Source organism: Coregonus clupeaformis, chromosome 35 (assembly GCF_020615455.1).
Source record: "Coregonus clupeaformis isolate EN_2021a chromosome 35, ASM2061545v1, whole genome shotgun sequence".
In the NCBI taxonomy this organism is placed as follows: Eukaryota; Metazoa; Chordata; class Actinopteri; order Salmoniformes; family Salmonidae; genus Coregonus; species Coregonus clupeaformis.
Genome location: NC_059226.1, coordinates 17,438,805 through 17,497,406, shown reverse-complemented (window position 1 = coordinate 17,497,406; position 58,602 = coordinate 17,438,805). Strand labels below are relative to the sequence as shown.

Genomic DNA, 58,602 nt, shown 5'->3' with positions numbered 1-58,602 from the left:
CTACCACACTCATCCAAAAGGCGAAAAAGGACAATATAGTAGATTAAAGTGTAAACGTTAATGGAGAGCTCTCACGAGAGCGTGACTTGCATGTGAGGCCAACTTTAGTCAGTGTTATAATCATAAACACCTCAGCCTCAAGCACGAGTGCACAGAGAGCCATACAAATGGTAGAGAAAGAGGGAGGGAGGCTGAGAAATGGAGTGTGACCAGGGCCGTGTTCATTAGGGAATGCAATAGGAAACGTTTTAAAACAACAATTTTTAAACAACTAGGTGTAACATTTAAACTAGTAAACAAAAATCCAGGACACTCGGATTTACGTTTGGTATGGTTACATAACACCCAAGGTTACTTAAGGCAAAAACGAAAGTAACGTGGTTGGCCCGCCGTATAACGTGAACGTCTAGCAACCCAAAGGTTGCTGTGGACAAGTCCAGGTAGTCCCTCCATGTTCCAGTCGATTTTGTTCAGTTTGGCATCTAATGGACAAAACCCTGTGTTTTGCCTGCATCAACTCAGTTAACACTCAGTGGTTTGAAATCAACTGCTTGCGACCACAGACACTTTCCCTGTGACATCTTCCTTTTCAGCGGAGTCACTCTTAATATCACAAGTGTACATTTTGTAAATCTGGGCTATCTATGTAGGCCTACAGGATGACCTACTCAACCAGGCATCTTGGACAGAGCCCTCTGTTATTTTGTGGTAGTTTGTGTTACAGGGTTGAGGGGTAAGTTCACTGGAAAGGCTGCGAAATGTGAGTCAGGATGTTTCATCAATAATTAACTTCACATTTTTATTACAAGATTTAAGGTGGGCTAATCTTGGTCAGTATCCTGGTAAAATATTTGAAGAGTATCTTAAATTGACACATTTTTGTAAATGATCTGCAGTTTATGTATAATTTCAAAACAGAACAATCATAGAAATGAAAACATACAAAACTGAAAACGAAACAACCTTTGCAACACATACCTTTAGTAAACAAGTGACATTCTAGTAATAGATTAGTCCTAACAGTTAAAGAAAAGTGTGGTCACAGTGACACAATGCCCATTTCTGTCACTGTGACAAAGGCACCAAACCAACCAACCGCTTTCTCAGCCCAATTATTAGTTAAGGGATTTACAGAACTGGTTTAAGTGTGAAACTCCCACTCACACAGATGGCAAAAATATATATATTCATAGAAATCTAATACCTTATTTTCACTTTCAGACAGCCCATAAAAAAATTTAACATGTTTTGTTTCTGTCCTGATACGATAATTATGTCGCTAAGCCTGTTAACTAGGGCCCTAAAATAGAGTGGAGCCAAAAACAGAACAATTCCCTATTATGCTTTAATTTTTTTACAGGACTGCAAGGCATGAGAGGGGAACATGAGTTCTCACAAGCATAATGTTCAATGACCTGACATACCAGACATTCAGCACTGCATCAACATGCACACAGCATGCTGAAGGTTGTGATATGTGAGGCAGCATGCTTTGACATTGAGGAGCTGTTATTTTTTTTGTTACATACAGACAGTAGAGAATCAGTTAACTCCAATTATAGCCAATTTCAATGATCCTAAAATGTTGCATCCACCACAATGATAAATGTTAAACATACAGAATCACATAATTCATTTACTGCCACTTTTCCAACTACAGTATGTCTGCAGTAAAGGCTTATTTCAGAAGGCTGCGATACATTTACCAATACAGTTACAATTTAGATCAACCATCATTAAGGGCAGTTAGATTACCTCTAGCTAAAAAGGCCACTAAAGGCTTGGCACAGAGGAGTAGAGTTTCTGAATCTCTTTATGAACCCATGAGCGACCGATAACTCATCAAACCATCCATCTTGAGCTCCATTAAGTAGGTTGTCTCCTGTTGTCAGTAGATCAGTGGTGGTGTCGCCCTCTAGTGGCTGGAGGACCACATCACCCCTACAGTCTGCTTCCATGGATCACAGTGCAGTGAGGGTCAACGAGGAAAAAAGGGACACACTATGGGTTCGTTGTGTTCCAACAGTTCCATTTATGTTTAAGATGTGGTCATGTGTAGCTGTTTCCCCGGTTACCAGAGAAACACGGTGAAGACAGTGGAAAAATAACAAGAAAAAAGCAAAAACAGCCAGTCAATGGCTAATATAAATGTACAGTAGAATAAGGCTCAGAGTTAGAGTTAGCGGTTTGATGCAGCAAACCCAGTCATTGTACCAGTTCTTCCTACGCAGTCAAAAAGACGTCCACCTTCATCAAGTCTCGTCAAGCACAGTCCGAACTCCATTACACTTTCAACTCTGTTAGACTTCTTGGCTGGAGGGAGTTGCAGCCAGCACTGGCGTCACAGTGAGAGAAACAGCAGAAAAGTTACATAAAAATGTGTGTAACTGTTTAAAAACAACATGGAGTCTATGGGAGAGGAGGACGGTCTCCTCCGACAGCCCCAGACCTCCTCACGTCTAAAAGACCGGTAAAAGTGCAGACATACCAGTCTCCCATCCTCTATGCTGTTGACTTTCATCTAGTCTAAGTAAGTTTGATATCCACCATAATCTCAGGTGCACTTCCAACTGTAGGTGTTCCCAAAAATCTGCAGTGACGCCTCCAAACCTGTGGTGGCGCTGTGGATTGCAGGCATTCAGCTTCCCTACAGGAAGTAAGTGAAAGGGCATCTAGCGAGTGGACCGTAGGTCAGCAATGCGTTGGCGTAGATGGGCCATGAACTCAAACATGGTGGCAGCCAGACTCTGGTGGATAAGGTAGCGGGGCAGTCGACCCTGAGACAAAACAAGATCAGACATGAAAGTTATTCTGCTTCTCCAGCTGACAGACAATCTATCAAAGCAACAAGCACAAACAAACCATTCTTAATTTTTTTTTTTTTGATTTTTTTTTTTACATACATACACATATCCTTTAAAAATATATATTTCCATGTATTACTTTCCAACCCCACGACCCCTTCCCTAATTGGAGTAAACTAGTGAAAAACAACGCTTAGGCCTCTACTTCCAGCTTATACATACTATATACATTTTATGGACACAGTCAATTTTACAATAATTATATTTTGTTTGTTTTTACTCCTGAACTTCCTCTACCCTCAAACTCTCAGATCATTTTCATGATGTCCATCCGGTTTGCTTCTATATGCCATATCTTTCTAACTGTGCTCTTTCACAAAAGCTCTCAGCCTATAACCTATATACTTATTATGGACACAGTATGCTTTACATTAGTTATCTTGTTATTAATAGTTGTTATTTGTTATTAGTCCCATCCTTCAACTCTATTCAATACCTCCCATCTATCTCTTAACACCATCCATCTTGGATTTCTATTTGCCATATATTTTTCAACTGTACTGTGATGTTTCACAAAAGCTCTGAACCCTTCTATTCTCATAGTTTCTACTGTTTGTAAATTGAAAATATATTTTTTTGCTAAAAGTATTATTATATTATTGATCGATTGACTATGACTTTTCAGATCACCCAGAAGTGCTATCTGCAGGGTTAGCTCCAGGTAAATATTGCAATCCTTTAGCCATTCCTGGACCTGTGTCCAAAAACAAGCTACAAATGGACAGTACCAAAACAAATGATCTAATGATTCTGTCTCTTCGCAGCAAAATCAGCAGAGCTGGGAAGATTGTATCCCCCATATAAATAACATTCTATTGGTAGCAAGAATTTTGTATAGTAATTTAAATTGAACAATTCTAAGTTTTGAATCCGGCGTTGTTTTGCGTATCAGTTCATAAACACTATGCCATGGGATCGGTACGTCAAAAATCTCTTCCCAACTATTTTGCAATCTATATGGGACGGCTGTCAATCCTTTGGTCCTTAAATGAAACTGGTATACTTTTTTATTTATCACAATTTTCTTTAACCAATGATGTTCCTTAATGCAGGGCCGACAGACAAGTTCCTTACTTTTTCCACCTTCCTCTTCCATTTTTGCGGTAATGCTGCAATTATTTGGTTGTAATTTTGGGTAGAGCAGACATTTCCATATGTTTTTGTTAGCTGCATGTGCGACATAACTCCACCAGTCCTACCTATGATATCATTTACGAAGACTATACCTTTTTAAAAACATTTTTTCAAAAAATAATGTTTTTTTATCAATTAGTATATTTGAGTTTAACCACAATATTTGTTGCATTATTTGTTCTGTCATTTCTGGAGGATTACATTGAAATTGCAACCAACTTTCTATGGCTTGTTTTAGAAATAGTGATATTTGGGAGATTATTTCCTTTTCAAATAACTGAAAGTGAGAGGTTGTAATCTGAATAAAGGGAAAAAGGCCATTCTTGAACATGGGGTGAGACAATCTTACTAATTTGCTAGAGAACCAGTTCAGATTTAAGTATAACTTTTGTATGACTGAAGCTTTTAGTGATAGGTCTAATGCTTTAATATTTAATCATTTCTGTCCTCCGAATTCATATTCATTATATAAATAGGCCCGTTTAATTTTGTCTGACTTGCCGTTCCAAATAAAATGGAATATTTTTTTCTCATATAATAAAAAAAAAAAAACTGTTCGATAGGCGTAGGCAAGACCATAAGCAAATAGGTAAACACTAAAGAGTTAATAAGGGTGATTTTTCCACAAATAGACAGGTATTTACATTTCCATGGTAGCAAGATCTTATCTATTTTTGCTAACTTTCTATTAAAATGTATTGGAGTGAGATCATTTATTTCATTTGGGATATGTATTCCGAGTATATCCACATCACCATCAGACCATTTTATTGGTAAACTACATGGTAATGCAAATGTTTTATATTTTAGTGATCCAATACGTAATATAGTACATTTATCATAATTTGGTTGTAATCCAGAGAGGTTAGAAAATGTATCTAGATCCTCTATGAGGCTGTGGAGGGATTCAAGTTGTGGATTTAAAAGAAAACATCAATCATCAGCGTACAATGGCACCTTTGTTTTTAAGCCCTGGATTTCTAATCCCTTGATATTATTGCTGGATCTGATTTTAATAGCTAACATTTCGATGGCTATAATAAATATATATGCCGATAATATGGACAACCTTGTTTTACTCCTCTTGACAGTTTAAAACCTTCGGAGAAATAACCATTATTTACTATTTTATACCTAGGGTTACTATACATTATTTTAATCCATTTTATAAGAGATTCTCCAAAATTGAAATGCTCCAGGCATTTATATATAAACTCCAGTTGTACTTTATCAAATGCCTTTTCAAAGTCTAGCAGGCCTGGTTTCCCAGATGTTTCATAGTGTTCTATTGTTTCCAGTACTTGCCTTATATTATCTCCAATGTATCGTCCATGTAAAAAACCTGTCTGATTAGAATGAATAATGTCTGACAATACCTTTTTAATTCAATGCGCTATACATTTTGCTAGAATGTTTGCATCACAACACTGAAGTGTAAGGGGCCTCCATTTTTTTTTAAATGGACTGGATCTTTATATTTTCCACTTGTATCCTGTTTCAGTAATAATGAGATCAGACCTTCTTCTTGAGTGTCTGATAATCTACCATTTACATAGGAGTGGTTAAAACATGCTAATAACGGTCCTCTGAGTATATCAAAAAAGGTTTGGTATACCTCGACTGGTATGTCATCCAACCCTGGAGTTTTCCCGGACTTAAAGTCTTTAATTGCATCCAGAATTTCCTCCTCTGTAATTTCACCTTCACATGATTCTTTCTGTACGGCTGTTAATTTTACATTATCAATAGAAAAAAAATCCCTAAAATTAGCTTCAGTTAGAGGAGATGGAGGCAACTGAAACGAAAACATATGCTTAAAGTACTTTGCTTCCTCCTTCAACATATCATTTGGTGAATCATGGGTGACTCCGTCATTTGTAAGCAGTTTCAATTATTTTTGTTAGCATTTCTATGTTGAAGATTAAAAAATAATTTGGTGCATTTTCCCCCATATTCCATCCAGTTTGTTTTATTTCTATAATATATTACACTTGATCTTTCTTGAATAAGTTTCTCCATTTCTTTTTGTTTTTCCTCTAATTTATTCTGAGCCTCTATGTTACAGTTTTTATTGCTATCTATGTGTTCTGTTAGACCTTCTATTTCCTTTGTTAGTATGGACTCTTTTAACCTAAATTGCTTTTGTTTTCGAGATGAGTACTGAATTGCATGGCCTCCTAAAGGCACATTTAAAAGTGTCCAATACAATAAGGGGATTTTCTGTACCTATGTTATGTCGGAAAAAATCAGTTATAAATTCCTCTGTCCTAGTTAAAAACAAGTTATCATCCAATAGGCTTTGATTACATTTCCAATATCCTCGTCCACGTGGAAATTCGGTAAGTGTAATGTATGCGACAATTATATGATGGTCCGACCGCATTCTGTCCCCTATCAACACTTTTGTAACTTTTGGTGCCAACGAGAATGACATAAGAAAGAAGTCAAGACGACTAGCTTGATTGAGTCTCCGCCATGTATATCTCACTAGGTCAGGATATTGAAGCCTCCATAACAGTGTGCTCTTACCTTGAGGTCTGTGTTGAGCACCCAGATAAAGGTACAAACCGAGGGGTTACTGCTGGACTTCAGGACCACAAACCCTCCTGGACCATTCTCACCTCTAGGGAAGAGAAGAGAGAGGGATGGATGGTAGGGAGGAGAGGAGAAGAGAGAGTTAGAGGAGAGGGATGGTAGTATCACATACCGGCTAATTAACTAGCATGAATGGTCTGGTTGACATGATTTGCTTTCAGTATTGTTCCCAGTGAAATGAGGCTGTCTAGAGGCAAGGCCAGACCTGACATAGCGACTGTGCGGAGGCTTGGCGTCATGGTCGGTTGCCATGCCAGCAGAGATGTAGCAGTCTCGTTTGCGTTCCACCCGCCGCACATTCACAAAGTCTCTGAGGGAGACAAGGACATTAATTACTTTTACATGGACAAAACGAGGGTTGGCACCCTATATAAATGGCACCCTATATAATGTACTACTTTTGACCAGGCCCGCAAGAGAAGTGCACTACATAGGGAACAGGGTGGCTGCCATATTCGAGGTAGTCCATGTTGTGTTGAGTTACCTGGCAGACACTACCCCCCCTGCTGCCCCGGAAGAGACATCGTACGACACCAGCGTGTTGTCATCAACCCTCTGGAGGATCTAAAGGAACAAATGAAGAGCAACGTCACCCTTTGGCATCGTACAGGCCACAACAACTTATCTGAATCATAATAAAACAGTTTTCACAGTAGGTTCACTGTATTAGGTTAAGCCTGTTTGTCTGATGACCAGTCATGAGAAAGAGGAGAGAGGATAGTGCAGGTTACCTGGCAGCCAGAAACAGTTTTGTTCCAATGGACCATCTTCTCTGGCTGTAAGATCACCTCCTGGTACACCAGCTCTGCTGGACACTGCATAAAGGCCTGGGAAATACACCACACACAAACCAATAGGTATAAATCCAAACCTATCAAACCGTCCAGGAAGACCACAAATATACGATATATAGCCCAATGTCCCAAATACTTACACCAGACAAGCCACATGTTATGAAAGCAAAGACCATACACAAAATTAAACAGTAATGACAGTGTACCTTGAGAATGAAGGTCTTTCCATGGAAGGGGATCTCCAGTGTGTACACAGAATCCCCCGCGTCCTGACAAAAGGAGAAACAACGTAATTTTAGCAACATCCAGTAAATCGGTCATTATCAAACCCTCGTGTCCACACCACAGACTAACAGCGTACAACACCAAGTAGCTAACCAGAAGCAACTAGAGCACAAGTGTCACTCATTCCATGGAGGGCCGAGTGTCTGCTGGTTTTCCCTCCTCCCTCATACTTGATTGACCAATGAAGGTCACTGATTAGTTAGGAACTCCCCTCACCTGGTTGTCTAGGTCTTAACTGGACACAAATTGAAAGGAAATAACAAAAACCAGTAGACACTCAGCCCTTCACGGAATGAGTTTGACACCCCTGAACTTGAGCCACTTACATTGTTCTTCTGAAACTTCCAGTTCTCCTCCTGGGCCAGGATCTGTTCCACCACAGCCATGGCCTCTTTACCCTGCCTCACCAGCTCCTTCTCCTGGTGGGAGACTGCCCTGCGACCCAGCCCCTCCTCATCCCAGTCCTCCTCAGACCCTGGCCATCATAACACAACCACACACACAGGTAGCATGGAGATTACAGTTAGGTAAGAGACTGTGCAGAGGTGAAACAAAGAGAAAGAGATACAGCAGACATGGAAGATACAGAGACAGACATTGAGAATTACAAGGAGAGAGAGAAATGGAGATGTAGTGTGGTACCTGCAAGGGATTCAGGTGGAGAGTAGAACTGTCCTTCAGACACAGCGCGAGGGTAGATCATGGGAGCTCGCTCCGACGCTGCGTTCACTGCTGCTAGGTAGGCTGAGTGAGACAGAGACCATAAAGAGAGAAGTAAAAGACCACATATCTTCCTCTCCTCTTTGTCCATTCCATTATCCAATGCATCATTCCATCCCTACTTCTGTCCCTCAACTACAACCCACTTCCTCCTTCTGAGGGGATTTCCTTTATCTTTTGCATATTCATGTCCTATCTGGCAAAATGACTGAACAAACATGTCCAGGAGTTTCCGTTGATCCCATTGAAATGTATCCATCTCTCTGTGACTCACCTCTCTCATCACCAGCCTCTACGGAGAGCACCTTGAAGTCCAGGAACCACGTCTCCAGCCACGCCACCACAAAGGATGTGATGGGCAACACGTAGCCAAAGGCATTCTGGGATAGCAGCTGTGTGAGGAATGACATGTCAGTCTGAGACAAATGGTATATATAGGCTACATCCCAAATGGCACCCTATTCCCTATTTAGTGCACTACTTTTGACCAGGGTCCATAGGGGTCTGGTCAAAAGTAGTGCACTATAGAGGAAAGGGTGGCATTTGGGACTCAGCCATACACTTGTGTAGACAGCCATTTGAATAAACACTACTACTTCTGCCATTTCTGAGACATGATGCTGAGCAGTATCTTGACAAAAGCAACATTTTGTCACCTTCCCCTTTGTTAAAAATAAATAGCAAAGAGATTGTAGGGGTGTGTGGGTGCAGGCGTGTAGACACAGGATAGAAGAAAGGCTTAACTCAGATCCTAATAGATTTGAATGTATAATCCCCACCATGCTGAATACACAGTAAAGGTTAACTGCAGACAAACTGACAGTACATTAATGTTCTAATTAAGTGAAAATGTGAAGTGGCTCAGAAAACAGACAACTGTTGAGCTCAGTCAAAACTGTTTCTGGTATGAGAGGAGAGGGGGAGGCACTCACATTGGAGAGGATGACTTTGGCTACAAGGAAGGAGCTGGTCACTAGAGTGGTGATCTATGAGAATGAAACACTGTTAAAAACATGAGCTTTCACAGCTGGCATTGGGTGGGAGCAGTCAGAACACCACATATGACCACCAGTCCATCTAGGTACCAGTCTGTCTCAAGGAGCTCTCTTACCGCAATGACCCACCAGTGCCTCAGGCGCAAGGCAGCATAGCCCAACTGGAGACACAGGAAACGAAACAAGGCAAGGAGCTATGGTGGAGGAAAAAGCCAAACAAGAAGAGAGCAAAACTTCCGTTGTTATTTCCGTATCTGATCATGAGAGCTGGCCATGTTGACTTTGCTTTCAATAAAGGCAAGCATCGGCATGTGAATAACCTTGACAGTATGTTCAGTTCATTAAAACGTATGACTTTCTGACCTATTCAAATTATAGCATGACCGTTTACACTCACAAATATGTCAAAGAAGGAGGACTGGAAGTTGTACTTGACAACCTCCAGCTCAAGGCTCTGCCAAATGGAGTTATTGATCTGCAGTGGGACAAAGCAAGAGTTGAACCATATGTAAAACATGCAGCCAGAGGCAAGCTCTTCCTAAAACATACATACATGCATACATACATACCATCATCATCAGGGAACGCTGACATGATGAGAGACAGTAACGGACACACACTGAGAGCAAATAACCTATTAACCTATAACTGTTAACAGCTCTGCTGGGAATCTGACTAATAATCTTGTTGACATTTTTAAAAGGAAGTGGTAAAGAGAGAAGAGCAATACACCGAGTATACAAAACATTAAGAACACCCATGAAAGACTGACCAGGTGAAACCTATGATCCCTTATTGATGTCACTTGTTAAATTAAAAATGCAACTCAATATTAGGAAGGTGTTCTTAATATACACAATGGACATAATGTAGAACAGTGAAAACAAGTACGGAGAGTGATCCTGAAAAAAATAGTCTAAAACAAGGGGCAGAGACCAACAAGTGAGACATGAGAGAAAGCAACAATAGACGAGAGAGTAGAAATAGATTGACAACAGGTGACCTCACATTGAGCTCGATGATCCACAGCAGGGAGATGAAGAGGAGGTCAAATGTGACGAAGAGGCAAAAGGTGCGACGGACGTCCGAGATGACCTTCTTCTCCCCAGGGGGCACCACCAGGTAGTGGGGAGAGGGGAGGGATACAGAGGTGGAGTAGGACGCATTCAGAGAGGCGATGGCAGGAAGGCTCCCCCTAAACTCCCCATTGTCCACTCCGCCCGGCATTCCTACTGAGAGAGGGGTCGATCCACCTGGGACAGAAAGAGGGGGAGTAATGGTGAGGTGTGGCCAGTGAAAGAGTTCGGCTGGTCTCCCAGAAGCAGATTAAGCCTAGTCCTTGACTAAAAAGCTATTTTAATGGAGTATCTGTGTCTGGGAAACTGGCCCAGTGTTTAGGGGTATAAGAAGAGAAAAATCATCACAGGGTAAAAATATTAGAATTCAATCACTTTTTAACAGCATCCCTTTTCATTTCAACAAAACTTTCCATTCATGTTTGCCCATGGAAGAAAGGTCAGAAAGTGACTTTTTGGTACTGAATGCCAAAACATTCAGAAGATGAAGGTGCTCAAAGTTGACCCATTTTGCATACCCCACCATACCAAGAGACATTGATGTCTTCATCACTGGAAAAGATAAACGGTTGCGTTTGCTATAATTTAAAAGCTTACAAACAGTGTTTTCAAACCATTTTACTATTTCTTGAAAAAAAAAGTTACATAAAATGTTATTTTTAAACGCTGATTTCTTCATATACAGTTGAAGTCGGAAGTTTACATAGTGAGGGAAAAAAGTATTTGATCCCCTGCTGATTTTGTACATTTGCCCACTGACAAAGAAATGATCAGTCTCTAACTTTAATGGTAGGTTTATTTGAACAGTGAGAGACATTTACATTTTAGTCATTTAGCAGACGCTCTTATCCAGAGCGACTTACAGTTAGCGCATACATTATTTTATTGAACCCACAACCCTGGCGTTGCAAACGCCATGCTCTACCAACTGAGCTACATCCCCTGCCGGCCATTCCCTCCCCTACCCTGGACATTCCCTCCCCTACCCTGGACGAGCCTGGATTCGAACCAGGATCTCTAGTGGCACAGCTAGCACTGCGATGCAGTGCCTTAGACCACTGCGCCACTCGGGAGAGACAGAATAACAACAAAAAAATCCAGAAAAACGCATGTCAAAAATGTTATAAATTGATTTGCATTTTAAATGAGGGAAATAAGTATTTGACCCCCTCTCAATCAGAAAGATTTCTGGCTCCCAGGTGTCTTTTATACAGGTAACGAGCCGAGATTAGGAGCACACTCTTAAAGGGAGTGCTCCTAATCTCAGTTTGTTACCTGTATAAAAAGACACCTGTCCACAGAAGCAATCAATCAATCAGATTCCAAACTCTCTCCAAGAATGTCAGGGACAAGATTGTAGACCTACACAAGGCAGGAATGGGCTACAAGACCATCGCCAAGCAGCTTGGTGAGAAGGTGACAACAGTTGGTGCGATTATTCGCAAATGGAAGAAACACAAAAGAACTGTCAATCTCCCTCGGCCTGGGGCTCCATGCAAGATCTCACCTCGTGGAGTTGCAATGATCATGAGAACGGTGAATAATCAGCCCAGAACTACACGGGAGGATATTGTCAATGATCTCAAGGCAGCTGGGACCATTGTCACCAAGAAAACTATTGGTAACACACTACGCCGTGAAGGACTGAAATCCTGCAGCGCCCGCAAGGTCCCCCTGCTCAAGAAAGCAAATATACAGGCCCGACTGAAGTTTGCCAATGAACATCTGAATGATTCAGAGAAGAACTGGGTGAAAGTGTTGTGGTCAGATGAGACCAAAATCGAGCTCTTTGGCATCAACTCAACTCGCCGTGTTTGGAGGAGGAGGAATGCTGCCTATGACCCCAAGAACACCATCCTCACCGTCAAACATGGAGGTGGTTATGCTTTGGGGGTGTTTTTCTGGTAAGGGGACAGGACAACTTCACCGCATCAAAGGGACGATGGACGGGGCCATGTACCGTCAAATCTTGGGTGAGAACCTCCTTCCCTCAGCCAGGGCATTGAAAATGGGTCGTGGATGGGTATTCCAGCATGACAAATACCCAAAACACACAGTCAAGGCAACAAAGGAGTGGCTCAAGAAGAAGCACATTAAGGTCCTGGAGTGGCCTAGCCAGTCTCCAGACCTTAATCCCATAGAAAATCTGTGGAGGGAGCTGAAGGTTCGAGTTGCCAAACGTCAGGCTCGAAACCTTAATGACTTGGAGAAGATCTGCAAAGAGGAGTGGGACAAAAAAAAATCCCTCCTGAGATGTGTGCAAACCTGGTGGCCAACTACAAAAAACGTCTGACCTCTGTGATTGCCAACAAGGGCTTTGCAGCCAAGTACTAAGTCATGTTTTGCAGAGGGATCAAATACGTATTTCTCTAATTAAAATGCAAATCAATTTATAACATTTTTGACATGCGTTTTTCTGGATTTTTTTGTTGTTATTCTGTCTCTCACTGTTCAACTAAACCTACCATTAAAATTATAGACTGATCAGGTCTTTGTCAGTGGGCAAACGTACAAAATCAGCAGAGGATCAAATACTTTTTTCCCCTCACTGTACACCTTAGCCAAATACATTTAAACTCAGTTTTCCACAATTCCTGACATTTAATCCTAGTAAAAATGCCCTGTCTTAGGTCAGTTAGGATCACCACTTTATTTTAAGAATGTGAAATGTCAGAATAATAGTAGAGAGAATGATTTATTTATTTCATCACATTCCCAGTGGGTCAGAAGTTTACATACAGTCAATTAGTATTTGGTAACATTGCCTTTAAATTGTTTAACTTGGGTCAAACGTGTCAGGTAGCCTTCCACAAGCTTCTCCCCCCATTCCTCCTGACAGAGCTGGTGTAACTGAGTCAGGTTTGTAGGCCTCCTTGCTCGCACACGCTTTTTCAGTTCTGCCCACAACTTTTCTATAGGATTGAGGTCAGGGCTTTGTGATGGCCACTCCAATACCTTAACTTTGTTGTCCTTAAGCCATTTTGCCACAACTTTGGAAGTATGCTTGGGGTCATTGTCCATTTGGAAGACCCATTTGCGACCAAGCTTTAACTTCCTGACTGATGTCTTGAGATGTTGCTTCAATATATCCACATAATTTTCCTTCCTCATGATGCCATCTATTTTGTGAAGTGCACCAGTCCCTCCTGCAGCAAAGCACCCCCACAGCATGATGCTGCCACCCCCATGCTTCACGGTTGGGATGGTGTTCTTCGGCTTGCAAGCGGACCCCTTTTTCCTCCAAACATAACGACGGTCATTATGGCCAAACAGTTCTATTTTTGTTCCATCATACCAGAGTACATTTCTCCAAAAAGTACAATCTTTGTCCCCATGTGCAGTTGCAAACCGTAGTCTGGCTTTTTGATGGCGGTTTTGGAGCAGTGGCTTCTTCCTTGCTGAGCGGCCTTTCAGGTTATGTCGATATAGGACTAATTTTACTGTGGATATAGATACTTTTGTACCTGTTTCCTCCAGCATCTTGACAAGGTCCATTGCTGTTGTTCTGGGATTGATTTGCACTTTCTGCACCAACGTACGTTCATCTCTAGGAGAGAGAACGCTTCTCCTTCCTGAGCAGTATGACGGCTGCATGGTCCCATGGTGTTTATACTTGCGTACAATTTTTTGTACAGATGAACGTGGTACCTTCAGGCGTTTGGAAATTGCTCCCAAGGATGAACCAGACTTGCGGAGGTCTACAAAAAAATTCCTGAGGTCTTGGCTGATTTATTTTCATTTTCCCATGATGTCAAGCAAAGAGGCATTGAGTTTGAAGGTAGGCCTTGAAATACATCCACAGGTACACCTCAAATTGACTCAAATTATGTAAATTAGCCTATCAGAAGCTTCTAAAGCCATGACATAATTTTCTGGAATTTTCCAAGCTGTTTAAAGGCACAGTCAACTTAGTGTATGTAAACTTCTGACCCACTGGAATTGTGATACAGTGAATTATAAGTGAAATAATCTGTCTGTAAACAATTGTTGGAAAAATTACTTGTGTCATGCACAAAGTAGATGTCCTAACCAACTTGCCAAAACTATAGTTTGTTGACAAGAAATTTGAAGAGTGGTTGAAAAACGAGTTAATGACTCCAACCTAAGTGTATGTAAACTTCCGACTTCAACTGTACTCATACATTACATGGCCAAAAGTATGTGGACACATGTTCATCGAACATCTCTCATTCCAAAATCATGGGCATTAATATGGAGTTGGTCCCCCCCTTTGCTGCTATAACAGCGTCCACTCTTCTGGGAAGGCTTTCCACTAGATGTTGGAACATTGCTGCTGGGACTTGATTCCATTCAGCCACAAGAGCATTAGTGAGGTTGGGCGATTAGGCCTGGCTCGCAGTCTGCGTTCCAATTCAACCCAAAGGTGTTCGATGGGGTTGAGGTCAGGGCTCTGTGCAGGCCTATCAAGTTCTTCCACACCGATCTCAATAAACCATTTCTGTATGGACCTCGCTTTGTGCACGGAGGCATTGTTATGATGAAACAGGAAAGGGCCTTCCCCAAACTGTTGCCACAAAGTTGGAAGCACAGAATCATCTAGGATGTCATTGTATGCTGTATCGTTAAGATTTCCCTTCACTGGAACTAAGGAGCCTAGCCCGAACCATGAAAAACAGCCCCAGACCATTATTCCTCCTCCACCAAACTTTACAGTTGGCACTATGCATTGGGGCAGGTAGCATTCTCCTGGCATCCGCCAAACCCAGATTCGTCCATCGGACTGCCAGATGGTGAAGCGTGATTCATCACTCCAGAGAACGCATTTCCACTGCTCCAGAGTCCAATGGCGGCAGGCATTACACCACTCCAGCCGATGCTTGGCATTGAGCATGGTGATCTTAGGCTTGTGTGCAGCTGCTCGGCCATGGAAACCCATTTCATGAAGCTCCCGACAAACAGTTATTGTGCTGACTTTGCTTCCAGAGGCAGTTTGGAACTCGGTAGCGAGTGTTGCAACTGAGGACAGACAAATTTTAGGCACTTCAGCGGTCCCGTTCTGTGAGCTTGTGTGGCCTACCACTTCACGGCTGAGCCACTTCATAATAACAGCACTTACAGTTGACCAGGGCAGCTCTAGAAGGGCAGGAATTTGACAAACTGACTTGTTGGAAAGGTGGCATCCTATGACGGTGCCACGTTGAAAGTCACTGAGCTCTTCAGTACAGGCCATTCTATTGCCAATGTTTTTTCTATGGAGATTGCATGGCTATGTGCTCAACTGTATACACCTGTCAGCAACGGGTGTGGCTGAAATTGCCAAATCCACTAATTTGAAGGGGTGCCCACATACTTTTGGCCATGTAGTGTTTGTTGTAGCTTAGACCTTATTTCACGTCATTTGAGATTTTTGTGTTCTGCCCGCCATCGGTTGAGACTCAACATGCTCTTGAATACAGGGTGGATGTCACTTCAATCATAGAAATAGAATTCATAGAATGGACCTATCCCTTCAGAGCACTGCAATTTAGTTGATACACCATTGAAATGTAAATGTAAATGTTAACTAATTATTACCTCAGGAGGCTGAAGACATTTGGCTTGGAACCTAAGACCCTCACAAACTTTTACGGGTGCACCATTGACAGCATCCTGTCGGGCTGTATCACCGCCTGGTACGGCAACTGCACCGTCCGCAACCGCAGGGCTCTCCAGAGGGTGGTGTGGTCTGCCCAACGCATCACCGGGGGCACACTGCCAACCCTCCAGGACATCTACAGCACCGGTGTCACAGGAAGGCCAAGAAGATCATCAAGGACCTCAGCCACCCGAGCCACGGCCTGTTCACCACGCTATCATCCAGAAGGCGAGTTCAGTACAGGTGCATCAAAGCTGGGACCGAGAGACTGAAAAACAGCTTCCATCTCAAGGCCATCAGACTGTTAAATAGCCATCACTAGCCGGCCTCCACCCAGCACCCTGCCCTGAAATAGTCACTGTCACTAGCCGTCTACCACCCGGTTACTCAACCCTGCACCTTAGAGGCTGCTGCCCTATATACATAGACATGGAACACTGGTCACTTTAATGATGTTTACATACTGTTTTACCCATTTCATATGTATATACAGTATTCTAGTCAAGGCCATCCTATTCAACTATTGCTGTACATATACTATTCTATCCTACGTATTCTTCAGATATACTACATATTCTATCCACATACTGTCTATACATCCCATCACAAACACACATATATTTATTTATACTCAGGACTCTGACATGGCTCGTCCTAATATTTCTTAATTCCATTCATTTACTTTTGATTCGTTTGTATTGTTAGATATTACTGCACTGTTGGAGCTAGGAACACAAGCATTTCACTGGCATCTGCTAATTATGTGTATAGGCAACCATTAAAATTAGATTTGATCATCATCAATGATGATGTTCTATTCTAGACAGAAGATCATACAAAATGATTGCCTGATGATCTTATCAACTTTCCAATACCCTGTTTGTAAGCTTTTAAATGATATCAATCTCAACCGTTTATCTTTTCCAGTGATGAAGATATGGATGTCTCATGGTATGGTGGGGTATGCAAAAATGGGTCAACTTTGAGCACCTTTATCTCTTGGATGTTTTGGCATTCAGGTCCAAAAGGGTAATTTCTGACCACTTCTACCATGGGCAAATATGTATAGGTTTCGTTAAAATCAAAAGGGGTGCTGTCAAAAAGTGGTTGAATTCAAATGGAAATACCCCACAAGGAAAACTTAACACAACACAGTGTTTTCAGTAAAAAGTCAGCGCAAGTGCATACATGCACGGAAAGGGTAAAGATGATAGATTTTGTCAATCATCAAGACTTGATCGTCACTGTGATGGCAGGCCCCACCCTCTAATAAAGTAAACACAAATCATTGGACTGTTAGAGATAACAATAAATGCTGTTGATTTATCCGATTCTGAGTAGGCCTATTTACAGTATTGATTAGCATAGAATGCATCAATTTGCATTGTGGTTGAAGACTCACTGAACACATTAGGCTAAATTACCCTCATACAGACAAACAACTTAATCCTGAGATCTGGCCTGTGTACCGTCAGCCACATTACATAAGTGACCAAGTTGACTGAGTTATGACTCAGACAGAGTCATATCAAAACAAGTCGACACAAATCACTGCATTAGAAATGGTACTAAAACTGGACAGAAACTAGGGTATATAAAAAAAATATAACGTTAGCTAACTAGCTACAGACAGTAGATTGCTAGCTAACCAGCTAGCTAGCTGACACATAAACTGAAACTGGCTAGCTACAACTGGCTTAGCAATACATGCAGGTTCCGTTTCCGTACACACATGTACAATTAGTATATATAATACTGGGGGTAATATTTAATTGATACAGGCTTGCATAACAAGTGGAGAAAACAACAGTGTTAGCGCTGTCTTTAGCATTAGCTAGCTAATAACATAGCCACAGTATACACCCCATTCTCATGAATATATTACAATTAAACATAAATACATAGGATACAAATTTCACATCTGAACAATGACCACACGAAATTGGTTTGAATTTAATAAGGGAAAACTGTAGTCCTCAGCCTTTAACTCACCTGATTTAGTACATCATCATCGACGAACTTATCTTCCGGGAATACTTTTACATGAAACGGGTCACTATCTCACTTCCGGTTTAGACTTGTGGTAAACTGGCTTTAATGTCTATGGTGGTACGATGTAAGCTATTTGTTTTTCATCTGACAACAGTAGCAGTAGGCTACTTAAGCTACGTTTGGCTTACAAGTCCAGACAAATGCAATATTAAAGGACCTACCATTATATTTGTCTATTGTTGCAATAATTTGTCACTCCAAATAAATGAATTAGCCTACTTTCTAGGAAGCCTGTTTTGTAATTTGTCATCAGCTGACTTTGCTAGTTTGGTTTTCCAAGCGGGTGTTTTCTGACAAGCTCCACTTGACCAACATACCATCTGAGAAGCAACCAAACAGAATTCCAAGGATCAGAATTCCTTCTGGAATGTGGATCATGGTCATTCATTCAATCATGGGCTGTGAAATACGGACCACTTGTGGAAAAATTTTTTGTGGTGGGGTAGTACCCATAATTAAGGCCATATATTTTTTTAAATAAAAAAAACAACAACTAATTTTCTAAGTATATTTTTAAAGTTTTAGGATTAGTTTCACACACCAGAACAAACCGAATCCCTTCATCCAAGCTGTGTCCTTGTGTATTACTGTGACGATTACTTTTTATGTTCATCACAGATCCACAAGGAATGCAGGCATGAGCGCACAAATACACACGCACACACACCAGTGGATGCTGCTGAGGAGAGAACGGCTCATAATAATGGCCGGAACGCGCAAATGGAATGGCATCAAACACCTGGAAACCATGTGTTTGATGTATTTGATACCATTCCACCTTATTCCGCTCCAGTCATTACCACGAGCCTGTTCTCCCCAATTAAGGTGCCACCAACCTCCTGTGACACACACACACACACACACACACACACACACACACACACACACACACACACACACACACACACACACACACACAAAGTCATTTCAAATAAGGAAAATGTGTTTATTTAGATATTGTTATTGTTGCTCACATTGAAATGTCTACATCTTTAACAAGTACAGAAAAAAGAATGAAAACAAAAAGTGAAATAAAGAAGAATAGTGTGGATTAGAGTTCAGTCTTTCCATGGCACTCGTCTATTGACCATGGAGGATAGAGAGACTTAGAGAAGGAGAGGATGCTCACTCCAGCCAGACAGTGAGAGAATGGAGGGAGTAGGTGCCATATGTCCCAAAACGTTAAAGGGCTGCCCAGCCCAAACACCCAGGCAAGAGAAAAGAGCATACAAAAGTTCAATTGTCCAACAAAAAGAGAATCAAAACAATTACATTATATTAACAGTTGGTGCACATTGAGACATTCAACTGTGACTATCAAAATGTATTCAGCTGACCCAAGCAATCCTTTAGTTGGAGAACAGATGTGATAGAAATAAAGAAAACTGTTTATTAGACTGACATTATCAATGAGTACATGATGAAAATGACATTCTGAAGGTGAATATTTAAATATTCAAATGTGTTATTCCATTTCAGCAGGAAGAGAGAGACAGAGATTCACCATGTATTTTATTGTCTGTATTGTTTTTCATGAGAATAAGAAAAACACAGTTATCCAAGCCATGACTGAAAGGTTACTAAACATTGTGATAGCTGTTCAACAGAGAGAGACCATATACAGTGGGGGAAAAAAGTATTTAGTCAGCCACCAATTGTGCAAGTTCTCCCACTTAAAAAGATGAGAGAGGCCTGTAATTTTCATCATAGGTACACGTCAACTATGACAGCCAAAATGAGAAAAAAAAATCCAGAAAATCACATTGTAGGATTTTTAATGAATTTATTTGCAAATTATGGTGGAAAATAAGTATTTGGTCAATAACAAAAGTTTCTCAATACTTTGTTATATACCCTTTGTTGGCAATGACACAGGTCAAACTTTTCTGTAAGTCTTCACAAGGTTTTCACACACTGTTGCTGGTATTTTGGCCCATTCCTCCATGCAGATCTCCTCTAGAGCAGTGATGTTTTGGGGCTGTCGCTGGGCAACACGGACTTTCAACTCCCTCCAAAGATTTTCTATGGGGTTGAGATCTGGAGACTGGCTAGGCCACTCCAGGACCTTGAAATGCTTCTTACGAAGCCACTCCTTCGTTGCCCGGGCGGTGTGTTTGGGATCATTGTCATGCTGAAAGACCCAGTCACGTTTCATCTTCAATGCCCTTGCTGATGGAAGGAGGTTTTCACTCAAAATCTCACGATACATGGCCCCATTCATTCTTTCCTTTACACGGATCAGTCGTCCTGGTCGCTTTGCAGAAAAACAGCCCCAAAGCATGATGTTTCCACCCCCATGCTTCACAGTAGGTATGGTGTTCTTTGGATGCAACTCAGCATTCTTTGTCCTCCAAACACGACGAGTTGAGTTTTTACCAAAAAGTTATATTTTGGTTTCATCTGACCATATGACATTCTCCCAATCCTCTTCTGGATCATCCAAATGCACTCTAGCAAACTTCAGACGGGCCTGGACATGTACTGGCTTCAAATCAAATCAAATCAAATCAAATCAAATGTTATTGGTCACATGCGCCGAATACAACAGGTGCAGACGTTACAGTGAAATGCTTACTTACAGCCCTTAACCAACAGTGCATTTATTTTTAACAAAAAAAGTAAAAATAAAACAACAACAAAAAAAGTGTTGAGAAAAAAAGAGCAGAAGTAAAATAAAATAACAGTAGGGAGGCTATATATACAGGGGGGTACCGGTGCAGAGTCAATGTGCGGGGGCAAAAGCAGGGGGACACGTCTGGCACTGCAGGATTTGAGTCCCTGGCGGCGTAGTGTGTTACTGATGGTAGGCTTTGTTACTTTGGTCCCAGCTCTCTGCAGGTCATTCACTAGGTCCCCCCGTGTGGTTCTGGGATTTTTGCTCAGCGTTCTTGTGATCATTTTGACCCCACGGGGTGAGATCTTGCGTGGAGCCCCAGATCAAGGGAGATTATCATTGGTGTTGTATGTCTTCCATTTCCTAATAATTACTCCCACAGTTGATTTCTTCAAACCAAGCTGCTTACCTATTGCAGATTCAGTCTTCCCAGCCTGGTGCAGGTCTATAATTTTGTTTCTGGTGTCCTTTGACAGCTCTTTGGTCTTGGCCATAGTGGAGTTTGGAGTGTGACTGTTTGAGGTTGTGGACAGGTGTCTTTTATACTGATAACAAGTTCAAACATGTGCCATTAATACGGGTAACGAGTGGAGGACAGAGAAGACTCTTAAAGAAGAAGTTACAGGTCTGTGAGAGCCAGAAATCTTGCTTTTTGCAGGTGACCAAATACTTATTTTCCACCATAATTTGCAAATAAATTCATAAAAAATCCTACAATGGGATTTTTTTTCTCATTTTGTCTGTCATAGTTGACGTGTACCTATGATGAAAATTACAGGCCTCTCTCATCTTTTTAACTGGGAGAACTTGCACAATTGGTGGCTGACTAAATACTTTTTTCCCCACTGTACAGCTAAGTTGGTTAAAACGTCTTTACACAGGAAATATTTAAACAAACAGACGACCAAACAATACGATTCTGATTCTGTATACAAAATGAATACATTTTTCTTCCTCACAAAAAACTACTTTTACAAAAGCATGGCATCCTCACATACACCCAGAGTACATCATTGACACAAATACCTTTGATGGGCACCAAAAATAACTTTAAATGCATCACAAATTAATGTTTAGAATACATTACAAATCTAGATCATTTCAATTATATAGATGCATATTATCTGAAGGCCTATGCAGTGCACAGTCTATTGTATATAAATCAATATTGATAAATACTTGTATACTGGTTAAATACTTGTTATTCTACATCCCCTATCTTGCCACAAGATGGCAGTAGCTGCTCACTTCTTCCAAGGACAATATCTCAATATGATTACGCTGCAGAGATATTTGGAACACATGATACAGGTCTTTGTGATTTTGAAAGGAACTCATATGGGAGTCAGTCTGTATTATCATATCTGCACAGTAATGGAGAAGCTTTAGAATATAGTCTGAACCGATAGTCAGACACTGATGAAATCTCCTCTGTGTGTGTGTGTGTGTGTGTGTGTGTGTGGGGGGGGTGCACTATACTGAAGCTGTTCATCAGCATTTGTCCATGTACAGTTATTTTGAGTGTCATGTGTAGTTATTAAAGAGCAAAGTAAGAAAGTGAGAAGTGAATGTTCCCCTGACATGGAAGAGAAGACTAGTTTTGCAGTGAGGGACCTCAAGGTCAGAGTGACCTTGGTGACCTTGCCCTATCTACTAGTCTCATTAGTTCTAAGGAGAAACTGGGGCTGCAGTCTGCTCTTTATGACCTAGTGTTGTATCACTCCTCACCTCTTCATAAGGGTCATATCTAGTATTTATATGCAATCATTATATCCTCTCTCTCTCTCTCTCTCTCTCTCTCTCTCTCTCTCTCTCTCTCTCTCTCTCTCTCTCTCTCTCTCTCTCTCTCTCTCTCTCTCTCTCTCTCTCTCTCTCTCTCTCTCTCTCTTTCTCTCTCTCTCGCTATGTGCATAGAAGCAAAACAGTTGTATTTACACTCAATCATTCACACATCTGCAACCATCCGTCTCTCCCTTTATTTGTTTTTGTTCAAAGTTGTCTTAAAACTTTACACTTTTGCGCACTTTCTTTGCCTTCTCCTCTGACTTTTCTTCCGTCTTTTCCTCCTCTTTCTCCTCTCCTTTCTCTTTCTCTTCCTCCTCTTCCTCCGGCTTCTCTGATTGGTCTATGGTGCTGGTCGCTTGGGGATCTAAGGAGACAAGAGGTGATGTCAAAGAACAGCAGTACACACTGGTCTCCTTCGAATCAAACCACTAACCTTTTACACAAGTAAGCTTGATGACTACTTAGATTTGTGGATTTTGATGTTGTATAAAAGACATGCAGGGAAGGTAAACCAACAACACTAGGGAAAACAGGTTCATCAATTCATGGGACATCATAATAACTCTACTCCCAAACCAGTCTATGGTAATCTGGTTCTACCTGTCATTTTCCTGGTCAGGCACGTGCCTCCTGTGAGTGTGTGTGTAGAAGTACATGTGTGTGCACATATGGTATATGGTATACAGGTCTGAATCATACCAGTGCATATGAAAGTGACTTCTGTGTAAATGTGCATGTGTATGCAGGCCTAATTAAGCAATTGCTCCAGTGATGATAATCACTGTCTACTTCAATGTATCTTTAAGAGTCCCTGTCTCTCGATGTGTGACACTACAGCTACTCTGTAGCCGTGTTGCGATCAAACTACAGATTTATTGGAAAATTATGACAGTAACAGCCAATGAAACAGCGTTTAACGATGCTACAGGAGGGATTTCATTAGGAAGCTATGCCATCTGGGCTGGCAGCCCAGCATCAGTACTGATGCCACAGAGAGAGCAGATAGACTGTTAGCCTGTTAGCCATGGCATCTCTGGCCTCTGACTGGCACAGGGCAGGATGGGAGCTCAGGGAGGTCTGCCTGGTGGAGTGATGCTAATATGTGCTAATATAACACCACTGCTACTTGTTTGTAGAGAAGTGTTTATCTGAGGCCCTGCTGTTTTAAAACCATGAAGGTGGCATAGTGCGTTCAGCCCATTTGACTTAAAAGTGGGCACTGAATAACAACGGCTGTACACACAGCTAAACATGTAAGCAGGTTCTACCATTGGTCAAAGCATCAATGCAACTATTTATATGAGTGAGTGTATATAGTGTGTTACTGGTTGACAGTGTATGGAATCCCTATCTCACCAGCAGCTTTGGTGGGGAATCTTTCCTCCCTTTCCTCATGACAGGGGTAGTCGTTGTACTCCTCCCCCTCAAAGGGGTCTTCCAAGGGGGGGTAGACACCCAGGTTCTGCATGTGTGCCTCAGCCATCTTCTGGACGGCTGGACGCACACATACACATACACAGGATACACAGGAACACACACAGGGACAAACACAGGGACAAAGGGAGAGAGGGATAGGTTGTTTTGGGTTTACCAGGATTCAACACTGTCAACGTTACCATGCTTCATACGGGCTTTCAGATGCATGCCAGACAGACAGATAAGCAGCCAGCAAGCCAACCACCAACCCAGACAGACAGACAAATTGAGAGGCAGAATAGCCAGCACTTTCATGTTTTGTAGTTTGTTATGGATTGGTATTATACATCCTTTCTCTTTCCCGCATTTGTTTTTATCCTTTAATTTCTCTTGTCTGGTCCTCTGTTCTCTTGCTCTCTAAACAATGCTGACTCACCCCGTTCTCTCTCTCAATCCCTCTCTGTCTAGGTCACCTTGGCCTCTCTCTCTCTCTCTCTCTCTCTCTCTCTCTCTCTCTCTCTCTCTCTCTCTCTCTCTCTCTCTCTCTCTCTCTCTCTCTCTCTCTCTCTCTCTCTCTCTCTCTCTCTCTCTCTCTCTCTCTCTCTCTCTCTCTCTCTCCATGAGCCTGGCTGAGCTAATGAAGGATGGAATACTGATACAGGAACACAGACTGGGTTATTATAATAACGCTCTACACTCTACACGCACACAGTAATCCCCCTTTAATGAACATCTACTGACAAGCCTCCAAATAGATTTTTTCTGGTCATACTAGCTTACTTACTCTACGTTTATGGCTCTGCATGCAGCAACAAGTATGAAGCAACATTTAGAACTGTGTGTGTGTGTGTGTGTGTTTGTGTATGTGTGTATGTGTGTATGTGTGTGTGTGTGTGTGTGTTTGTCTATCTGCAGCTGTATACGCTCCTTTGGTAATCCTGGATGATCCAGAGCTGCACAGACTCACACTCAATGTCTCACAGCTGTCACACTCTCTAATCTCTCTCTCTCTCTCTCTCTCTCTCTCTCTCTCTCTCTCTCTCTCTCTCTCTCTCTCTCTCTCTCTCTCTCTCTCTCTCTCTCTCTCTCTCTCTCTCTCTCTCTCTCTCTCTCTCTCTCTCTCTCTATGTGCATAGAAGCAAAACAGTTGTATTTATTTCTATAGAAGAAATCCCTCTTGCACGTATATAATGTATGGTACGTATCCTAATAAAGAGACAAACTGATTGACATGAGTTGCATTAATTTGTCACATGCATCTTACCCCACTTCCCCCATTTCACGAATAATATAAGCAGGAGGCAACAGTACAGTCAAGCAAGGTAAAACACAGTATCAACACAGGGATCATTCACCATACAGAGGACATATACACTACTCACTCACTCAGTTATACAGTGGGGGAAAAAAGTATTTAGTCAGCCACCAATTATGCAAGTTCTCCCACTTAAAAAGATGAGAGAGGCCTGTAATTTTCATCATAGGTACACGTCAACTATGACAGACAAATGGAGAAAAAAAAAATCCATAAAATCACATTGTAGGATCTTTAATGAATTTATTTGCAAATTATGGTGGAAAATAAGTATTTGGTCACCTACAAACAAGCAAGATGTCTGGCTCTCACAGACCTGTAACTTCTTCTTTAAGGGGCTCCTCTGTCCTCCACTCGTTACCTGTATTAATGGCACCTGTTTGAACTTGTTATCAGTATAAAAGACACCTGTCCACAACCTCAAACAGTCACACTCCAAACTCCACTATGGCCAAGACCAAAGAGCTGTCAAAGGACACCAGAAACAAAATTGTAGACCTGCACCAGGCTGGGAAGACTGAATCTGCAATAGGTAAGCAGCTTGGTTTGAAGAAATCAACTGTGGGAGCAATTATTAGGAAATGGAAGACATACAAGACCACTGATAATCTCCCTCGATCTGGGGCTCCACGCAAGATCTCACCCCGTGGGGTCAAAATGATCACAAGAACGGTGAGCAAAAATCCCAGAACCACACGGGGGGACCTAGTGAATGACCTGCAGAGAGCTGGGACCAAAGTAACAAAGCCTACCATCAGTAACACACTACGCCGCCAGGGACTCAAATCCTGCAGTGCCAGACGTGTCCCCCTGCTTAAGCCAGTACATGTCCAGGCCCGTCTGAAGTTTGCTAGAGTGCATTTGGATGATCCAGAAGAGAATTGGGAGAAATGTCATATGGTCAGAGGAAACCAAAATATAACTTTTTGGTAAAAACTCAACTCGTCGTGTTTGGAGGACAAAGAATGCTGAGTTGCATCCAAAGAACACCATACCTACTGTGAAGCATGGGGGTGGAAACATCATGCTTTGGGGCTGTTTTTCTGCAAAGGGACCAGGATGACTGATCCGTGTAAAGGAAAGAATGAATGGGGCCATGTATCATGAGATTTTGAGTGAAAACCTCCTTCCATCAGCAAGGGCATTGAAGATGAAACGTGGCTAGGTCTTTCAGCATGACAATGATCCCAAACACACCGCCCGGGCAACGAAGGAGTGGCTTCGTAAGAAGCATTTTAAGGTCCTGGAGTGGCCTAGCCAGTCTCCAGATCTCAACACCATAGAAAATCTTTGGAGGGAGTTGAAAGTCCGTGTTGCCCAGTGACAGCCCCAAAACATCACTGCTCTAGAGGAGATCTGCATGGAGGAATGGGCCAAAATACCAGCAACAGTGTGTGAAAACCTTGTGAAGACTTACAGAAAACGTTTGACCTGTGTCGTTGCCAACAAAGGGTATATAACAAAGTATTGAGAAACTTTTGTTATTGACCAAATATTTCTTTTCCACCATAATTTGCAAATAAATTCATTAAAAATCCTACAATGTGATTTTCTGGATTTTTTTTCCTAATTTTGTCTGTCATAGTTGACGTGTACCTATGATGAAAATTACAGGCCTCTCTCATCTTTTTAAGTGGGAGAACTTGCACAATTGGTGGCTGACTAAATACTTTTTTCCCCCACTGTACTCATACCTTTCAGGGATGGTGGCTGATACACATTTGGGTTGACTCGCTTGGGCTTCAGTACCCCATTTTCTCCTACAACCCACTGTGGAAGGAAGAAGAAGTTGAATGAAGCCTACAATTTTGAAATAATGCGACCATTCATATGACTATAGGGTGACATGCAGTTATCCTCCAAGGCACTAGGGGCGCTCTGTTACCTGATGGGTAGACTGATCATCCTCAGGAGAACCCTGGTCTGCCACTCTGAACAGTGTTGCAGGTGTTGGTCTCCGACGCCGGATCTAGACGAGAGAGAAGAAGAGAATCATCAACATCAGGTGCCCTTGTTGTTGTTTATTTCTGTGTGAGGCTGTGCTGAAGCGTAAACAACAACAAAGTCCCAGCCAACATTGTCACCATTACCCTGAGTGACTTACTAAGCTCTTGATGAAGTGTTAAAACCTCATCAATCAAGTCTCGGTGTAGAACGTTTCTAACATGCAAATAGCAATTCAGTATTTTGGGTGCCAGCCATCTAATCAGGGCTTGTAATGTGTCTTGTTCTCCTAATTTGACTCCAGGCAAGGAGTCAAGTCTGAGTACTGTCGGGACAGGTCAGGGGTCAGAGGTTAGGGGTCAACAAGGGGTCATCAGAACAGAGGACATCCAATGATGTCATTTAGATCCCTTTCCTGCAGTTGAATGACCAAAGCGCCCTCTAGTGGCCTCATGGGTGGAATGTTATTAATATTTTTCATAATTAATCAACTTTTCTTCCACAGAAAATCTGGTGTTTCTATGTCAAACAGTATTGTTATATTTCAGTCTTATGTGATGTACATTACCAATCAAAAGTTTGGACACACCTACCCATTCAAGGATGTTCCTTTATTTTTCCTTTATTTTTTACATTGTAGAATAATAATGAAGACATCAAAACTATGAAATAACACATATGGAATCATGTAGTAACCAAAAAAGTGTTAAATAAATATTAAAGGGTGGCTATTTGAGATTCTTCAAATAGCCACCCTTTGCCTTGATGACAGCTTTGCACACTCTTGACATTCTCTCAACCAGCTTTATGAGGTAGTCACCTGGAATGCATTTCAATTAATAGGTGTGCCTTCTTAAAAGTTAATTTGTGGGATTTCTTTCCTTCTTAATGCATTTGAGCCAATCAGTTGTGTTGTGACAAGGTAGGGGGGGTATACAGAAGATAGCCCTATTTGGTAAAGGACCAAGTCCATATTATGGCAAGAACAGCTCAAATAAGCAAAGAGAAACGACAGTCCATCATTACTTTAAGACATGAAGGTCGGTCAATACGGAACATTTCAAGAACTTTTAGAGTTTCTTCAAGTGCTGTCGCAAAAACCATCAAGCACTATGATGTAACTGGCTCTCATGAGGACTGCCACAGGAATGGAAGACCCAGAGTTACCTCTGCTGCAGAGGATAAGTTCGTTAGAGTTACGAGCCTCAGAAATTGCAGCCCAAATAAATGCTTCACAGAGTTCAAGTAACAGACACATCTCAACATCAACTGTTCAAAGGGGACTTCATGGTCAAATTGCTGCAAAGAAACCACTACTAAAGGACACCAATAAGAAGAGGAGAGCAGCTTGGGCCAAGAAACACGAGCAATAGACATTAGACCAGTGGAAATGTGTCCTTTGGTCTGGAGTCCAATTTGGAGATTTTTGTTTCAGACCGCTGTGTCTTTGTGAGACACGGAGTGGGTGAACGCATGATCTCCGCATGTATAGTTCCCACCGTAAAGCATGGAGGAGGAGGTGTTATGGTGTGGGGGTGCTTTACTGGTGACACTATCTGTGATTTATTCAGAAATCAAGGCACACTTAACCAGCATGGCTACCACAGCATTTTGCAGCGATACGCCATCCCCTCTGGTTGGGCTTAGTGGGACTATCATTTGTTTTTCAACAGGACAATGACCCAACACACCAAGAAGGAGAGTGATGGAGAGTGATGGAGTGCTGCATCAGATGACCTGGCCTCCACAATCCCCCGACATCAACCCAATTGAGATGGTTTGGGATGAGTCGGATGGCAGAGTGAAGGAAATGCAGCCAACAAGTGCTCAGCATATGTGGGAACTCCTTCAAGACTGTTGGAAAAGCATTCCAGGTGAAGCTGGTTGAGAGAATGCCAAGAGTGTGCAAAGCTGTCATCAAGGCAAAGGGTGGCTATTTGAAGAATCTCAAATATAAAATATATTTTGATTTGTTTAATGGTTCCTACATGATTCCATATGTGTTATTTCATAGTTTTGATGTCTTCACTATTATTCTACAATGTAACAAATATTAAAAATAACGAAAAACCCTTGAATGAGTAGGTGTGTCCAAACTTTTGACTGGTACTGTATATAAAGTGTAATATTGGGATGCAAATTCAAAATTGAATAAATTTCAACTCTATATATGACATGGTACAGGTGTCTTCTTTTTTCTAAGCCCATAACCATGTGCGTGAAGTGTATACCTTTGCTTCAACGTAGATTTGTTTAAGAGTACCAAGAAACACTCTGTGTGACCCTGATTTAGACCACTTAACAGAGCAACCCCCCCGGGAGAAATCAGCATCACTCTGAACTCTACTTTAGTCATTACATACATTGTACTTAGAACATGATCAATATATACATTATATGGTACAAACATAGTTTACCAATCAATATGCATGTGCCTCTGGGTATTCACTGCAGAACAGTAGTTTGATGCAAAACTATGTCACTCAAGCAAACAAGTCTGTGTGCGTGCATTCATGTTTGCGTATGTGCAAACCAAAACAAAAACATGTGGAAACAAAAACATGTGGCTTATTGATTTTCCCTGTGAGGGCCCTGCATACCTATAGTACATGCAAGCGTACTGTATTACATGTGTGTGTTGATGCAATCTCCAGTTAATGTGTGCATGGTATGGGGACTGTATGCCTTTCCCCGTCACAGAAATGAGGGATATGGAGGGGGGAGATTGGAGGAATCTAACCCCAGCATCGGGTTAGGGTTACTCCCCTCCTGTCTCCGCCTCTCTCCCCCTCTCTCCCTTCCTCTCTCCCCTCCTCTTTCCCCCTCTTTCCCCTCCTCTCTCCAGCCTCTCTACACCAGTGGCAGGCAGACTGGAGCTCACTCACCTTGGGCTTCCTGTTTACTATATATACTCTAGTACACTCTCTGTCCCAATGGGTAACCTGCTACCCACTCTAACTGGGTGCTCACAGTACGCTACAGACGGCTCTCTCATTCTGTCAACACTGGCATTCTTAAGCTACAGTACAAGGTTAATTAATTTGACAATGGAAGGAATGCAGAGAGAGGGTCAAGGAGAACGGTTTATGGGGCCTTCTGTTCTGTAGTTTTAATTCCAGGTAGAACCCCACTGTGAAGATTTGGCAACAACACTCACAGTGCATTGACTCACAAACACACAGTCTCCCACAGTCTAAATAGATCAAGCGTAAAACAGTTTTCAAACTAGCTGTGGTAAGTTGTTTTGGATACATTCATTCAGGTCAGATGAATAGTGCACTACTATATGGATGGAAGCCTGGAAGGTCAAACAGAGAAGGTCATTACAAGTCTCCTCACTGGGCACACAGGTAACATTTAGTACGTTGATCCATGAGATTCCAACCTATTTTCACCCATTAAAAAAGACAGCCAAAGGTTTGTTGAATTCCCAATGTGTTATCACTCTTCTTTTTAACCATTTAAAACAGAGGTTCTTAAATTGGGGTCCACGGCCAGATCTCAAAATATACAAAATATACAGTACCAGTCAAAAGTTTGGACATACCTACTTATTCAAGTTTTTGTTTACATTGTAGAATAATAGCGAAGACATCAAAACTATGAAAGAACACATATGGAATCATGTAGTAACCAAAAAAGTGTTAAACAAATCAAAATATATTTTATAGTTGAGATTCTTCAAATAGCCACCCTTTGCCTTGATGACAGCTTTGCACACTCTTGGCATTCTCTCAACCAGCTTCATGAGGTAGTCACCTGGAATGCATTTCAATTAACAGGTGTGCCTTCTTAAAAGTTAATTTGTGGAATTTATTTACTTCTTAATGTGTTTGAGCCAATCAGTTGTGTTGTGACAAGTTAGGGGGGTATACAGAAGATAGCCCTGTTTGGTAAAAGACCAAGTCCATATTATGGCAAGAACAGCTCAAATAAGCAAAGAGAAACGACAGTCCATCATTACTTTAAGACATGAAGGTCAGTCAATACGGAACATCTCAAGAACTTTTAAGGTTTCTTCAAGTGCAGTTTCAAAAACCATCAAGCGCTATGATGTAACTGTCTCTCATGAGGACCGCCACAGGAATGGAAGACCCAGAGTTACCTCTGCTGCAGAGGATAAGTTCATTAGAGTTACCAGCCTCAGAAATTGCAACCCAAATAAATGCTTCACAGAGTTCAAGTAACAGACACATCTCAACATCAACTGTTCAGAGGGGACTGTGTGAATCAGGCCTTCATGGTCAAATTGCTGCAAAGAAACCACTACTAAAGGACACCAATAAGAAGAAGAGACCTGCTTGGGCCAAGAAACATGAGCAATGGAAATTAGACTGGTGGAAATGTGTCCTTTGGTCTGGAGTCCAAATTTGTGAGACGCGGTGTGGGTGAACAGATGATCTCAGCATGTGTAGTTCCCACCGTAAAGAATGGAGGAGGAGGTGTTATGGTGTGAGGGGGCTTTGCTGGTGACACTGTCTGTGATTTATTTAGAATTCAAGGCACACTTAACCAGCATGGCTACCACAGCATTCTGCAGCGATACGTCATCCCCTCTGGTTTGGGCTTTTCAACAGGACAATGACCCAACACACCTCCAGGCTGTGTAAGGGCTATTTTACTAAAAAGTCGAGTGATGACGTGCTGCATCAGATGACCTGGCCTCCACAATCCCCCGACCTCAACCCAATTGAGATGGTTTGGGATGAGTCAGACGGCAGAGTGAAGGAAATGCAGCCAAGAAGTGCTCAGTATACGTGGGAACTCCTTCAAGACTGTTGGAAAAGCATTTCAGGTGTAGCTGGTTGAGAGAATGCCAAGAGTGTGCAAAGCTGTCCTCAAGGCAAAGGGTGGCTATTTGAACAATCTCAAATATAAAATATATTTTGATTTGTTTAACACCTTTTTTTGGTTACTACATGATTCCATATGTGTTATTTCATAGTTTTGATGTCTTCACTATTATTCTACAATGTAAAGAATTAAAAAATAAAGAAAAACCCTTGAATGAGTAGGTGTGTCCAAACAAAATCTTTACATACATTTTTAGAGGGGGGAATATTACTAACAACAGATTAAATGACTTTTGGCCAAGGATCTGTGGAATAAGTTTAAAGTGTTTAAAACAATACAATGTAAATTTGTTAATCTACAATAAAAAAAAAATCAAATAAAATGTTATTTGTCACATGCTTCGTAAACAACAGGTGTAGGCTAACTGTGAAATGCTTACAATGTATGTTCTTAATCCTGGGCAACATGGGCCTGGGAGGCTCACAGGGATATTGGTATCCACAGTACTCCACCAATTATACATTTTTCTATTCAATACTACCCCCCCTTTAAATTTGCAAAGTTTTCTCCCTGTGTTGAATTGCAGGATATTAGCTTTAAAGCTGCAACAGCAAAAAAAAGATCTCTGTCCCAAGACAAAATGTGTAGAATTACAAGAAATTAGATTGAAAACTGCTAAATGTTCTGTCTGATGCCAAGAGGCAGGCCTTTTAAATGTTATTTCCCTGGGCCCGAGACTTGGTTCATCCAGACGTCATAGTAAAACTCCTTGTAGGCTATTGTTATTGCACATTTAATTGTGTTCTGATTATGAAGAGGTCTTTGATGAATTTGCTAACACAAAAGGGTTGAGAACCCCTGATCTAAAATCACAACCAAATTCCAATGAAAAGATCAATGTCTGATATTTGGTTTAGTTGTCACTTAAATGTGTTATCACTGCGCTTTCAACCATTTAAAAGTACACTCAAGTTCAAATGGGAATACAATGTCAGATGTTTTGTTTATTTATACAACAACTTAATGTGTTATCACTGTGTTTGATCTAACAGCACGACCAAATGACCTGGATTGCAGTTAGTTGAGATTGCATTAAAGTACATGGTGCAAGGGATCAATTCTGTTTTAGATTCGATTCAGATTATCATAGCAATTGTGAAGATTTCCACAGACATGCAAACCTGAACATGCACGCTTTCTATGATTACATAAGAAAACATTTATTGTTACAGTAACCTCAAAATGTGGCCATGGATGTGTTACTCATTTTAAGGTTGAATAAATATTGTTAAATTCGTTTGTAAGATAGCCTTCACATTAGGCTATTTGCTGTCTTACAAAATTAATATTGAATTGTGTTTGGTGGACAACGCAACCAGATATCAACTTTTGAAGGAGATGTATATTCTACTTGGATAGCTCCATCTGAGCCACTGAGCCTGGCTTTAGTTCCAGTTTGTCTACAAATTCAATAACAATTGATATGTTGGATTCCCCTCTTCATTTCAACCAAAAATCTACAGTTTGATTTGATTTAATCTCTATTCTTTAACTTTTATTTTTGGTTGAATGGAGAAGTGAATGCAACATATTTATTATTAACTTCTAGATTCCATTTGAAATCAACCAAAGCTTGAAACCCTAGGCCTATATGCATTGTCTATTTTTAGTTTCATCCTCGTATGAACTATACAGTGGCTTGCGAAAGTATTCACCCCCTTGGCATTTTTCCTATTTTGTTGACTTACAACCTGGAATTAAAGTTGCTTTTTGGGGGGTTTGTATCATTTGATTTACACAACATGCCTACCACTTTGAAGATGCAAAATACTTTTTATTGTGAAACAAACAACAACTAAAGACAAAAAAACAGAAAACTTGAGAGTGCGTAACTATCCACCCCCCCCAAAGTCAATACTTTGTAGAGCCACCTTTTGCAGCAATTACAGCTGCAAGTCTCTTGGGGTATGTCTCTATAAGCTTGGCACATCTAGCCACTGGGATTTTTGTCCATTCTTCAAGGCAAAACTGCTCCAGCTCCTTCAAGTTGGATGGGTTCCGCTGGTGTACAGCAATCTTTAAGTCATACCACAGATTCTCAATTGGATTGAGGTCTGGGCTTTGACTAGGCCATTCCAAGACATTTAAATGTTTCCCCTTAACCGCTCAAGTGTTGCTTTAGCAGTATGCTTAGGGTCATTGTCCTGCTGGAAGGTGAACCTCCGTCCCAGTCTCAAATCTCTGGAAGACTGAAACAGGTTTCCCTCAAGAATTTCCCTGTATTTAGCGCCATCAATCATTCCTTCAATTCTGACCAGTTTCTCAGTCCCTGCCGATGAAAAACATCCCCACAGCATGATGCTGCCACCACCATGCTTCACTGTGGGGATGGTGTTCTCAGGGTGATGAGAGGTGTTAGGTTTGCGCCAGACATACCGTTTTCCTTGATGGCCAAAAAGCTCAATTTTAGTCTCATCTGACCAGAGTACCTTCTTCCATATGTTTGGGGAGTTTCCCACAAGCGTTTTGGCAAACACCAAACGTGTTTGCTTATTTTTGTCTTTAAGCAATGGCTTTTTTTCTGTCCACTCTTCCGTAAAGCCCAGCTCTGTGGGGTGTACGGCTTAAAGTGGTCCTATGGACAGATACTCCAATCTCCGCTGTGGAGCTTTGCAGCTCCTTCAGGGTTATCTTTGGTCTCTTTGTTGCCTCTGATTAATGTCCTCCTTGCCTGGTCCATGAGTTTTGGTGGGCGGCCCTCTCTTGGCAGGTTTGTTGTGGTGCCATATTCTTTAAATTTTTTAATAATGGATTTAATGGTGCTCCGTGGGATGTTCAAAGTTTCTGATATTTTTTTATAACCCAACCCTGATCTGTACTTCTCCACAACTTTGTCCCTGACCTGTTTGGAGAGCTCCTTGGTCTTCATGGTGCCGCTTGCTTGGTGATGCCCCTTGCTTAGTGGTGTTGCAGACTCTGGGGCCTTTCAGAACAGGTGTATATATACTGAGATCATGTGACAGATCATGTGACACTTAGATTGCACACAGGTGGACTTTATTTAACTCATTATGTGACATCTGAAGGTAATTGGTTGCACCAGATCTTATTTAGGGGCTTCATAGCAAAGGGGGTGAATACATATGCACGCACCACTTTTCTGTTATTTATTGTTTAGAATTTTCTTTAACAAGTTATTTTTTTCATTTCACTTCGCCATTTTGTGTATGTCCATTACATGACATCTAAATAAAAATTAATTTAAATTACAGGTTGTAATGCAACAAAATAGTAAAAACGCTAAGGGGGATGAATACTTTTGCAAGGCACTGTAGCTGTTAATGACTTCACAAATGCTACATAGGCCTAAATAGCATCATTGATGATATATGATTGATATTGAATTTGCTCTGTTGAACCTACCCTTAGAATAACTTCGATAGCAACATTGAATCTATGTGGAGATTTCTCAAAAATAGTTCTCATCATAGCACGTTGGTAATAGTCAGTGACAAATATTAAAGCTAAGCAGTGTTGGGTTTGGTTAAAACAGTGGATGGGAGACCAACGGGTAGCTATAGATCAACTCTCCAGTAGGAGGTATTGCCCAGCCTATAGTTTTTTTTCTTATAGTGGATATTGCGTCGAAGATGACATTGTTTCAAAGGTGAAAATTCAACATATTTTATACTAGGTTTGTCTATGTTGAATATTGGTTAACATGATCACATAATCCTGTGGTTGAAATGTTACCTTCAAAACAATAGTTTACGCTGATGTTTTTTTCAAATCCAATGTATTTCCCACGTAGACAACACATCACAATACGTTGACAAATTAAGTTGAAACAATGTTGATTTAACCCGTTTGTAACCAGTGGGTCCTCTCTAGATCTAGATCAGCCAACCTTGGCCATAACCTGAACCTTTGCTCCTCTCTGTTTATGGTGTCACACAACATTAGTAGCACTTCTCTATTTTCCGTGAAGTTGCTCTCTGGATGTGTTTGTGTTTGACCCTGTGGATCTCATTCCTCTAGTTAACCAGGGCAGACAGGATCTGCGTCCCAAATGCCACCCTATTCCCTACATACAGTAGAGCACTACTTTTGACCAGAGACCCCTGTGCCCTGGTCAAAACTCTGGTCAAAAGTAGTACACTATAGAGGGAATAGGGTGCCATTTGGGAAATATCCTGGGTCTGGGAGCTGTGCATCAGAGCAGGCAGGTCACTGTTGCCAAAGCAGAGGCTTGGTGGGCCACACAACACATCATAATCTCATCATGAAGGTTCTGTATATCTCTCCTCACTTCTCCTCTATCCCTCACTCTCACTCTCTCTCATCCCCCACTTCCAATTCCACTTCATCCTCTTCTCCCTTTATCCTGTTCACTCCACATATCATTCTTCATTCCTTGACAGTGACATGACATTATCCTCAATCCCCCTCCTCTATTTCTTTATAACCTTCTCTCTCAACCTCCCTCTCTCTCCTATCGCTTTCCTCTTTCTCTCTCTCCCATTTCCCCACATCACCGGGCTGTGCCCACCGGGTTTTGTAATCTTATTATGGTGCTCAGCCTGAATGACGTCTCTCCACTCCCTCAGTGGGAGACATCCCAGCAGGGCTCCCTCACTGTGTGACCCCCTACGTCTCCATCTCTCTCCCCTGACATGGTGAGGGGCCCTGGGGGCTGCTGTGGCTGCTGGTCAGCCTGGCTGACACCTGATACCTCTGCTTGGTAAAACCAACCCCCTTGCCGGCCTGCCTGCCTGAGGTGGTGGTGGAAGAGTGGGTAAGACAGAGCACAGCAGACAAGATGTTAACCAGGCCCATGTCCCAGCTACTGTACCGGGATGTTTATTGGTCTTATGCGTAGTACCAATCTAGGTATGTAGAGGACTGGCCTTCCTAGGGCTCTGGTGTGAGCTCTGAGATAACGTTTTTCTTTAGAGGAAGAGAGCTTAGTGGTTAAGAGCGTTGTGCCAGTAACCGCAAGGTCGCTGGTTCTAATCCCCGAGCCGACTAGGTGAAAAATCTGTCGATGTGCCCTTGAGCAAGGCACTTAACCCTAATTGCTCCTGTAAGTCCCTCTGGATAAGAGCGTCTGCTAAATGACAATTTTTTTTTTTTTTAAAGGTAGCAAGATCAATTAAAATAACAAATGTCAAGGGAGCTCAAAAAGGTAGAGAAAGCAAGCGGCATACACACAGCGAGAGAGAGAGAGAATGTGAGAGACAGGGGGATAGAGCAAGAGTATGTGTTTTTGCCCTAGAGCTGATTGTAGGGTGTTGCTGGATAATTGAGGTCATTGTGGTATAATAAAATGATTTATTTGATACGCGTTCACCTACAGTACAAAACAAGCCGGTGGTGTGTAAGTGTGTGTGTGTGTGTGTGTGTGTGTGTGTGTGTGTGTGTGTGTGTGTGTGTGTGTGTGTGTGTGTGTGTGTGGACCCTCAGAGTGTGTCTGTGAGTGACTCAGCTCATACTAATATCACAACTGGCCTCATCATGTTAATGAAGGGACGATGACCTTTAACCCTAAACCTCTTTACTGCCACTACTACCTGTAGAGTACTAGGGTTGCTAGAGTGATGAATGACTTCCTGTAATGGACCAATGAATGGCGTCAAGCTGCTTCCAGGAAAAGGTCACCATGTATTATAGAGAAGGTGAATATATACAGTTATAAACACATAGAGGGGTCGGACATCAATGCACAGTGATTATGCACACATGCAATTACCAAGAATAATATGCACCGTATACGGGTCAAACACACATACACACACCTGGCATTTCTCATACACACACATCCAGCTGGGTGACGGTGGCAGCAGGGTGGATGACGGTGGGAAAGGCCAGAAGACATAACACACAGCGACTTGTAATTTTCCAATCTTTCAATCGCCCCACTTCAGTAGTTACATAAGATCATCTGTGACTTTCACATTTACGCTTTTATACTGGGGCACAGCATGTGAGATTACTTCTGTTATACTTTAAACCCCCCCGCCTCCCACCCTCTTCAGTGGCAGCCATTGTTCAGTATCATTAAGTATGAGTCCCATTGTTTCTGGCCTCTCAGCCGCTCTGTAGAGCAGGAATGCATCCCAAATGGCACCATATTTTTTATAGTGCACTTCCTTTGAACAGGGTAGGCCCTGGTCAAAGGTAGTCCACTATATTGGAAATATGGTGCCATTTGGGACACAGACCAGGGCTGTTGATGAGCTGTCACAGGGCCACTCATGGGCTCCACAGGTGGGGCTGCAGCCGGTATGTGTCCCCACGGGACTCCCTGTCTCCCACTGAGCCTACAAGCACAGGAGAAATATCACAGCTCTTAAGCTTCAAGAGAGCCAGGCCGTCATTGTCAATAAGAGGGTGCTTGACTGACTCACCTGGTTAAACTAAGGTTAAATCAAAAGGAGACCTTATTTAAACTGATGGTGGGTTAGATAAAAGCTGATGTAGGGTAAGTGTGTGTGTGTGTGCATCAGTGGAGGCTGCTGAGAGGAGGACGGCTCATAATAATGTCTGGAATGGAGTCAATGGAATGGTATCAACCACATCAAACATATGGTTACCATGTGGTTGATACCAGTCCATTGACTCCACTCCAGCCATTATTATAAGCCATCCTCCCCTCATCAGCCTCCACTGGTGTGCATGTGTGTGTATTTGTGCATGTGTGTGTGTACGCGTGTGTGTGTAGAACTGTAGTGACGGTGTGCGGAAAAGAGAACGCTTTGAACCTACTTTGATTCATGACACTTTCACTCCTGGATGTTTCTCTTTTTCCTGCTTTTGTTCTGCTATAATACTGTAGACACTAATGGACTGTGAGTCCACTCAGTGATGGTATTTTAATCAGTAGCATAGCGGGTATGGAAGACTAAACTGAGCTGGTAGGACCAAGTCAAACCTGCACTGGGCACAACAACCCTTCTCTCCTCTTCACTCCTGCGTTCAATAATGTGTGACGATGACTCTGGTGGGATTCATATGCCATTGTTCAACGGTTGACATTGCACAACGGGGTGTGTGTGTTTCTGTGTGTGTGCGTGCATTATTGTGTGCTCATGCATGTGTGCATGTGTGCATGTCCATGTATGTGTGTGTGTGTACGTGCGTGCGTATGTGTTTGTGCGTGCATGCATGTGTATAGAAAAAGAGAGAGTGTGAGGGTTAGCACCCTTGCGTTGCTGAGTGGGGTGCAGGTCTGGCTGATGTGGGTCTGCTCCCAAGAGGCGGTCCTCATAGATAGGGCAGCTAACGGGCCAGCCTATTAAAAGACAGCAGTAGAACAGCGTAAACTAGATCTGAGGACCCCCAGGGGACCCTGCGTAGCCAAGAGAGAGGCTCTCTCTAGCTAGTGCTGCTAAAACTAAGCAGAGCTCTACTACGTCATACCAGCCTACCATCTCTGAAGGGAGACACTATATCCACCCGGCACCTGCAATGCCAACACAACACAATTAGAGACACATCCCCATGTTATACCCCCCTGTCAGCCCTAGGGGGCGTCCTGTCCTGTCCCCCAGGAATAGGGTAGGTACTACTTCATTTCATTAGCCCATCTCATTAGCCCAGTGTGTGGCAGATCCCAGAGATAGAGGTGGACGCAGCACTTAGGTCCCATAAAGGGGAGTTCCGTCCTTGTCTCTCTCACTGTAATGATTGGGCCATAATTCAACTCAGACACATATAGATTTAAAAGTGATTGATATACAGTACAATTAGAATGCCCGGCCTCACACAGACACTCATGGGCTACACTAACCGGGAATAGTGTTTGCATATGTGCATGGCAACTTTTATGCAATTAAAAGTACACTTACGTGTGCAACCAGACACACACTCACGAGTGAGGAGTGACTAACCACCCATCCAACCAAACACTGTCACACGCAGCTCATTAAAATCATTCTCTCTCTCTCGCTCTCTCTCTCTCTCTCTCTCTCTCTCTCTCTCTCTCTCTCTCTCTCTCTCTCTCTCTCTCTCTCTCTCTCTCTCACACAAGCAGGTCAATGCTCTGTGCAATATCCCATGCTCCCATCTGCTACTATTCTCTCCCTCTCCTTCTCCCTCTCCCTCTCGCTCTCTCCCTCACTCTCCCTCGCTCTCTCTCTCTCTCCCTCCCTCTCCATCTCCCTCTCCCTCTCCCTCTCCCTCTCCCTCTCCCTCTCCCTCTCCCTCTCCCTCTCCCCCTCCCCCTCTCTCTCTGTCACAAGCAGGTCAATGCTCTGTGCAATATCCCCTCCTCTCATCTGCTCCTAGTCTCTCTCTCTCTCGCTCTCTCTCTCTCTCTCTCACACACACACACACACACACACACACACACACACACACACACACGCGCACGCATGCACGCACACACGCACGCACACACACTAATCCATACTTCTATCTCTGTCCCCCCTCTCTCTCTTTAACCCCTTCATCTCTGCTCTGTCCATCTCTGATTAAGAGCACATAGCTGCAAAGCCTCATTCACCCTCTGCTATCACAGCTCTGTGTCTGCCTAATATCTAAGGCAGCAGGACTCACTCTATTCAATTCTCCAGTGGTATCACCCTTCCTCTCCGTGTCAGGCCTTGGGAGAGCCCAGACAAATTAAATGGTTGGACCTTTAGGTCGCGCTAAGTGCTAGCTCGCTGTAAAGGGCCAAGGCAATGACACAATAAAGCGAAAAGTAATCCTTCCGTTTGTGCACTGAGATTATTTTTCTATTAAGAGGCATTAGCAACACGGCAACACTTCTGTCAAGAACAAAAACAGCAAAGGTTTAAATCAAAAGCCTGTGGTGCTGACATGGTTTGGGAACTCAACACAGATCGAAAAGTAATGGAATTCTTCTGGTGACAGATAACAAAATATAGTAGGGAAATAATGAACATCTCTCTCTCTACTTTACCAGAGTACTGCTGGTATTATGAGTTTATGAACTAAAAAGAACTCTATCAACCGCGTAGCTCAGTTGGTAGAGCATGGCGCTTGCAACACCAGGGTTGTGGGTTTGTTTCACTAACTGTAAGTCGCTCTGGATAAGAGCATCTGCTAAATGACTAAAATGTAAAATGATCATCATGTTTGAAGGAAGAGATGTACAGTACATGCGGGCTGCATGTGGATAGAAGATAGCAGGTTGGAACTTTGTGTAAACAAACTGAAATAGGGAGGTCAGAGCATCCCTATAGCCAGAGCGGCACGTCTTGCTCTTCATTGTAGTCAGAGGGCTAATATTAATACTATGCATGCCAGTTTCTCTTGGCTAAGAGTTGAGGAAAGACTGACAGCGTCACTTCTTGTTTTTTTAAGAAACATTAATGTGTTGGAAATTCCAAATTGTTTGCATAGTCAACTTACACACAGCACTGACACACACACACCACCAGACATACCACCAGGGGTCTTTTCACAGTCCACAGGTCCAGAACAAATTCAAGGAAATGCACAGTATTATACAGAGCCATGAGTGCATGGAACTCCCTTCCATCTTATATAGCGCAAGTGAACATCAAACCTGATTTCAAAAAACAAATAAAGCAACACCTCACGGCACAACGCCTCTCCCCCATGTGACCTACTTGTTGTGTGTATGTACTGACATGTACAGTGAGGGGAAAAAGTATATGATCCCCTGCTGATTTTGTACGTTTACATTTACATTTACATTTACGTCATTTAGCAGACGCTCTTATCCAGAGCGACTTACAGTTAGTGAGTGCATACATTTTTTTATTTTTTTTTATTTTTTTCATACTAGCCCCCCGTGGGAATCGAACCCACAACCCTGGCGTTGCAAACACCATGCTCTACCAACTGAGCTACATCCCTGCCGGCCATTCCCTCCCCTACCCTGGACGACGCTGGGCCAATTGTGCGCCGCCCCATGGGACTCCCGGTCGCGGCCGGCTACGACAGAGCCTGGATTCGAACCAGGATCTCTAGTGGCACAGCTAGCACTGCGATGCAGTGCCTTAGACCACTGCGCCACTGACAAATAAATGATCAGTCTATAATTTTTATGGTAGGTTTATTTGAACAGTGAGAGACAGAATAACAACAACACATTCCAGAAAAACGCATGTCAAACATTTTATAAATTGATTTGCATTTTAATGAGGGAAATAAGTATTTGACCCCCTCTCAATCAGAAAGATTTCTGGCTCCCAGGTGTCTTTTATACAGGTAACGAGCTGAGATTAGGAGCACACTCTTAAAGGAAGTGCTCCTAATCTCAGCTTGTTACCTATATAAAAGACACCTGTCCACAGAAGCAATCAATCAGATTCCAAACTCTCCACCATGGCCAAGACCAAAGAGCTCTCCAAGGATGTCAGGGACAAGATTGTTAGCCTACACAAGGCTGGAATGGGCTACAAGACCATCGCCAAGCAGCTTGGTGAGAAGGTGACAACAGTTGGTGTGAATATTCGCAAATGGAAGAAACACAAAAGAACTGTCAATCTCCCTCGGCCTGGGGCTCCATGCAAGATCTCACCTCGTGGAGTTGCAATGATCATGAGAACAGTGAAGAATCAGCCCAAAACTACAAGGGAGGATCTTGTCAATGATCTCAAGGCAGCTGGGACCATAGTCACCAAGAAAACTATTGGTAACACACTACGCCGTGAAGGACTGAAATCCTGCAGCGCCCGCAAGGTCCCCCTGCTCAAGAAAGCACATATACAGGCCCGTCTGAAGTTTGCCAATGAACATCTGAATGATTCAGAGGAGAACTGGGTGAAAGTGTTGTGGTCAGATGAGACCAAAATCGAGCTCTTTGGCATCAACTCAACTTGCCGTGTTTGGAGGAGGAGGAATGCTGCCTATGACCTCAAGAACACCATCCCCACCGTCAAACATGGAGGTAGAAACATTATGTTTTTCTGCTAAGGGGACAGGACAACTTCACCGCATCAAAGGGACGATGGATGGGGCCATGTACCGTCAAATCTTGGGTGAGAACCTCCTTCCCTCAGCCAGGGCATTGAAAATGGGTCGTGGATGGGTATTCCAGCATGACAATGACCCAAAACACATGGCCAAGGCAACAAAGGAGTGGCTCAAGAAGAAGCACATTAAGGTCCTGGAGTGGCCTAGCCAGTCTCCAGACCTTAATCCCATAGAAAATCTGTGGAGGGAGCTGAAGGTTTGAGTTGCCAAACGTCAGCCTCGAAACCTTAATGACTTGGAGAAGATCTGCAAAGAGTGGAACAAAATCCCTCCTGAGATGTGTGCAAACCTGGTGGCCAACTACAAGAAACGTCTGACCTCTGTGATTGCCAATAAGGGTTTTGCCACCAAGTACTAAGTCATGTTTTGCAGAGGGGTAAAATAATTATTTCCCTCATTAAAATGCAAATCAATTTATAACATTGTTGACATGCGTATTTCTGGATTTATTTGTTGTTATTCTGTCTCTCACTGTTCAAATAAACCTACCATTAAAATTATAGACTGATCATGTCTTTGTCAGTGGGCAAACATACAAAATCAGCAGGGGATCAAATACTTTTTTCCCTCACTGTATGTCAGTGGAGGCTGCTGAGGGGAGGACGGCTAATAATAATGTCTGGAATGGAGTCAATTGAATGGTATCTACCACATGAAAACCACATCTTTGATGTGTTTGATGCCATTCCATTCCAGCCATTATTATGAGCCGTCCTCCCCTCAGCAGCCTCCACTGATGTATGTGTAACTGATGTATATCAATTGTAAAGTATTTTTTCTGTAATGTATTTTTCATTATGTGTCGGACCCCAGTAAGACTAGCTGTCGCAATTGACATTGGCTAATGGGGATCCTAATAAATCAAATTAAATAAAACCCCAGCATCCCAATAGCTTGCCCATACTGTCTCCATGTACCTCTTCTTACACCCTAATACACCCACCTATAGGAACCTCAGCCCCTTTCTCTCTAATCTAACATCTGAGAGAGTCACATACAGTACAGTAGCTACACAGCTCTATCATGTCACACCTTCGTCAGATCCACTCACACTCATCACAGTGTCACAGTAGAAGAGATGATGATATCAGACACCATTCACTGGGATTCGATGAGTAACCAGCAAACATCCTAAGAGACTTTTGACCCCACCAATGGCTAACTGAGCCAACAGATGGGCACTATGAGGAAGCAGCTGGAGGGGTTCTCCACTGACCACACATACAGGAAGTAATTATAGCTACTGGCAGTATGATGTCACACCTACCCCAGTATCCATCATCACCCAACTGCCCACCCTACTACCCATCCTCACCCACCTGCCCACTGCACTACCCCTCTGCCACACACCCCACCGCTCAGTTAATTAGCCATCGGTCAAGAGTCAGTTGAGTACAACCACGGACTGTTCCACTGTTCCACATAAGTCCTTTCTTATACAAACACTAAGGGGTCGATTCAATCCATATTGCGGAAGAGCCGCAGTATAGTGCGATTGAAATGTAAGGGTAATTTCCGATTGAGCCGACATATGCAGCGGGAACATTGTCTTTAAATTCCAATCGCTATATACCGCGGATCTTCCACGATACGGATTGAATCGAGCCCTAAACCCACAAATAATAAAGCATGATAAAAACGGCCAAATACAAATTCATTCATGTTCATTCAAGTTCATCTCTCATTCTGCCAAACCCGTGAAAACACATTTGCTCAATGCTAAAAGCCTGACATTACAGAAGGAATCGGAATAAAAACATAATGCTACATCTCCTGTGTGTTGATGAAACAGAGATCCAGATGAATTTTTGTTTTTCATTTGTTTTGAGTCACACTTCCTTCCTGCACTCTTTATCCTACATCCAGACCTAAACCCAGACCCACGTAGGCAGTTCTTGGTCCTGGTACTGACCCAACCCTCTGATCCACTCCTGGTATGATCAGTTAGCATGACAGATCCAGCCCACACCTCCACACACCACCACTGTTGTTTGTAACAGAGCTGTAAAATCATAATCCTTCCTCTCTCTCCCCTCATCGGAAATAGTACTGCTGTTATTGTCACAGCAGCAGGGTGCACTGCTGAGAGCCTGTAGCTCGCAGGCTGACTGGCTGACTGGCTGACTGGCTGGCTGACTGACTGGCTGGCTGACTGACTGGCTGACTGGCTGACTGGCTGACTGGCTGGCTGACTGACTGGCTGACTGGCTGGCTGACTGGCTGACTGGCTGGCTGACTGACTGGCTGACTGGCTGGCTGACTGGCTGACTGGCTGGCTGACTGGCTGACTGACTGGCTGACTGGCTGACTGGCTGGCTGACTGACTGGCTGACTGGCTGACTGGCTGGCTGACTGACTGGCTGACTGGCTGGCTGACTGGCTGACTGGTTGACTGGCTGGCTGACTGACTGGCTGACTGGCTGGCTGACTGGCTGACTGGCTGGCTGACTGACTGGCTGACTGGCTGGCTGACTGGCTGACTGGCTGGCTGACTGACTGGCTGACTGGCTGGCTGACTGGCTGACTGGCTGGCTGACTGGCTGACTGGCTGACTGGCTGACTGGCTGGCTCACTGGCTGACTGGCTGACTGGCTGGAGTGGATGGATAGTGCAAGAGTGCACATGTGCAAGACTACCTACTATGTGGATGTGCATGTTTAGAATAGGGTCTGAGATTATGTAAATGAATGCATTCTACTGAAATTATATTCATACCATGGGATAATAATTTCACAAGATATAATGTTAATTCCTATGGAGTTGACATTTAAGTAGGCAGTGCTAGGTGTGATTTATGGAGAGCGCTGTTGCAGTGCTGTATATGTGTATACCCAAAACCAACAGGCAACAGGGAACTCATTTATCATAACACCGGGTTGGGTGGAAGCATTTTAGCAGCACACTCACACACACAGACACAGACCCAGACACACACACACGTGTTACATCATAATAAGCCCCCATGCTCTTGAAGTGCTCTCTGGTTGATCTTATGTTGACTGCGTACAGTGTCATCACACCACAAAACACTGCCTAATTTCAATATTTGTGCTTTACCTGTTTATACAACACATGCAGACTCACAGAGGACAGGCACACACAAGTATGAGCACATACAGTCACACAAAATATATATATCTTCTACACTACACAAGAGAGAAACATTCATATTGACTACAGTTAAATAGTGAGAGAGAGAAGCCACATGGAAAACATTGATCATAGGAAGCATGTAAAGGACAACAGAATGTCAATCAGCCTGAGTTTATTAATAGTCTATCAATATGATTCAATTAAAAAGAGGAGCAGTATTAGTATGGTATTCACTTTCCTAATAGAATAAGATTTTATCTAGATATGCAAATGTAAACCCTCACCCTGTCATGAATCCCGCTTCCTGAGTCTGTTTCTGCCTGAGTTGCCTGTTTTCTGTCTTGGAGTCTGTTTCCTGAAGGTTCCTGAACACACCCTGTCTGGTTGCCGGGCGACGAAGCTAGGCGGGAGATCTCTCGATTACCCGTACCTGCATCTCATCAGCTATCTGCACACCTGGTCCTGATCATCACCTCTTCTCTTCATAAGCTCTGACCTGACATCCATTCCCTGCCGGATCGTTAGCCATGAACAGTATGTTGTGTCAGCCTCAAAGTTACTAGAGTTAGTTTTGTTGTTTTGTACTTTTTGCTTGCTGTGTACTTACTTTCGTTTACTCTGTCTACAGTCATTCTCCCGGAACATTCACCCCACCCCTGCCTGGTCGTCGGTGGCTTCTGTGACATCATTGGATCTGCCTATTCACTCCCACCAACTCACCTCCGCTGCCCGCTCCGTCTCCTGGATTATTCTGCTTCCACATTTGAATCTGTAAATAAATACTCACCTTCGTTCTACTCACCTTGTCCTGGTCTGCTTCTGGGTTCTGCTTTAGAGAATCGTGACACACCCTCACAGCCAGGGTTGGGGAGTAACTGATAACATGTAATCCGTTACATGTAATCTGATTACAAAAAACGAACTGTAATCAGTTACGTTGCCAGCAAAAAATATTGTAATCAGATTACAGATACGTTTGAAAAAATTGATGATTACTTCTTGGAATACTTTTAAATTCTGAAAGGATGTTGGCAGAAAAAAAATACAATATGACACCTTTCTGTTTTCTCAATGACATTCGTTTCAGCATTGAAAAAAGGCAAAAATTTAAGTTTGTTCCACCTGAGCGAGTCTAACCACAAGTCAGATCACTATGATGACACACCAAATGCATTTGATGGATCCTTTTTGTCATCTTCTAATTCCTCTTAAAGGGAAGGTAATCAAAAAGTAATCAGATTACGTTACTGAGTTTGGGTAATCCAAAAGTTAACTTACTGATTACAATTTTGGACAGGTAATTAGTAATTGTAATGGATGACCTACCCAGCCCTGCTCACAGCAGTGTGCACGCAAAACCCCATACACGCTTGCACAAAAACCTGCGCACCATTGCTGGACAGTAAACACACACATGCTGAGGAACACTTGACAGTTGTAACAACAGACACACAACCACAATACAACCAAATGACGTGGTCACTGTGGAGGGGAGTGTCACGACTTCCTCCGAAGCTGCCTCCTCTCCTTGTTCGGGCAGGCTTTGGCGTTCGTCGTCACCGGCCTTCTAGCCACTGCCGCTCCTCATCTCATCATTCCATTTGTTTTGTCTGGTTTATTACACACACCTGGTTTCAATTCCCCTCATCAGTCCCTGTATAAGTGTTCCCTCTGCCCCCTTGTCTTTGTGTGTGATTGTTTATTGTGGAGGTTATATGAGCTCGGTGGAGCTCCTTGTACTTTGTATCGACATATATACGGAATAAACCTTTCTTCTGTGATTTACCCTCCTGCGCCTGACCCTCCAAATCACACGCCACAGGGAGTCGCAAAGCCACTTCCTCCTGATCTATTTAAAGGGCGTCGATAAATTACACAATGTAAATGACAAAAGATTTTAGTTTTCTCATGAAATGCTTTCAATATTTGTATATGAATTTCTACAATTTATAGTTGGTTTGAGGTTTTTAAGTCATTGAAATTTGGAGCTGTTGGAATTTAATACATTGTCACACGTACATGGTGTAATTTACAGATGGTCCCTATCCAGCCCCATAGTGATATCCAAAGTCAACCCAAATTTACCACGATCAGGTCACCTGCAGCTACACTCCAAATTGCTGTGGGCATGTGGGCAGGATTGAAACAAACCCAACAATCATTTACATTGTGATGCAGTCAAGACCACAAGTCTCACAAAACTCAATTTGGGACGAGACTGACTTTATGACCAAAATTATCCTATTTACACTTTGTAGCGTAGTCAGTTTTGACAGTAGAATAACTGTTTCTGACTCATATTAATGCCACATGGGCTGATATCTAAATTAGTAGTTGGTTTTTAGGGGCAGTTGCTCTTTAAGGTTGACACACAGACACACACTTCTCTCAAATTAACACAACAAAACAAAACGGTGTAAGTAAAACAAAAAGGCCTTATTGGTATGGGCATGATTAAGCCATTGTTTTCTATATTTTTTGTTGTTACTGTGGGACAATAGTTTGCTGTCTTTTTATAATATAATAATAATATAAATTAATAACAGCTGTTACTTTTTAATGTATCACACAATTGGCAATCCACAGTGCTTTGATTACACCAGCCCAATCAATTCCACTAATGCTGTTATTGATAACAAGACACTCATCAACAAGAGCTCTTGTGATGACCTTAGAGGGGGGGAAAAAGCACTGCCTTTTGTTGTAAATAAGCTATAACTACAGTGAGGGAAAAAAGTATTTGATCCCCTGCTGATTTTGTACGTTTGCCCACTGACAAAGACATGATCAGTCTATCATTTTAATGGTAGGTTTATTTGAACAGTGAGAGACAGAATAACAACAACAAAATCCAGAAAAACGCATGTCAAAAATGTTATAAATTGATTTGCATTTTAATGAGGGAAATAAGTATTTGACCCCTCTGCAAAACATGACTTAGTACTTGGTGGAAAAACCCTTGTTGGCAATCACAGAGGTCAGACGTTTCTTGTAGTTGCCCACCAGGTTTGCACACATCTCAGGAGGGATTTTGTCCCACTCCTCTTTGCAGATTTTCTCCAAGTCATTAAGGTTTCGAAGCTGACGTTTGGCAACTCGAACCTTCAGCTCGCTCCACAGATTTTCTATGGGATTAAGGTCTGGAGACTGGCTAGGCCACTCCAGGACCTTAATGTGCTTCTTCTTGAGCCACTCCTTTGTTGCCTTGGCCGTGTGTTTTGGGTCATTGTCATGCTGGAAAACCCATCCACGACTCATTTTCAATGCCCTGGCTGAGGGAAGGAGGTTCTCACCCAAGATTTCACGGTACATGGCCCCGTCCATCATCCCTTTGATGCGGTGAAGTTGTCCTGTCCCCTTAGCAGAAAAACATCCCCAAAGCATAACCACCTCCATGTTTGACGGTGGGGATGGTGTTCTTGGGGTCATAGGCAGCATTCCTCCTCCTCCAAACACAGTGAGTTGAGTTGATGCCAAAGAGCTCCATTTTGGTCTCATCTGACCACAACACTTTCATCCAGTTCTCCTCTGAATCATTCAGAAGTTCATTGGCAAACTTCAAACGGGCCTGTATATGTGCTTTCTTGAGCAGGGGGACTTTGCGTGCGCTGCAGGATTTCAGTCCTTCACGGCGTAGTGTGTTACCAATTGTTTTCTTGGTGACTATGGTCCCAGCTGCCTTGAGATCATTGACAAGATCCTCCCGTGTAGTTCTGTGCTGATTCCTCACTGTTCTCATGATCATTGCAACTCCACGAGGTGAGATCTTGCATGGAGCCCCAGGCCGAGGGAGATTGACAGTTCTTTTGTGTTTCTTCCATTTGCGAATAATCGTACCAACTGTTGTCACCTTCTCACCAAGCTGCTTGGCGATGGTCTTGTAGCCCATTCCAGCCTTGTGTAGGTCTACAATCTTGTCCCTGACATCCTTGGAGAGCTCTTTGGTCTTGGCCATGGTGGAGAGTTTGGAATCTGATTGATTGATTGCTTCTGTGGACAGGTGTCTTTTATACAGGTAACAAACTGAGATTAGGAGCACTCCCTTTAAGAGTGTGCTCCTAATCTCAGCTCATTACCTGTATAAAAGACACCTGGGAGCCAGAAATCTTTCTGATTGAGAGGGGGTCAAATACTTATTTCCCACATTAAAATGCAAATCAATTTATAACATTTTTGACATGCGTTTGTCTGGATTTTTTTGTTGTTATTCTGTCTCTCACTGTTCAAATAAACCTACCATTAAAATTATAGACTGATCATTTCTTTGTCAGTGGGCAAACGTACAAAATCAGCAGGGGATCAAATACTTTTTTCCCTCACTGTAATGTAACACCTTAATAAGCATAACATTTACTGGAATAATCATCATTAGAAACATCCCATTGGCAGATAAACTGCATTACTGAATCACCTCTGGATTAGAGCCCACTCCAATGACATGACACACACATGTAGCCTCCACATGCTGGATCACTGGGGCACACCTTTAGCCAAATGATCATGTCTTACCAACCCAGCATGCTTTGTGCTCTGGGCCTTCCACTGAGAAGCTTTGGTTAGGAGTGCATATTGACAGTCCATCAGATCCACAGTGTTTACCCACAAACACTTGCTGAACCAAAGGTTTCTGTAAGACGCCCGGCCAGAGGAAGGGCACGTAACTCAGGAGAGTGAGGTGGGGTGAGGGTGTTCACCCCTCCACCCCAACAGAGGCCCTCTATCCCATCTGCTGGATTCATTTAGATTGGACCTAAAATAGGTGACCGGGCGGTTGTTGCCCTTTGGTGTACTTTGATACCCTCGGTCCCATGAGCTTCTCTATCAATCCATTGGATCATAGGTGGATTGACATGGGGATTAGTGTGGAGAGGGCTTGTGTTGTGTGTTTAGTCCATAGACGGATGGGGCGGGCCAACTCACTGTGAGTGAATCAACTGGAGCCTCTCAGTCTGAATGATGACCCTAATCTGTGTCCATTATGAACATTTCCCCACACCAGTCCCTCCCAGAGCATTACATGGGGGAATACGGAGGTTAAACACACATTGCCATGTGCTGTTGATCCAGTAATGTAGGCCACCACAATGACTTTTGTGACACAAGAGTTGCATTACATTTTTCCCTATTAAAATCGTACTTTTCCTTTGGGAAAATCTCAGCGCATGGATGAACACATCTAATGTTGAAACGACTGTCAAGGAACACAAATCTTATCTGCATGAAGTTTTCCTAAAACAGATGTTGAGTGGTCATAGCCTACATGTGTATCAACCCAGTGGACCTGCTGGGTTCTTGTCTAGTTGGTCTGAATGTTAAGTGTGAATGAGGCCGTGGGGTAGGGTGACCAGACATCCCCGATTTCTGGGGACAGTCCCTGATTTTGGTGAGCTGTCCCCGGCTAGAGCTGTCCCCGGAAATGTCCCCAGAAATTTCACTGATTAGCCCTCAGAAAGAAAAAAAGCAACTCTGGAGTTCAATTGAGTCTGATATTTCAATAATCCAATGCTGTATCCAATCAGATTTGCATGTAAACCTTTTGTCTGTCCCTGTACCAAACTCGTTTGCTCCCGTGGCTTCACCACAGGCCTTTTATGAGAATGTTCAGGCAAACATTTGATCAGTGATACATTTTAACCACTGCATGAACCATAAAGTGTTGCATCCAACAGTATAGGCTACCAAACTTGAAAATGATTAGATAGGCTAGGATGGGTAATCAATTTCTGTGTTATAATTACTAAACTTATTTGAAAGGACTATAGTGAAAATGTATTAAATATAGTTCCATGCCATTGTTTTTGCAATTTTTTTGCGCTGCTAGCTACAACAAAAATGTCCCAGATTTTATATCCAAAATCTGGTCACCTTGCCGTGGGGCATGTTTCCGTTCTCTCTCTCTCTCTCTCTCTCTCTCTCTCTCTCTCTCTCTCTCTCTCTCTCTCTCTCTCTCTCTCTCGCTCTCTCTCTCGCTCTCTCTCTCTCGCTCTCTCTCTCGCTCTCTCTCTCTCTCTCTCTCTCTCTCTCTCTCTCTCTCTCTCTCTCTCTCTCTCTCTCTCTCTCTCTCTCTCTGTCAGGTCCAGGGCACACTCTGCAGCGTAGGTGTCAGATATGGGAGCCGCTCTCACATTAAAACCCCCAGGGTAGAAATCAGGATCCTGGACCCACTCATAAATTTACACATGTGCGGGCTAGTGCCTATGCAAACGACCCAACCACACAGAGACATTCCTCCATTAAAACAGTGACCTTTCAGAGGTTATCTGTAAGGGAGGCTGTGGAACGTTGCTGTGCGGCCGGTCGTCATGGAAACAACCCTGCGGTAGTATACAACCGGTCATTGTGACGGTGCTGTTTGTTAAGTCATGTTAGTTGCGCTTTCGGGGTAAATGACTCCTATGGGCCTCTGCTAGTTTAGTATACTAACTGTACTGTAGTCTACGTAGCAAGAGTTGATAGCTGTCATTAAAACTGTTGTGCTAACATAATTGAAGTGAGTTGGGTATCAAACCCCCTTAGCAAACGTTGGCCTTGCGTGTGTTTGTGTGTTTGTATACATGCGTGGGTGTGTTTAATTGCTGTGGGATAATGAGGGTCTCCTAAAATGAGTCTTAGTCATTAACTATGTCCACCCCAGTGTCCCTGGGGCCCCACACTAACCACTGCTAGATTGTATCTCCTGTAACACACACGCACACCACACACACAACCACAGACACACAGCTGTGACACATCCTCCAATCTCCCCACACTCCCTTTTGTCGTTTTTTGTGACAGTATGTTTGTGTGGTATAGTAACTACACGCACCTCAACACTCGCCCACAAACACACACGCTAGATTGTACTTACATTACATCACACACACACACACACACACACACACAAACAAACAACACAACTCATAGACAGCAGTCCCTTCATGGAGCCCCTCCCAGAGTAGAGTACAGTCAGCACCATTTAACCTGTGCCTCTATTTAGATGTGAAAGTTAATGTGGACTTTACTGTAAACTACCTGAACTGCCTCCAAATAAACCAGATGACCCCAGCCTCTGCTCTCCGGATGGGGGCGCCAGCCAGACACGATGCCCCATGGAGGGGGAGGCCAGGCCAGCCAGCTGCCCCCACAGGAGGCTCTGGCCAAAGGGCAAAGGCCAGAGTCAGCCTGCCTGCAGCTGCAGGCTGATATAAATAATCTATCGCAACCTCTGATGTAAGGGGAGATTGAGCAACAGTTCCTCTGAGAAAAAGGAAGAAAGAGAGCCATCAACAGAAATTCACATAAAAACGTTGACTAAGAGACCAGAGGGTTTTAACATGTCTCTAAGAGAGAGAGAGGGTTTCAGGGCTGAAGCAGAGAAGGCCGTTGGACAGGGAGAGGAGAGGGTCATGGGTTCACATCCCAAGATGTATGAGTGCTGCAGTCGTGCCGTTGAGTCAGAGACTGCACACTGTAAGTGATTCAATCAGGCTAAAGCATGGAGATGGTGCCATGCCAAACTATTAGCTGATGTGAGATAGAGCTCTGTAACAGGGACAGCAGCTCAGGGAGCTGACACCAGACAGGTGAAAGAGAGGGAGAACAGGTTGTGCTTTTTCTCTGCACTCCGCCATCGTAAAGTATCTCTCTCTCTCTCAGGTCTGAGGCACTGGCCTGGATCTCACACAGCACCAACCAACTCCTACTTTGACCCACTTTCTCCTGGACTAAAATTAAACACACTGTCAACAGGCTGCAGGGCCAAGGAGAAGAACCAGAATTGTCCCGTTCCATCTTTATATGACTACAGGCAAACACTAGAAAATAACTAGGCAAGACAGGGAAACAGACTCCACAAACTGAGAAAATAACTAGGCAAGAAAGGGAAACAGACTCCACAAACTGAGAAAATAACTAGGCAAGACAGGGAAACAGACTCCACAAACTGAGAAAATAACTAGGCAAGACAGGGAAACAGACTCCACAAACTGAGAAAATAACTAGGCAAGACAGGGAAACAGACTCCACAAACTGAGTAGTGAAGGAAATAAGTGAAGTGAGATGGGCTAGCAGTCCAAAAGAAAATCTGTCAGACCAAGACAAATATTAGTCACTTGTATAATCATTAACTATAGCGCTGTGACTACAATGATATAACAAACCATGGTTGACTTTTACAAGGTTGAACTGGCCAGAGTAATAACATCCAGTGACAATGGGACATATAGTTAAATAGGCCAAAGAATAAAGTATAAGAAACAGCCTAGAAGGAGATATGACAACACTGTTTTCTCAACCATGTGGCAGAAGAAGACAGAGAGGATCAGGCCACAGATAAAAAAAGAAAGATGTCACACTACAGTTGAGACTGATGGTCCAACATGGCATGGTTTGTCCCAGTACCATGATCAACAATAAGTTATCCCTAGGGTTGGCTGTAAGGTCGGTCTGTAGCAGACGTGCACCACACGAGAAACTGAGATGCATACAAAAAAACACACTAGACACACAGGTCAGACGCAACACACACAGAACACGATGAACACACACACACACACATATAGGTAACTGAGGACAAGCTAAACACACACTGACTGTACACACACAGACACTGTTCTACCCAGGTCAAATTAGTTCTCTCACTTACCATCTCTACTTGCCGGGGGTCCAGTTGGGTGGGTGCCGAGGACTGCACAGCAAAGTGGATCTTCCTGCTCTCCTTGCACTCGTCCCCAACTTCAGCCGACGCAGAGGGATCCATGGCTGTGTCTGTGTCCCAGGTGGGTCACTCTCTCACCAGGCACCAGGCTCTGCTCCGCTAGGCTCCCTGGAGGAAGGTCCCAACACAACACACCGTACAGTAGTCCTGCTTCTGCTGGGTCTACCGCTCTCTCTCTCTCTCTCTCTCTCTCTATCTCTCTCTACCTCTCTGCCACTCTCCCCCTTCAAAAACAAAACAGATGGACTTCTCTTTGTTTATCTTTGTCCCTCTCCTCTTTCACTCACTGTCAGCTATTTCTCCTCTCCTTTATCTCCCCTGTTCCCTCCCTTCTTCCTCTCTCCCTGTTTCTGTCTGGCTCTGTTACTCTTGTTTGACCGTTCTAGGTGGCGTGTGTTTCTCTCTCTGTCTCTCCTCCCTCTCTTTCCCTTGCTCACAACCTGCGCAGCAAGAGTGAATGAGACACGTCCTTAGAGCTGGCAGAGAGAGAGAGAGAGAGAGAGAGAGAGAGAGAGAGAAGGGGTGGGACAGAGGCAGGGAGGGGGCAAAGGAAGCTAGAGTGAGGGAGGGGAGAGAGAGGGGGAGGGATGGACCAGAGAGAAGGGAGTTGTGTTTTTGTATATATTTAAGCTGAGGTTGATTTGTAATCAGAAAAAAAAAGATAATCTCATCCCATCAGCTGAGCCTCTTTTGGCCTCTATTTGTGAATGAGAGTGTGCTCTCAGAGGGAGAGATGGGGAGGAGACAGAGAGACAGAGAGACAGAGAGAGAGAGAGAGAGAGAGAGAGAGAGAGAGAGAGAGAGAGAGAGAGAGAGAGAGAGAGAGAGAGAGAGAGAGAGAGACAACAGGATACAGAGAGTGGAAAGGAAGAAAGATGGTTCAATGGCAAAGGTGCATAAAGATGGAGGAATTCAGATATTACGTCATTGTTTTTAGCACTGGTCCACAGAGTTCTTAAACTACTGCGTGCAACATGGTTCAATGTGCCAGTAAATAAGCACAATCAACTTTTTCTTTTTTTCAAATTGCCACTGTCTTGGAGCTAGATTTGGGATCATGTATACTGCACGAAAGCCGGTACAAAAAAATTGTATCGGAGAGCAATGTACAATACGGCGAACTTAGCAAACAAGTCATTTGTGGTAAGTACATGGGGGCCACCATCTTTTTGCACCTTCACCATTAACCTCGAAGACATCAGCATACAGCATGGCGAAAACACACTAATTAGAAACAGAACAAATAGTGTAAATATGAACCACAGAACAACATGCCTTTACTGTGGTATTGTAGATATTCCATTCATTACACAAGGCAGACCATAAAGTTCTGACAGTTACAGGCAAGTCTAGAGTTAGAGTGGTGAGTGGGGTGGAAGAAGTTAATTAGAGGACTTAGTATCAGCTGAAGAAGAAACAACAAGACGAGGCTGACGCACACACACACCGAGAGAGAGAGAGAGAGAGAGAGAGAGAGAGAGAGAGAGAGAGAGAGAGAGAGAGAGAGAGAGAGAGAGAGAGAGAGAGAGAGAGAGAGAGAGAGAGAGAGAGAGAGAAAGAAAGAAATGGAGAAAAATATCCAACCAAAAACATTGAGACCCAGAAAACCTGAGCCCACGCCTTCACTATGGTGAATCAGTAAAACAATACAGAAATACACTACGGAAAAAGGAGGAACAGCATGTCAGAAATCAACTCAACGTAATTGAAGAATCCATAGACTCTAACCACTTCTGGGAAAATTGGAAAACACTAAACAAACAACAACACGAAGAGCTATCTATCCAAAACGGAGATGTATGGGTAAACCACTTCTCTAATCTTTTTGGCCCTATAACGAAAAACAAACAGCAAAAAAATATACATGATCAAATGCAAATCTTAGAATCAACTATTAAAGACTACCAGAACCCACTGGATTCTCCAATTACATTGAATGAACTACAGGACAAAATACAAACCCTCCAACCCAAAAAGGCCTGTGGTGTTGATGGTATCCTCAATGAAATGATCAAATATACAGACCACAAATTCCAATTAGCTATACTTAAACTCTTTAACATCATCCTTAGCTCTGGCATCTTCCCCAATATTTGGAACCAAGGACTGATCACCCCAATCCACAAAAGTGGAGACAAATTTGACCCCAATAACTACCGTGGGATATGCGTCAACAGCAACCTTAGGAAAATCCTCTGCATTATCATTAACAGCAGACTAGTTCATTTCCTCAGTGAAAACAATGTACTGAGCAAATGCCAAATTGGCTTTTTACCAAATTACCGTATGACAGACCACGTATTCACCCTGCACACCCTAATTGACAAACAAACAAACCAAAACAAAGGCAAAGTCTTCTCATGCTTTGTTGATTTCAAAAAAGCTTTTGACTCAATTTGGCATGAGGGTCTGCTATAGAAATTGATGGAAAGTTAGGTTGGGGGAAAAACATACCACATTATAAAATCCATGTACACAAACAACAAGTGTGTGGTTAAAATTGGCAAAAAACACACACATTTCTTTCCAAAGGGCCAGACAGCGATGCAGTTTAAGCCCCACCCTCTTCAACATATATATCAACGAATTGGCGAGGGCACTAGAACAGTCTGCAGCACCCGGCCTCACCCTACTAGAATCTGAAGTCAAATGTTTACTGTTTGCTGATGATCTGGTGCTTCTGTCACCAACCAAGGAGGGCCTACAGCAGGACCACAAATACAAATTCCATCTAGACACCGTTGCCCTAGAGCACACAAAAAACTATACATACCTCGGCCTAAACATCAGTGCCACAGGTAACTTCCACAAAGCTGTGAACGATCTGAGAGACAAGGCAATAAGGCCTTCTATGCCATCAAAAGGAACATAACATTTGACATACCAATTAGGATCTGGCTAAAAATACTTTAATCAGTTATAGAACCTATTGCCCTTTATGGCTGTGAGGTCTGGGGTCCGCACACCAACCAAGAATTCACAAAATGGGACAAACACCAAATTGAGACTCTGCATGCAGAATTCTGCAAAAACATCCTCTGTGTACAACGGAAAACACCAAATAATGCATGCAGAGCAGAATTAGGCCGATACCCGCTAATTATCAAAATCCAGAAAAGAGCCGTTAAATTCTATAACCACTTAAAAGGAAGCGATTCCCAAACCTTCCATAACAAAGCCATCACCTACAAAGAGATGAACTTGGAGAAGAGTCCCCTAAGTAAGCTGGTCCTGGGGCTCTGTTCACAAACACAAACAGATCCCACAGAGCCCCAGGACAACAACAACAACAAAATTAGACCCAACCAAATCATGAGAAAACAAAAAGAGAATTACTTGACACATTGGAAAGAATTAACAAAAAAACTGAACAAACTAGAATGCTGTTTGGCTCTAAACAGAGAGTACACAGTGGCAGAATACCTGACCGCTGTGACTGACCCAAACTTAAGGAAAGCTTTGACTCTGTACAGACTCAGTGAGCATAGCCTTGCTATTGAGAAAGGCCGCCGTAGGCAGACCTGGCTCTCAAGAGAAGACAGGCTATGTGCACACTGCCCACAAAATGAGGTGGAAACTGAGCTGCACTTCCTAACCTCCTGCCAAATGTATGATCATATTAGAGACACATATTTCCCTCAGATTACAGAGATCCACAAAGAATTTGAAAACAAACCCAATTTTGATAAACTCCCTTATATACTGGGTGAAAAACCACAGTGTGCCATTACAGCAGCAAGATTTGTGACCTGTTGCCACAAGAAAAGGGCAACCAGTGAAGAACAAACACCATTGTAAATACAACCAAAATTTATGTTTATTTATTGGCCCATTTATACTTTAACTATTTGCACATTGTTACAACAC

General features: G+C 42.8%; 2 protein-coding genes across 2 annotated transcripts; both read right to left on the bottom strand.

Annotated features, from left to right (window-relative positions):
• Nucleotides 1-780: 780 nt before the first annotated feature.
• On the bottom strand, nucleotides 781-18,137 carry LOC121569602 (stAR-related lipid transfer protein 3). Its single transcript, XM_041880691.2, has 14 exons — nucleotides 18,052-18,137; nucleotides 10,396-10,640; nucleotides 9,785-9,862; nucleotides 9,504-9,581; nucleotides 9,325-9,378; nucleotides 8,667-8,784; nucleotides 8,315-8,416; nucleotides 7,999-8,147; nucleotides 7,594-7,656; nucleotides 7,325-7,420; nucleotides 7,078-7,157; nucleotides 6,799-6,903; nucleotides 6,528-6,621; nucleotides 781-2,777 (listed from the first exon to the last, which is right to left on the bottom strand). Exons 2-14 carry the CDS (start codon nucleotides 10,612-10,614, stop codon nucleotides 2,673-2,675), a joined length of 1,341 nt encoding a protein of 446 aa, XP_041736625.2. The 5' UTR covers nucleotides 10,615-10,640; nucleotides 18,052-18,137; the 3' UTR covers nucleotides 781-2,672.
• Nucleotides 18,138-22,682: 4,545 nt separating this feature from the next.
• LOC121570225 (protein phosphatase 1 regulatory subunit 1B-like) lies at nucleotides 22,683-55,221 on the bottom strand. Its single transcript, XM_045210884.1, has 5 exons — nucleotides 54,664-55,221; nucleotides 27,127-27,210; nucleotides 26,936-27,011; nucleotides 23,867-24,004; nucleotides 22,683-22,874 (listed from the first exon to the last, which is right to left on the bottom strand). Exons 1-5 carry the CDS (start codon nucleotides 54,775-54,777, stop codon nucleotides 22,726-22,728), a joined length of 561 nt encoding a protein of 186 aa, XP_045066819.1. The 5' UTR covers nucleotides 54,778-55,221; the 3' UTR covers nucleotides 22,683-22,725.
• Between the last annotated feature and the right edge of the window lie 3,381 nt (nucleotides 55,222-58,602).

Coding starts and splice junctions, on each gene's coding strand:
- LOC121569602 (XM_041880691.2), bottom strand. CDS start 10,614: ATGCCGGGCGGAGTGGACAATGGGGAGTTTAGGGGGAGCCTTCCTGCC. Junction 8,785..9,324: donor CCAAAGTCATCCTCTCCAAT/GTGAGTGCCTCC, acceptor TTCCTCACACAG/CTGCTATCCCAGAATGCCTT. Junction 8,148..8,314: donor TCCACCTGAATCCCTTGCAG/GTACCACACTAC, acceptor TATGATGGCCAG/GGTCTGAGGAGGACTGGGAT.
- LOC121570225 (XM_045210884.1), bottom strand. CDS start 54,777: ATGGATCCCTCTGCGTCGGCTGAAGTTGGGGACGAGTGCAAGGAGAGC. Junction 27,012..27,126: donor ATGATCAGTCTACCCATCAG/GTAACAGAGCGC, acceptor TTCCTTCCACAG/TGGGTTGTAGGAGAAAATGG. Junction 24,005..26,935: donor TCAGCCACCATCCCTGAAAG/GTATGAGTACAG, acceptor GTGTGCGTCCAG/CCGTCCAGAAGATGGCTGAG.